The following is a 60948-nucleotide window of genomic DNA, read 5'->3' as shown; positions in this document are numbered from 1 at the left end:
TCATCCTATTCATTCATTCATCAAATGTGCTAGTGACTGCCTCTGGTGAGTCCCTAGCACATTTGATTCAGTAAGTTGTTTGGAAGCAACACCAGAGAGTTAACATACTAGAGAAGCCATGAAATGGGGCTGCAGTGCAACTCTTCCAAGGTAAAGGCTGCTTGGGAAATACAGAGTGAGCTGATGTTGAAATCAGGATAACACACAGATGAGCAAAGTCTGACACCCTTGCTGGGCGAGTTTGTGCATGCAGTGTCAGGTTAAATGTCTGGTAAGGAAGAGCACTAAATTGCTATCTGTGATTCTTAAACCTAATGTTTAAAGTTCAGAGTATCCTCTCAAATCTAAAGTTTAAATGAAATTAAGTCCTACTCCCAAATAGAAGAAAAAAAAGAAAAGTATAATCCAAGGAGACAGCAGAAAAGGATTTCTTTAATAAATAAGTAAAATTAAACTATTTTACAGAGTTAATATCTGAATCTTATAATCATGCTTACCATGAGATTAAATAGAAGTTGCTCCTTGTAAATCAATACAGACATGCATGGCTGAATTTACTATTGGAACTCTAGTGTCAAGAGAAATTCAGATCCTGCCTGGACGTATGATTTCCCATGCTTTCCAGCAATATTATTCCTGCTTTTTCTCTAGTAGAGAAAGACCTAACCATTTGAGAACGAAATATATCCTGCAAAACAAGAAAGTGCCTTTGCATTTAATAGCATCCAGTAGGAATGATTGAATCTGATTTGGTAATCCATCCAATTCAAGGTTGTTTGAACAGCCACAGCACGGCAAGGGGGGAGCAGCATGGGAGAATGATTAACTTAATCCTCCTGCCTTGTTTGTTTGATGCTGCCTCACTCCAGTGCAAGTCAATAAAACTTTGAGCACCGACACACACAACTTCCAGCACCCTCCAAGCTGGCCCAAAATGGGGATTAGCAAAGCTGCCTTTCTCCTTCTGTTCTTTCTCAGCTCAGGTAAGAGTCCTTTGCCTTCTGCTTGCCTGGGTGAGGCTGGGGCCAGACCCTTGCAAGCTCCATGTGAGGAAGGTAGGTCCCCAAATCCCTGCATCACAGCTCCCCTGGATGATGATGGATTTGGGGCTTGCTGGGCTGCAAGAGCTGCTGCTGAGCAGAGTGAGAGCTGTCATTGCTCCAGGGCTGTGTTCATTAGAGACACCAGAAGAGGAGCAGCCTTGGTGCTGCATGGGCACTGATGGCTCCCAGCAAACGTTTCCCCTGGCCAGAGACAGGGGCACCCTTGGGGAGCAGCCTGTCAAAGGCTTGCACAAAGGCATGGCTCCCTCTGATTTCAGCAGCCTTTTGTCTTAGGTTTGGGGATTTTTTCTCTGTTATTTCCAGCCACTGTGATCCTTATTCTGATTGCTCTAAAGTTTGTTAATGCTTGTGCAAAACGGAATCATACAGGAAAGGAAAGCTTGTTCTATACACTGCAATTTTGGTCTTTTTCATAACCACATTCTTAACAGTGAATTTTTCATTCCATGTGATAGGGAGACCAAATCTGATCAATGTTAGTTTCTGCAATATTTTTGGTACAGAAAGATATTTTTGTGGAAGATAATACAAAAATTTTGGAACACTCAAGAACTGAATTGAGCTCTTTAAATATATTTATATGTGTTTCATACATGTGAGTATTCTCTGTCCTGAAAACTTTAAACTCCAGTGAACTGTGAGATTCAGACCACACAGCTTCTTGCAGGCATCTATATAACTACACAATATGTTGTGATTGTAGTAAAAAATACAGTTGTGAGTGTGCTAATGCTTATATAAAGATACAGTAAAATAGAAAAACATTTTACATATGCAGTTTTAAAACATAAGAAAAAGTAACAGTTAGGAAAATATATCCATAGATTTTAGCTGGAAATATTAGAGATGTGCCCCAGCATAAAAAAAATCTGCTATTTAATTTTTATCTTGGTTTAAATTCTAGTTTCTAAGCTTTCTTTTTGCAAAAAAAAACCAGCCCCTGTAAAATCAAATACCTTCCTTAATTAAGTAGGAATTTTATATGAGGGAGAAAAATATACAATTTGGGTGTTTATCTGAAATATTATACTTTTGTTTGCAAATCCTTTAACAAATGGTAGTAAATATTTGCATTTCTGAATAAGATAGTAATACATCTTTCTGAGACTGTAAAACATCATAGATGTAGGGAGAATGGTAGCATGAAAATGTACTGCTTTTTTACTGATTGCATATCTTCCTTTTTATTTTCCCTACAAGTAATTCCCTACCATGTAAATATAACAGAAAAGGGGAAAAATACCTTTATGACCCAAATCAATTATGGCCCTGACAATATTTCTAAAATCAAATGTTGTATTAATAGTGACAATATTGTTGCAAAATGTCAAAACAGAACAGAAATAAGTTTGCATGGAAGCTGTACCATAATAGGAATTCTGTGCTTGTTTTTCTTTTCCTTGTGGAGAGCATTGCACCATCCCTATGATATTGTCTTAACCTAGCTTAATGTTTTGTCTCAAAACTCATTTATTCTCAATATTTTTTTTTAAATAACTAGTGGAAATGTCACTGGACTCTTTTTCACTTATTCTTTGGTTTTCTAGGAGCTATCCTTTTTTTCCATGCATACTGTTAAAGTAACTGCCAACCCTTAGGGATGAGCTCTTCCTAGGGGATTTTAAATCCAGAAAAATCCCTGCAGTAACTTCTGTGCTCTTGCAATCCTATGAGAGGAAGCATAATTTGGCTTTTATCCCTATTTTACCAGCTTCAACTTGTAGATGCAAAATGATCTTTAAGAAAATACCCAATTGCAGGCTGACCTATCTCTCAAGTGAAGGAATTTAATTTAATTCTGAGCCCACTTCACACTAAAGAGTGTTACTCGGGAAAGGGAGGAGCTGTTGCCTTTCTCAGCTGCAAGGACTCCACTAAACAACCCAGTGGAGCCCCCTCTCACAGGCCATGGGTCTGAGTGGGACAAGGAGGCTTTTTGTCCCTCCTGCTGGCATTGGGCCATGGCTGAGACAGACAGGGGGCAGAGAAAGTGAAGTTCCTCTCTGCAGCATGGCTGTTGTTCCTGAGATTCCAGCCATGGTCTGGTTCATCCCATCTGCCTTTTATTCGGCAATTGCGTAAGGCCAGGCACAGAAGCACAGAGCAGGACTGAGATGTCCTGCAGTGTCCAGGGGCCAGGGTGTCTGTCAGGGGTTGAAACCCTACGGAACAGGTAACTCAGGGCCAAATGTTCGTCAGAAGAGTCATATGCTCCACTGATAAAGAAACTGTAAAAATCATAGGGCTCATGCAACTCCGTGACCCTGCAGCTGGAAGTCATGAAAATCACTGTGCTATGCACTAATTCTAAGATTGCAGAGCTGTAACAGGAAAATACTAAATGCCAAAGTCCTTTACAAGAAGAATTGTTCTTGAACAGTTTTTGAGTTTACCATTAAACATAGCTGTACTTTTTAGTATCCTATATATTTGACATGCAGCTGCAGCCCAGGGGTTGTTAGGTGAATTTATTTACCAGTTTAGTGTCTTGTCTTAATTCATTGCAATGGAGGGAAACAACTGCCGCCTTGACTATTAAGTAAATTCAGTAAAGAGTTATTACAAAAATGACAAACTTAACATCTGACAACCCCAGTGACTGAGGATGGTTTGCTTCTTTTAAGAGTAGGAGCCTTTGAAAGGAGGTGGCTGATAAATCTGAAGTTATTCCATGTGGATAGATGGACAGCAAAGGACAAAATGTTGTTTCACATCTTTCTTGAGCCCCATTTCTCCGCTTTGTCCAAAGTATGCTTGGCCAATATTTTCTTTCTGAGACACCTCACTTTTGTTTGCTCCTTGGGTCATCTTTTGTGGTGCCATTACTTTATACCATAGGTTTGTGTTATCACTGTTCAAGCCATTTCTCTGTCCTGCCTTACACTGGGTTTTCAGTGGTGATGCCTTTTGCCATACCAGGAAGGCATTTTAATTTACCCATATTTTGTCCCCATTAACCCAGCTATTCCAGTAATTAAATGGTGATGTCACATGGTTAGGTGGCAAAGAATTTAATGTGCAAGTTTGAAATAAATAAAATCTTAATTCCCATTTTCACTCCTTTCTCTCTTTTTCCTTTTAGTGCAAGGAAGCGTTCTAGACCGCTATGTGAGAACAGAGGGAGCTTGGTTGCTCAACCCAATGAAGCAAGTTTATAGAGCAAATAGTGATGAAGAATGTGCAGAGAAATGTGAAACTGAAGAAAAGTTTCCTTGCAGGTAATTTCCACTGGTTCCCACATATATCTTTCATTGTAAGTGATGGAACAATATGCCTTTTTTATCCACAGTCTGAACTTTCAAGGGTTTTCTTATGACTTTGTGGGGGTTTGAGGTTTGCTGGAAAAACAAAAAATGTACACAAACAAAATGCCTGGGGCATATAGATGAAGACAGAAAAAATAGAGAAATTAAGAAAGTTATGTTGAATTTTTATTGAAAAACATTACAGTATCTTGATGCACTTGACATGCTGCAAACAAACTTGGCATGGTTTTATCAAGACTCTTGCACTCCTTCTGCAACAAGGAGTCATAATTAATGTCTTGGAAATTTAGGATAGCATTGCTTATTTTCATCGCAATGCCTATCTTGCAGATAAATCCATTATTCAGAATTTTACTAGAATTTGGACTTAGGTAACTGCTATTTACTTTGAGAAGGAGATGGCCACCTAAACCTTAATGATTCTAAACCCTTTCAGCCAAGTCCTCTCACTGCACTTGCATTAACCAGGCTCAAGGGGCTAGAAAGCGTGAAAGGTGTTGATGAACCTGTATTATTGGTCTTTGCTCAGGTTTCTGTCCCACAGGAGCCCATTGCTCTGAGCCTAAGGCTGCTGGATCTCCTGTGCCAAAGCCTTGCACAGCCCACTGAGCTCCAGCAGTGTAGCAGGAAACTGGGGCAGTGAGGAGAGATGTCCATTGCTGTGGTGGGAGGCAGTCTGCACATATGGGGCAGAGGGGTTGTCTCTTCCAGTGTAGCACTTCTGCAGCACACCTTTCTGAACTCAGCAGAGTGATTGCCTGCAGTGCTGTTTCAGCACTTGGTTCTACTCAATGCTTTTATTCAAGGCAGGGATACAATGGTACTGACTTCTTAAATGTGTTTTGTAACTTTGGGTTTTAACTCCAAAGAGAAAATGAGACTTGTTCTAAAAATGTGTAACCCTGAAGGAGGACAGGGGTCTGCTGACTGTATGAAATACCACCAATTGCCCTTGATCCACCAGCTTCACTCTGAAACCCACAAAGAGGGCCGAGCTGCAGTAGCACATGGTTCAGGATAGTAGGGAGGAAGGCAGAGAGGGCAAGTCTGTATATTCAGATTATACATTTACAGTTGGCAGGGAATTCATGTTCCCTTTTGAGGCATATTCAGGCACAGTATCATTCTTTAGCTTCTGCCCTGGGGTCTAAGCCTGCCATCACTTGGCACTGGAATGACATCAGGTTAATGCCTCCTTAATTAATTACGTGATATCTATTACAATCAAGCAAGAACAGGTGCTGTCTGGCAGAAGGGATTTGAGGGAAGATAAATGTTAGGTAGAGCTTAAGACCAGCACTGAGCTTAAGGGCAGCACTGCAGCATCCTGACATTAATTCTTCAGACCAATGTATTCAGATCAATACTTCAGACTTATTATCCCACCTTAGAAGTGGATTGGGCCGTGCTCCTTAGTTACTTTCCTACTTACAAATTTAACATTACTGACAGCTTAATTGGCTTAACTGGGCATAACAGCTTTCTTGTTACCCATTGAATGCCATGCTGCTATTGCTCTTCTCTTTTTGGTCCCAAAAAGCAAGCTGTAGGAATTATTTTGCCTGTCAGAAGGTTTCCTTAGATGCTATTCTAGAGGCTACGCCTTCTGCTTCAGTTTTGCAGTTTACAAAAGGCTATGATTTATGGAGTGCTTACTCTCATAAGAGTTACCACAAGATAATTTAAGGTCCTGGACTGTGTTTTACCTGCTCCTTGGTGACTGCTGTATACTGTGGAGTGTCTAACTCCTTGAATGACTGCTTATATTTTTTTAATTAGGTCAAGGTGCCTTGTGTATATATCCCCTTCAACATGGTCTCTTGAACCTCTGGCAAGTTGTAAATCCCTTGTTATAGTTTCTTCTTGTAGATCCCTTTCAGCCTAGGTTTGATATGAACACTTAGAAGTGATAATTACCACTGAAAATGTGAGCTGTAATACTCAGTGATTTGAAATATCAGTCTTAAATATTGATATTGTCTTAAATATAAAAATCTGAATCTCAGTCTTAAATATCGCTGAACTGTAGTGTTTGATGAAATGACAACTGAATACTCAAAAATGTTTTCAGGAAAATAAGCATATATTCTGTATTGTTTCTTACATTGCTCTCTACTCTTAAATTTGACAGGGCCTTCTTATTTACCAGTAAAGACCAGCAGTGTTTAACATTGACTGAGAACACCAAAACAGCAATGATATTCAGAAGAGCAAATGCAGTTCTTTATGAAAAAAGAAGTATGTCTATATCTTTTTTTATGTTATTGACTGTGTTTCTGATAAAAATTATCTGTTTTTATAGTATTTGTATATTGTTGTATGATGTTCACACTCTTCAGTTAATTAATTTGGTGACATTTTTATCCCATTCTTCTTTTTATTATATCATTAATTGACATGGTGAATTTTTGTGTTCCCTTTTTTACATGTTTTATGAATATTTTAATCATAGATGAGGATTATTTGACAGAAATGGTCTCAAATTCTTTCTGAAGATAAGTGTGTCTCTGAGGAATGGCAGCTATCCAATTTTTTATTCTGTTTCAAAAATTCTCACCTTATGCCAGATGCAAGGAAACAATTGGATTTTGAGACTATTTTTCAATTACATTATCAAGCGTGGAGCTCTTGCTGTACACAGGGAAGAAGGAATGAGGTTTATTTTTAATGTAACATAAATTTCATTGTGCTGTTCACTTATTTTAATAATACAGTAATGCTTGACTTTAGTAATAGAAAATGAACCAGGTTCTCAGCTGCGGAAAATCATGGAGTGGTTTTGATGGGCCAGTTTCTAAAGGAAAAGGCAAGAATCTCAATAACTTGACAGTAAAGACCCATGAGCTCCAGAGAAATGCATCTTTACTTCTCTCTTGACCTTGGTGGCTTATCCCTCCCTGTGGGCTAGACAATGCTGTGTCTGTAGCAGCTGCAAGGAGATTTTAGATAGTAGTTCAACAGCTTTAGCAGGATTGCAGCCGAACATCCAAATGAGGTTTTGTTCAGGCACTGTGGATAAGTGCCTGATAAGGAAGATAAGGAGGTAATTTTTCACAGAAAGGTGTGTAAGTACTGAGCCACATTGCCCAGAGAGGCTGTGGAACCTTCACCATTGCAGATATTGGCTGGCCAGAGCTCTGAGCAGTCTCACTCACCTTAGAACCTGAATGTGCTATTTCTGGGACTGTGGACCAAAGACAACTGAGGGTCCTTTTCAACCTAGTATTTTCTGAAGCCTTTGGCCTGCTGCATTTTTTCTGCAGGTAATTTAATGTTTAGAACATTAGTTCTTTCATTATACACAGAAGCAGGTGGGAATTTCCATACGTCACAATTAAGTAACACAAAGAAATCTTCTGCAGTTCTTATTTAGAAGGAAAACTGAGTGAATCAATTAAGAAGTAACAAAGCTAAAAGATTGTATGAGTTACATGTAAACAATTGTATTGGTTTCTCTTACTGCGATCAGGAGATAGATTGCAATTTTGGTTTATTTTCCAGACATCCCTTGGATTTACTGAAGTTAGAACCTGGTACTGCCTGGTACTGCAATACTCACTGGGGATTTGTTACTACATGTTTTGGGGCCATAGACATGTGTTTTAGCATCTTGAAATAACAGAAACACACCACTAAAAGTGTGAAAAACTGTTGTTTGACAAAACCTAAGTTTCCAAAAATTGCACCTCTGCCTGCAGAAACCAAAAGAAGGACCTTGGTATCATAAACCTCAAAACCACAACCTACTGTGCATGTATCAGATGCTGTCTGTGTTGCTCATTTTTGTATCTGCAGTAATTTTTTCAGTCAAAGCAATTACTTGATGAGACCTAGTTGCTATTTATCGTGTTCAACAAAAAGGATGACAATTACTATAAAACTGACAGTTTCAGAAGTTATTTTTTTAATAGTATGTGCTATAAAAGAGAAAGTTAATCTTCTCTGACTTACAGTAAAAAGTAGCAGGAATTAAAGCTGCATTTGGGAGTTGTTACCTTCATATCTGTTTGGAAATAGTTAACCTAAGGGACATGGGCTGAGTTTGGGGATCAAAGTTAGTAATTTGTCATCAGAAAGGAAAAGCCCTGAAGGTTATATAAACGGTCAAAAGTTTACACAAACAAGAAGAGTCAGCACTTGACTTATTCAATGTTCAGTGATTGAGGGGTTTAATGTTATTTTATTGCAAAATTGTTTGAGGGATCCAAATAGCTTCCAGCTAAAGTTTCTAGAGTAAACTTGCCTCTATATATACATTGAAATAAAAGCATTCCTAAGGGTGCATCTATAAATTCAGGTCTAAAATATCAGCCCTCAGAAAAGCTGAACCATATTTTGGACTCAAATATTAGTTCTTTTCAGTGTGGGCAAGACAGGTCTGTGTAAAATGGCATTATTTCTCCAGATTTCTGTTAATCTTCTGCTTGTATGTCAGCTTTGTTACAACTTTGATTCTGAGAAAAACTGTTGCAGAACTCAGTCTTTACTGAAAATTCAGTTTGTACACTACTTAAAGACACTAAGACAAACCAGGTCACAACCTAAATGACAGATTGCTTCCCCAGGGAAATCGTAAATGGGTTTCCTACTTAGTTTTCTGAGCCAGAGACACATTGCCTGACAGTGGCTGTCCCTAAACTGCAGCTGTCTTGTCTCCAGCTGAATTCAGGTGACTTTAAAGATCTGATTTTAATTACTGTGCATAACTATAATAATCTTATAGGAGGTAAGAAAAAGAGAATGTGTTTCTCTTTTGTTATAGTATGTATTTAAATGTTTAAAGTGTATTTTATTATTTAAGTCTACTATGGTGTGTTCCCAAAATAACTGGGTTTTTTTACACTTATTTCTCTGGAATTCTGGTGTAGAACTTCTTTTGCTTTCACGTACATTTTTCAGTCCCAATTAAGTTAACTTAGACATCAGCTATCTAGCAGGTTTTTACAATGTAAAATGTCTAGTTTTGAGAACATAAGAAAGTCAAAATACGATCAAACATATTTAAGTGTGCTGGCATGAAAATGGATTTTGGGTATGTTAGAATCCAGTGGATATGTTGTGATACTGATTAAGCACATATCATTTCAGTATATCTTCTAGAATGCAAGGAGGGAAACGGAGTGGATTACAGAGGAACAGAAGCCAAAACTCAGAAAGGTGTGAAGTGCCAGAAGTGGGCTGATAATGCCCCACATAAACCAAAGTAAGGTCTTTTCATATCTGTTCATATGTTTTTCTGAAATTTTGTTAAGCCATACATATGTGCTAATTTGTCTTGTAAGCAATTTTTTGGTGTTAGAAATCTCCTTATAAAATAGTTTTCTGTACCTATCCAGAATAAGATAATTCTCCAATCTGAGTTATTACTCAGAGACCTCTAAGTGATGCTACATGATCAACAGAGACACTGTCAGTCTTGGCAGTTGCATTCAAATTTTATGGGCTTTACATGAGCAAAACACTAGACAGGGAAACATCTGGTTCTGCTGAAATCAGAATTTTTCAGTAGTCTCACCAGAGCAAGAACTTCTTCTCTTTGTCAAAGGTATAACGTGGCAGATGAGATAGAGGTGCATCATTTTATCAGTGAATCCACAATTAACAAGGCAGTATTTCTTGTATTTAATAAAAAAACCCTAACTGGCTTTATTTAGTAACCTTCTATTCAGAAGCTGTAGCATTCAGGTTACAGAGACTCTCACATTTCAGCAAATATGTTCTCATTGTGTCTCCCAGGGAACATATCCCAGAGGAGGCAGCTCCCTACATGCCACATGGTAGTACCCTGCCTGAGCAATAACTGCTGGAAACCAATAGCTAAAGAAAATGCAAGTATTGAGGGCATAACTGGCCATAGAGGCACTGTATTTCCTGAAGTCTATCATTGTAGCATTTCTAATGCTTCAGCAATTGCACACAGTAACTCTTAGGGGCCCTCTAAAGACCAACATCTACAAAATTGTCCTCAGATAAAAATTTTGTTTTTAGAGCCCTGAGCTGAAAAATTGGGACACTTTCCTAATTCTGTAATCCCATTTACTTCTGTTCCAGTTACACGCCTGAAAAATATCCCAAAGCAGGACTGGAGGAAAACTACTGCAGAAATCCTGACAAGGATGAAAAGGGACCCTGGTGTTACACAACAGATCCTGATACCAGATTTGACTACTGTAACATCCCTGAGTGTGAAGGTCAGGACACACATACTGACTTCTTCCCAATTTTTTCGAGATGCGTTGAAGAATGTGAAATTATTCAGACACTTTTATTTTCAATTGAGCATTTGTTTCAAACTTGAATTTAGTTCAACACAAAATTTTCCAAAACATTTTCAACATCAACAAGAAAGATATCAAAAGACTCTGAAAACATCAACACAGAGTATTTTTTTCCCTAGATAAAAAAGGCATATGGGTGTATTGATATATCATGAAATTAGAATTGAACAAAATGACAGTTACTAGTGCAGAACTCAATAAAATGTGACAGTAGCAAAGCACAGATTTTAAATTATATATTAATAGGTTCAATTTAGCTCTTTTAAAGCCTGTAGTCTGTAATGTTGGTTTGGTTTTGGCTTTTTTTCATGCAATACTTCAACAACTAAAATGACTTTAACAAGTCGATTGTTAAAGTCATCTTACCAAGGAAACTAAGCTTTTACTTTGCCAAAAAAAATGACTCTACTTCAGCCTTGTGCTCTGATCAGGCTCTTGTGCTTCACGTGAGACAAGTGGCAATGTTTCTGGAACAGTTCATCAGAGGCTTTCTGTCTCTCTTGTCCTTACTCTGCCTTGTTCCTACAGTAGAGTGCATGCACTGCAGTGGAGAAAACTACCATGGAGTAGTTGCAACAACAACATCTGGGCTTGAGTGCCAGCGCTGGGACTCCCAGGAACCTCACTCCCATGGATACCTCCCAGAAAAGTGAGTCACGTTCTGTGATGGTCTCTTTATCACCAGTGGTGGGCTGAAGACCACCCTGCACCAGACAGGAGAATTGTTACAGCTATTAGTAGTGTATCTTAAAACCTAAAAACCTTATTTTTCTGGTTCAGTTTTCCAGAGAAGGATCTGAAGAATAATTATTGTCGTAATCCTGATGGAGAACCTCGGCCCTGGTGTTTCACTACCAGTCCAACTAAACGCTGGGAATATTGTGACATTCCTCGTTGCAGTGAGTCTGGCTTCTAGGCTTCTTCCAGTCAGAGTGGTGTGAGGATCTAGAATAAACAGAAGAGGTCCCAAAAATAAAGAAAAGTATAAAAGACAGCTGAATTTTATCTCAAAGAAAAAAATTAATCACTTTAAAATGAACTTCTGATAGCTTTATTGAGGCTAGATGTTTCTGTCATAGGCATTTCTGAAGGTTTTTTCTGGAGCACATCTCCCTTCCTTGATGTGTTTTCCTATGACCAGGCATTTCTGCTGTTTCTTCTGTTATTCCTCTTTTTATTCCAAGAAGTTTCACTCTTCCTGAAAGTACTTTGGCTTTTGTTTTGCTCTTCCAAATGAATTCTCCATCTTTTCAGTTTTCTTTTCCCCTAAAGTCCTGTCCTTGCCATTATGCTTTTCCTTGGGACTTCTCACTAGACCTCATCCTTGCTGTCTCTCACCAGTCAGAGTATGCCTATTTTACACGTGCACCTGTCTGTATCACTGATGGGCCAGACACTTTCACCCCAGTGTTCTTCACAGTATTACCACTTGCTCACTTCCCAGCTCTGTTCTGATGAGGCTGCTAGAATTTTCATTATCCTGACTTTTGTGTCCTGTCCTGTATCCTGGCTGCTGTAAAGGGGCAGATGCAAATGCCCTTCTTGCAGCCTGACTGCTTGTGAAGAACTCAAAATGGGAGAAAGAAAAGTCAAGAAAGATATCTTTAGATCTTTTATCTGCCTTTTGGACTTTTCAAATATTTTGATATTTAGAACTTATCTGCAAAGAAATCTAAAAAGCTCACTTGATTGTAAAGGTCAGAGTGGTTTGTTGGTTTAGTTTTTTACTATATCTAGAAGGCACCGATTAATTTCAGTTCCTTTTTCTGTAACAGCAACACCCCCACCACCTCCTGCCCCAGGACGCCAGTGTCTCTCAGGGAGAGGAGAAGACTATCGAGGCACAATATCTGTTACTGAATCAGGAAATACCTGTCAGCACTGGAGCTCTCAGTCTCCCCACAGACATGCTCGCACTCCTGAAAACTATCCCTGCCAGTAAGTGAAACCCCTCTGTTACTCCGTATCCATGAGAAATACCAAGTCTCAAAATTCAGTTTTCTTCATCTGTATTGCAAAGTCCTTCAGTTACACCAGCATTCACCACCTGCTGGATCTCATCTTTTCAATTTTTTCATACATTTCTTTTTATTGACTTCTTTGTTCTTGAGTACAGGTGTCTCCTCTTCTGACTTTCAAGCTCTCCTTGGCTGACTATTTCCCTCCTCATTACAGTTAAGATATTTGCTTGGGGCTAGATTCTTTCACCCTAGATTCTCTCTGTTGTGCTACTTTTGACTTCAGAGTTTTACAGTCTCCTAATTAATCCATTGCTCGTGCAGGTATCTGGTTTAGCACATCCAAAACACCAGCGAATTGCCATTATTCATGTAACAAATGGCACCAGTAAACACAACATTAAACTAGGCAGCAAGAGATTCTCCATTTGTTCATAACCCTTAATAGATTTCCAAGAGAAATTTTTATCAGTCAAGTTTTCTGTTCTAGGGGCCTAGATGAAAACTACTGCAGAAATCCTGATGGTGAGAAGAGGCCATGGTGTTACACCACCAACACAACTGCCCGGTGGGAATATTGCAACATCCCCTCCTGTGACAGTGCCAAGCCAGAGGCCCCTGGTAAGAACAGGAGACAAGTGGAAGTGAAGGGTCATCATGGTTTATTTTGAAAAATCTCATGTGACTCTGCTCAGTTGCATTGCTGCTGTCACTGTTGGCATTGCTGTGACTAGTTGAGCTCCTGGGTCTGATGTGCAGCCCAGGTTTGTGTGTGCAGTCTTGCAGCCACGTGCAGAAGGTTTTAAGTCAGCTCTTGCCTCAGATCAGGAAATTTTGCAGTAAAAGAGTCTTTTCATTTTGCCCCGTGGTGGTTACCTCTGCCAATAGATTTTTAAATGCTCCATGGAAAAGTTAGTTAGCTTTACATGCCAGTTCCTTAAAACTGAATGTGTAGCAAAAACCTAAGATAATTTAGGAGCATTGAACCAAGACTCCATAGAAAATAATGAGAAAAAAACCTCTCTTTACACAAGGTAGTCTTGTTCCCCACACAGGTGTATGGCAAAGACACAGGCAGCATCCATCCTGAAAAAATTTTGATTCGTATGCTAACTATTTGGCTTGTTATCTGAAATAAATCCCCATGTGTAACAGTAAAATTAAGTACAAGTGCTTTTAATCTAACATATAATTAAATTTTTGGAAGCATCTTTTGAAATCTTCCTTTTGATCTACTGTCTGAGAAGGATTCTGTTACAGAGAGCATGCTGTGGTGGTCAATGAAATATTCTGGCTCCTTGTTTTCTGTTGTCTTTCTATGCTCAAGTATCAATGTCAAAGAGTTAAGATGCAAGAGATTGGTTTCTGTTATTCACTACAGCTGTTGATGTGCCTGAGCAGGCTGAAGTTACAGAGGAGTGCTATCAGGGCAATGGGGTCACTTACCGTGGTACAGCTTCTTTCACTCGCTCGGGGAAGAAATGCCAGGCCTGGAGCTCAATGTCGCCGCACCGGCACAACAAAACGGCCGAGAACTTCCCCAATGCGTACGTGTGCTTCCCATTGCCAGGTTTCATTGGACAGTGGTCATTCCATTGAACTTCTTTTGATTTGCATCATCATTGCACAACAATGATAATAAAGCCGGGAAGGGAGAGTACTAGATAAAAATAATCCCTTCCTTTTCTTCTTCTTTCATCATGGAAACATTGTTTATTAACTTCATCTTGAAAGAAACCACAGGTTCCACTATTATACTTTAGACTAATTAACTGTGTGTTTCTACATTGCTTCTAAGGCAATTAATAGTTATAATAAATTTTCCCTTATGCTGAAATGAACTGTTTCCATGCATTAATTTATGATGCATATATTATGATTAATATATAAACTCATAAGACTTATGAGTTTAAGTCTTTCCTTCCTAGTCTGCAGTCATTAAAACTTTGAAGAAGGGATGGATTGTTTTCTTATTCCTAATATTTATCACTTATTTTTTCCAAAATGCAAAAAAATATTTCTTTTTTAAAGCTATTGCCGTATCTGGGAAAAAAATTATATCTTTGCTATGCATGTATGCATTTACTTATCTGGATTTTTAAATTATATTCTACTTTAAGTGTTAATCAGTGAATAAGTATTTGGCATATTTATATATTTAATGTATGTGTCCTGATTTCTTTCTGCTGTAAAAATGATTTCAACTGGCCATGACAGAATGTACATGATAAATGGTATATGCTAACTCTGAAGCAGATCTGATTTCTAAATTCTTTTGAGCTCTCCCCAGGGCAATGACATGGGTATGAATATAATATGTTTGCATTTGCAGGGGCCTGAGCCAAAATTACTGCAGAAACCCGGATGCTGACAGCCGTCCATGGTGCTACACCACTGACCCCAGTGTGAGGTGGGAGTATTGTGACCTGAAGAAGTGTGATGACCAGGGGCTACAGACTGTACCTAAGCCTCCTCAGACAGCAGAGGAAACAAACCCTGGTGAGACTACTTTCAGCTTCCCCAGAAATGCTCATAACCAGGAAGCTGGTTTTTATGGAAGCACCTTCAAGAATTTAATGAGGATGAAATACAGGAAACTCTAAATAAATACAGAATTTAATACAGTATTGTATCCACACTCAATACAGTATTAAATTTTCTGAGCATTTTTGTAGAATTTTATAGCAGGGTTTCTGCATTAGATTTTGGGCTAATATCACATCTTTTACCTGCGACATCTGGTAATATTGGAAACACAAGGAAGCAGATAGCTCTACTGTGGAAGGACAACTAGCAATGACAGAAAATGGAGCAGTGATGGCATTTTGCTGGCACCTGCTCCAAAAAGTCTTTTCCTGTGCCATGCTTTCACATTTCTAGGGTTGCACTTACCATCAAAGGACAGCTGGCTCTTTTTGATTCAGTTCAGATGCAACTCTGTTATGCAGTAGATGGTTAGAGTACTGCAGCTTTCTTTTTAAAATTTTTTTGCTATGACGTTTCACTGGTTAGAAGGTTAATAATTTTGGCTGAATACGTGTTACTGTGTTTTACCTACTGTAAAATGTGGCATTGGACAGATATCAGTGTCTTCAAGGAAAATACTTTATGGGTGCATGGTCTTTGTAGTCCTGACTTCTGGAGCCTTGAAGGATTGACTGAATGTAAGCTTCTTTTATTTGTGACTTTTGTGATCATGAAAAAAATTTTTAAGATGCAAGGAAATTAAAATATCATTGTTAGTCATCCTTGACACAATGTAGCCCTTCTTTCCTCATCTACTTAATATGTAGGATGTGTAAATTGTAGTAGTATTTCCTCAAATTCATCTCTGCTTCACCACCATCAAGTATGGACATGGCCCAACAGCTCACAGCTAACAACCATTCCCTTTCCTTCATTTTTCACAGAGTGCATTATTGAAAATGGTGTAGACTACCGTGGCACAGTGGCAAAAACTGCAAGGGGCAGGACTTGTCAAGAGTGGAGCTCTCAGAGACCTCATAGCCACGACTATTTCACTCCCACAACTCATCCAAGAGCAGGCCTGGAAAAAAATGTAAACAACTGTTCATTTAATACTTGTTGTCATTGAGCTCTTCCTGTCTTTTTCAGGGTTCCTCAGTGAGCATTTGGTGACAGGTCTTTGTTAATTTCTTTTCCTCAGTTCAATTCAAAAACCTGATCATGATAGTTCTTGCTGACATGACCAGTGTGGTCGCTGTGGGACACAGAGATGCCCAGAAGCTCCACGGAATGCTTCTGCAGCACATCCAAGGGGCTTCAGATGGGCCCTTGCTTCTCCTCACTACTGAGGACTAACCAGAGCTGGTCTGTGGGCAGGGCCTCTGTCTCCTCTGACAGAAAGAATGCCTGGGCTCATAGGGTTTCAGTAGTACCAGGGACAGGTGATGTGATGGATCCAATGCTCAGTGCAAGTTCCTTGAGATGTGTAGCTGATGGATTGTAGCCCCCCCTATGCCCCAGTAATTCCCCTTCAGCCCTCCAGCTTCTGCCACAGCCCTTTATTCAGGGCTATACATGTACCTGACCACCCTGGAAGGCAAACTTCCTTTCTAACCTGTATCTCCCTAGTCCTAACAAATGTACTCATCATGAGCTCTTTAGCCTTGTAACTTCCCATTTACGGTATTTGCCTGATTTGTGACAAGCTTTGCACATGATACAAAGATCTTTTTTGATGCTGACAGCTTGAACTATTTTTTTACCGGGTAGATGACTTTAGAACTTGCTTTAGTCAATTCTTTGATGGAATCACATACCCTGTATTGAATTCCAGATTGGGGAAACTGTCTCTAAAAAGCTGACTGTCATAAATTCTTGGTTCTTGCGCTTGTCAGGGGCTCTTGGTAGCATATATTTTCTCCAGGACATGGGATATGTTTCAGGATAGGGAAGGGAACTGGAAAAGATACCTGGTAGCATGCAGTTGTGTGAGGTGTCAGTGCTGAGCAGGGATCAGTCAGTATGCCCAGGGAAAGCCTGAGAGTGATTCAGCTAACCAGAACCTGCATGAGGGGGAACACTGCAGCCCTGCACCACCACAGGCATAATCAGGTTGAGCAAGAACAGCTTACACAGCACTCTCCTGTCCATGAGTCATGCAGCCAGAGTGGATGTGGAAAGACCTCAGGACTGATCCTACTGCAGGGAAAGCAGGAGTAAATATTTTCTGTGGTTTAGAAAGCTTCATCCAAAGTCAAGATCTCCTAATTTTTGAGACCTCAGGGATCCAAGGTTGCCCTAGTGAAGCTTAATGTCTGAAGACAGTTGAGGAAGTCTGATTTTTATTATCCTTTTCCAAACTCACAGAGCAAATGGAAAAATGAAATCGTATTTGACAAAAGGAATGGGAAGTTACTTATAAGAATGAAAATAAAAAATATTTCCTGAATTTTATTTTATTTTATTTTGTTTTGAAGCTTTAATTGGTTGGCCTTTTTATTCCCTGGTCAATAGCTGGTGCCTTTATTCTTTGTTACAGTATTGCAGGAATCCTGATGGAGATGTGAATGGACCTTGGTGCTACACAACAGACCCGAGAAAAGCCTGGGAGTACTGTGACATTCCCAAATGCCGTAAATATTCCTTTAAAGACTTGTGTCTCCCTTCCCCTTATGGACTAGTGTCCCCCTTTGCTGTACCTTTTCATAACAGCTGGAGAGTACTTGGTGTTTAGTGTGAAAGACTGATCTAAGTGCAATAGATATAGATAAGAAATGAAGGCTCTTGGGAAGTGATGTTCTCAGGGTCTCTGTCTGAAGACCTAAGACTGGTCTTCCTTGAAAGCCCCAAATGCACCACAAGATATGGAGGCCACTGAAGCTTATGGAGTTTTGTCATGTGTTTCAAAATGGGCAGTTCCAGCAGAAATTTCCCCTGCCCCAGCCTAATCTCCTGGCATAACTCTGTGTGTGGTCTTGCTGAACAAGGCACACTCTTATACCAGCAAAATCTTTGCACTCCCTGCCCATGTGGCTCTGGCTCTGTTCTGGATGACAACCAGATTGTCCCTCCTCTGAGACTGTACCATATCTGGTATCTGCAAAATGCATCTGACCCTAAATGTTTAACCAAATGCCCTTTGTCTTTGTTAGTAGTAATCAAGCTCTGAAGGAGGTGGTGCAACAAAATGTACAAGTTGAGAAAGTTTTATAACATTTTGGTTTCCAGTCCTTTCATGTCTATCAACAACAAAAGCTATGCTAGGAAGAGAGGTAGCTCTCAAAAGAAGGGCGAATTTCTTGCTGCTTTATCCCCTCAGCAGTAAGCAGCAGAAAATGTGCTCAGATCAAAACCAAAAAATGGAGCAAACAAGAAAAAGAAAATTGTTGTTGTAAACACACTGGACCTGTGAAGTAATACTGCAGTGAACATGTTGGGCTGGGAGTCTTAAGGAAAAAAAATCACATTTTCACATCACTATTGTATTGTATTTTGATGATCCATTTCTTCTTTAAATTAGTACTGGAGTTTTTTTGTTGAGAAGGTAATCTGAGGAACAGAGGAAACATGGCATTTGCTTTAAATTTCATTAGTTAGCTCTTTTTGCTGACAAAATTCTAAATTCCATGTTGATAAGACTCAGTTCACCAAGGCCAAATAGAACTACTTTTTTTAATAACTCAGAGAGATCTGAAGTGCCTAAGATAAGAGTTGACAAATTTTTGTTCCTCAGAGACAGCATTAGAATTTCACAAGATTGGTTTAAAACATCTGCCAGTGCAGCTTCTGCACTGCTGATGTCCATAAGAGACCATTTAAAAATGGTTATAGAATTTATTTCTTGTTTCTCTCTCTTTTCTTCTCTTTCCCCTTCTGTTTTTGTTTTGGGTTTGTTTGGTTGAGGTTTTTTCTATCTGACTGTAGACTGTAGAGCTACTTGTGTGTAATTTGCTGGCCACTGAGAACTGTATGTGAAAAAGAAGAATTTACTAGGTATTTTTAGGGGTTCCAGATGAAGGTAACCTAACAAAATATATGTGATGTATGGTATAGAATTACTTGAAGAAAATCAGAAGCTGAAGTGACAAATGTAACAGGTTCACCTTCTAGTTCACTGAGTTCATAGTGAATATATAGCAAATCACTTAAGTTCCCTACAGTGATGTTTTTTTCTTATTCTGAAGCTCCTCCTCAGTATGAATGTGGGAAATCCAAGTTCAGACCAAAATTGTGTGCTCAAAGGATTGTTGCAGGGTGTGTTTCACACCCACACTCCTGGCCCTGGCAGATCAGCCTCCGTACCAGGTAAGGTTATTCCCCATTACATTGGACTCTACATGCAAAGAAACCTGGCCTCTCATACAATGTTCAGGCATTCCAAACTTGATTTCAATTTAAAAATAGCTCAAGGCTAAACATTGTGCATGCTATTCTTAAAGAAGGTCATTTAGACAACCAAGAGCATTCTATTTTGTGACAAGTAGTGAGATGATCAATTGTTAATTGTTAATTTCAAGAACATTTTCAGTAGAAGGCAGAATGACTTTAAACCTGTCACTATATTCTACAACAGAATCAGTTTCCAATGAATTAAAAGCAACAGTATGGCTAGTACACCTCTTGATCAGTCCTTCCATGTAAAGATTTGATCCTACTGGCAAAATTATTAATAAAACTGGGAATCAAGCCCACTTGCAGAGCTTTATGACTGTGATTAGAGCTAGAAAAAGTCAAAATCTCTAAAATGGTGAACCTCACTGCACACAGGGTTTTTTCCAGTAATAGAAACACTGACTAAGAATGAAGATCTAGGTGTTTTCATACAAGGCCTCCTAAAAATGTCCACGGACTCTTACTATCATTGTAAGAAGCATTATTCTAGGAAAGCAGAACATTTCTTAATGAAATTGTGGAGTAATGTCTTTAGTTTGTAAAGGCAGACATGTTGGAAATATTACCTGATAAATTACTGGGGAAGTAGGATTAACTTCCCCATCTTAAACCACTGCCCTTTTCATGACATTTTGCTCTATTACAGTTATGGCTTGCATTTCTGTGGGGGAACTCTGATAGATCCTCAATGGGTTCTTACTGCTTCCCACTGCTTAGAAAAGTAAGTATCTATTACAGTCTCCACCAGCAACTTCTTACACAAGATAGAAAAAAACAGGAGAAACAAGAGACCTAATAACTAACCCGAGCTGGTTGCAAACAGCTTGCAAGCAGTCAAGAATTGAGCTAAGTCTATTTGTCATTCATTAAAGCTGAATTTTGCCCGTAAAGCAGAGTGACAGTGATAACTCCTGCCAATTTGATTTCATGTGCCATTATATGGGATTAAGTTTACTCCAAAGCTGGCTATCTGGCTTTGACAGAGCAAGGTGCTCAGTAACATTGCAAGTGGTCTCTGTTCTGGTTGTGTATTCATCAGCTCACCATGTGCAATCCTTTCCAATAGGTCCTCACGACCAGCTGCATATAAGGTGTACCTTGGATTACACAGAGAACTGGCAACAGAGCCATCAGTACAAATCCGTGATGTGGAGAAGTTGTTCAAGGAGCCACGCAGAGCAGATATTGCTCTGCTGAAACTGAGCAGGTACCTTCTTCCCTGAGGCAGTCTTTGTTCTGATGGGACAAGATGACTAAAAAGTGGTCGCTGGTGTTGTAGAAATGAGTGTTTCTGCATACTCTGTGTTCAATTAGTGATTTGAGACCCCCTTTTTCTTCCCTTTCTGCAGAGGCTCCCAGGTTTCAGAAAGGGAAGGGCTGCCTTTGGGAGGGGAGGAAGGCTGGGGACCTCAGCTGAAACTAAGGATTTAAATTATAAAAGGCTAAATATATATAAAATCTTTTTAGAAACCTGAATTAGAACCTAGTATTAAGTATAATTGTGCTAATGATTGTTCCTCTTTGTTCATTTCAGACCAGCAGTCATTAATAATCATGTAATCCCAGTTTGTTTACCAAAAGAAAACTCTGTGTTAGGAGGAAGAGAGGAGTGCTATGTGACAGGCTGGGGGGATACAAAAGGTGAGACAGCATTAACACATTTAAAAGCTCCATGTTTGCAGACTGGTGTATACTTGTATCCAAAGTGTGCCCTCTCTTGTGCCGCACACAAGCTATTGATGAAAAACTTGTTTCATCAAAATTCATCAGGTGCTGCCAAACTTCCCACTGTCTCTCTAATTCTCCTAAATCGTTCGATGCCAGGTAAACTGAAACCCTCCAAATAGATGCTGCTACAAGAGGAGAAGCAGAGCTGAGTCACTTCTCTCTCAGTCCAAATGCTTTTCCCCAAAGTGGGCTTTTGCCCAGTTGGATGGAAAGTTTTTCTAGATTTAGGTTATTTCTTAATCACGTAAATGTGACTTTTCTCATTCTCTTGATGGATTCTTCCTCCCAGCCAGGCTGGTTTGCATCTCACACAAATAAAACCCTCAATTTCAAAACCTGTCACTCTGTCTTGGTTCAGAAGTGCCCTGGTACCTTCTCTGCCTCCTTGCCCATCATGTCATTTTCAACTGTTTGCTTCCTACCTAATTTCTTCCGCACAAAATTCAGATATAGGGAAATAAAATGGCTTGGGAATGACTCCCACAAGTTTCTATGGGTACTGGATCCACATGGATGTACTGTGTGAACAGGAAGGTCAATGGTGGGTGGTAGAAGGTGATAAGTACCATAATACTGACAATAGTGCTTACTGATTTTGGTATATCTTCATATTGGGCCTGGGAAGTGAATGCATAGTGCACACTATGTTGATTTTACTGCTTATCCATATCCTGATATTTGTGTGTTGTGAATATGATAAATACCTTTGTTATTTGTTCTTTTTTCATCTCATTTTTATTTGCAAAGGTACTCCTGGTCAGGGCTACTTAAAGGAAACTGGTTTTCCTGTAATTGAGAATAAAATATGCAACCGCCCTGAATTCTTGAACGGTAGAGTTAAAAAGCACGAGCTCTGTGCTGGGAATATTCATGGTGGCACAGATACCTGCCAGGTAAGTCTGTCAGCATGAGAGTCACTTGTAAGCACATTCAGATCAAATAGGGCATTGTTTTTTGGGCTTTAGATGCCCAGAATTATCCTTGGGGTGTTACCACACCACATGTATCTGAGTTGAAAAATACCCATGGATTCTTCTCTTTCCCTGCTCCCTTGTCTGCTGCTGGGAAGTGGGGCAATTTTTCAGATAAGCCTGAACTCCAGAGCACATGGTAACACACAGCTGCACAAGTCAGGTGTGTGGAAGCCAATTTAGAATGACAAAAGGTCTGATTTTCTTTCCCCAGGCCCCCTTGCTAGCCTCAACCAGATTACCTCCAGTGTCCAAGCTAGCTCAGTTAACAGCATCTCAGTTAGCAGTCAAGGAAGGATGCAGTGGAACCTGCCATGCAGGCAAAACAAGGGCCAAAGGAACTATGAACATCCAAGTATCAGTGCCACTGGATCATCTAGTAATAACAGAAACCCATGAAGAGCTCAGAGAAGAGACTGAGGGAGGAGGCACAGTTTAATTAACAAGGGCAATCAGATTATTTTTCAGTAAATCCCCTTACTTCAAAAATAAATGTAATGCCTGGGTGACATGAAGAGGGCTTTTATTATAAAAGTGTTCAACAAAATGCATGGAAAACTCTTGCCTTGCTGAAATTCCAGTGTTCCCTATAATTACTGTGTCCTTTGCATGTAGGAGGTACTTCTGTTCTGTGCCTCCTGTGGGAAGGGTCTGTCCAAGAAGGAATCATCCTGTTCTTTTGCTGTTTAGGGGGACAGTGGAGGACCTCTAGTCTGTCTGGACCAAGATAAATTTGTCCAACATGGAGTCACCTCTTGGGGCCTTGGCTGTGCTCAACCCATGAAACCTGGTGTTTATGTTCGAGTCTCCAACTATATTCCTTGGATTAAAAGTGTGATGGAAAGCAACTGATCCTGGGTATGGACTGCCCTCTCCTGGAAAGCAGCATGCACGTCAGAAATACAAGATTCCAAGTGCAATATTAAAGCTACAATCATTCATAAGAAAGCAAAATAAATATGATCATCCATTTTAAATTGCTATAAATTAGTAGTCATTGCCAAGAAGCCCAGCTGACAGTCTCTTACCCTGTTTCTATATGTTCTATAGTTTGTTTGCTATGTCTGACAATAGACCTACCCACCTCTGAAATACATGTTGAAAATTCCAACCTTAACTGTAACTGGACACCTGCATTTAAATTTTTTTTAAGCTCTACAATGATGTTTTCTTTTAAGGTCCTCATTTTCAAGATGTTCTGCTTCTAACATGTGAAGAAATGAGAATACTTTTTATTTTCTATGAGTTGCCTGAATCTATTACCAATTTGATGCTACGAACCAAAGAAGAATCTCACAGTACATATCTTATATGCCTGTGAAGTTTTATTAGTTATATCTGATAGCATTAAATACATGGGATGGGAAAAAAAGGAAGGAAACACCTTTGATTTGTGTTTTCATATTTTTTATCATCAAGGAAAAACATGTGTCACAAAGGTATAAATGTTGCATCAAAGATATAAAACAGTGAATAAAAAAACAGCCTCATCCTGAAGTTAGTCCCTAGTAAAGAAAATAAAAGAAAACAGCTATCAATAGGTACCACAAATAGTGACAATGCATCTACATATTATAAAATTGTATAGCCATAGTACCCATTTATTTATTTGTATAACATCATCTGACTAAATAATTGTTAGATGTACATTTTTCTCCTCTAAAAGAAGATGATGTACACATGTGGTTATAGGGAGTGTAAACTTAAACCTTTTGAAATCCTTTCCAGGGAAATCTTGACTCATGCTAGCCAAAGTGAAGCAATTGCTGACTATGAACTCCTGCTTACATCCTCCCTCTCTGGCAGAGAAAGCAGGGAGCTCCCTACAGGCATCTGGAGACCCCCAGCTCTGCACGGGGTCCTTCTGGCATCCCCAGGGTGTGCTGAGGCTATTCCAAGCAACACAGCTACTTCCTGGGGTGGGATTTGTCCTGTCCATTTTCTGCACTCCCAGACAAGCCAATCTGCATGTCATTTTAAAATTTTCTTTATTTTTTTTGCAAGCTTGCACATGCAGAAAGGATGTGTTGCATCCTAGGAGTTTTGGTTTGGTTTGGTTTTTTCTGCCAGTGCCTTAAAGGGAGATGAGAACTATTAAGCATAGTTAAGTGGCAGGGTGATTTCTGAAGCTTCTACATCTGGAGTCTGATTCTGGGAGAGGAAATCATCTCAGGGCATTGCCTTCCTGAGCAGGAGCAGCTCTGATAAGGCACACACCACCCACCTGTCTGGTCAGAGGGATCCACTGAGCACAAATACCATCCTGCATATTTTCCATATATATCCACTTTGGTCATTAAGCCAGCCAAGAGATTTGTACAGTTCTTCCCTGACAACAGAAATTCTGTGTTGCAGCTTGGGCTTTGATTTGTTAAGCTCTTCAGATGTGAACTCTTGAAGGCATGATTAATCCCTGGCTTATAGACAGAGAAACCATTGGCCCTGCTCTCCTTGCCAAGCTGGCTAGAAATGCCTGGATATGCCTGAGGGGCCACAGAAGTCCCACCTCATAACGCTTCAAACAGTGCCAGTGGTGATCCTTCCCTTCTGCAAGACTGTCAAGGGCAATAAAAATTGTCACTTTTTGTGGTAACCCTTTGCACAGACTGGATAAAGTAATCCAGCACATGTAGTGGCAGTGGCACATTTGACCCCAAATAGCACTTCCATCTGTTTGTTGGTCCAAGAAAATTCTTTGCCAACAGGAAAAACACAGTTGGGTTTCTGAGGACACATTGTTTGCGTGCCTGTGGTGATGGTACAGTGACACTTTATCTCTTGAGTACCTCACATCTCTCACTGTGCCTCTGGAGGACACATGTGCAGGACAATTATAGCTGACAGAGTTCAGGCCCTCAGTGAAGAGGTGCCTCTCACTGAGTGAGCTGGTCACAACAGCCATTTTGGTGTCAACACATGCATCTTAGGAGAACACTGCTGTGCTTCCTGAGAAGCTGGTAGGACTTTCCGGTAAGTATTAAGCAGTTTGAGGCACGTATGAATTTAGAATAACTTTTTTTTTTTAACAAGCAGCCTGTCCTGTGGTCTGCTTGCCCAAGCGCATCCACCTCCATGCAGCTGGTTTTGCTTGGGGTTCTCCCTCACTGAAGCTGTTCATCTGGTACCACCACCTCCTCTGTCATCTCTCGCCCACAAGAGTGTAACCCCACCATTACCAGGCTGCTGGTCATGCACCGTGTTACACACCCACTACACCTTCAGGAGGCAACACAAAGTCTCACAGAGATGGAAGGGTTTTTCAACGTACAAAATCCCTGTTAGGGATAAGAGTTAGCACAAAAGCAATGACCAAATACAAACTCCACCTGAAGTTGCTTAGCACTACTAGATTAGAAGTCAAAACATATGCATAGGCTTTTTTATGCTGTCCTTTACAAAACAAATTTTTAAGAAATAAATATGTTCAAACTTCTGACACCGCCGCAAGCCATTTTACCTACTGAAACTTATCACTTACATTATCTTTTGATCAACACATAATGCTATGCAAAACAAAGCATAATCTGAAAGGAGGAAACAAGTCTTTGCGTCTCTCATTTCTCAATGCATTTTAGCTGTTCACAAGCTGAAGAAGCTGTCAAATATTATTCACATTTATTTGGAAAGCTGTAGCTTTAAAAGATCTCTGCAATCTTTCTAAAGCTGCTAGTGTTTAAGACACCAACTAAAAAAAAAACACACACACAAAGAAGAAACACTAAATGGAAGAGGGTGGTTCAGCTCACCCAGCATCACATGTGATCACTTCACCCTGGTTCTCCAAGGTGCCTTCAGTAGGGGCTGGCTGGGCTCAGTTTTGTAGCTGGGGGTCTCACTGAGACACAGCATCTGGCCAGTGCAAGTCCATAGCTTCCAGTTCAGGGCTCGTGTCTGCCAGCCAGCCTTGGGCCATCATCTTCAGCTATCTACAGAAGATTGTATTGTCTAGGAGAAGTTTTCTCCTTGTAGCAGTATCTCCAGTTTTGTGTGTTGTCTTCTAGATTAGCCATATATATTGTGAGATATTAATTTAATTTCATATCTCTAAGTCATTACTGACTTTTGCTAAGCATACCTTTGACCTTTGCTATGCCTCAGAGTAAGTTAGAAACAGCCTTGAAAGACAGGCCTTTATCACTAACTGCCTAAAGTGTTCAAACATTAGGCTGGCATTATTAAAGGTCCTGTTTTCCTCCAGAAGGGCTGGTGATAAAGGCAGTTGCTGGGAAAAGGCAGGGAGAGTTCGGAATTGCTGAAGAGCACAATATATTCCTCACCATAGGAAATCCTCCTGGGCTCCTAGGATGGTGAGACTGGAGCAGTGATCATTCATTTTCACTGACTGTACCATAGTGCTACTGATTTGTGGTATGAGCCTTCCAAACTCAGTCCTATAGTTGCTTGTGCCAAACATGTTTTTTTGTGAGCTTATAAGGTCCTTTACAGCATCTCACTGACTTTCTTTTATTTATTTTACTGTTGGTAACAGGATACCTTTTGAATGCCACATCTATTCAAGTCCTTCCCTGCAAGCAGTGAATTGTTCACCAGTCAGTGGCCAGGACAAAATTCTTGATTAAGGTCACACAGGAGAAAGGAAAGGCAGTCTGTCCCTGGAATCTGCTACAGAGCCAGAGTTATTCTGCTACATGTCAGCTTCAAAGGACCAATTAACGCTTACCCCCCTTCATAACCAAAGCTCCTGGCCCATCCCTGCCCAAGACAGCTTGACATCTCTGTCAAGAACCCAAAAAAATTATCCACAAGACAGAAAGATGACAAATAGTGATAATGAACAGAATGCAGAAATTGCAGGTCATCTTTGCACTGGTGAGGGTGAAGGAATTTGGTTTGTAGGGATGGGCAGAGAGCATGATTGCAAAGGAAAAATCAGCATGGTCTTGAAAGAGGTGTTGTAAAAAGCACTCAACAGAGGAGAGCAGGCAGAAGCCCTTCCCTTGGGGAGATGAGGGGTGTCACATGAACCCCAGCTGTGCTTGGGAAAGGCACCAATGGGCAGCAGGACAGTCTGTCCTGCAGAGCTAATGCCCTGTGCAGGGACCGACACCTACATAAAGCCCTGGAAAGGTGAAGAGGACTGCTTCCACATTTCAGAAAGCCCTTGAACAGGGAGGGAAGAAGGACACTTGTTGAAAAGGGTCCCTGTGGATGACAATCAGACCAGAGAGATGTTCTGCTGATGCACATTTCCATCCCTGCTCATTTCCATCCCTCTCAACCAGGGAAAGAGTCACCCTGATCAGTGCCCTCCTTCTTCAGCCATCGTAACTTCTGTTGGTCCAGATTCTTCAGGGGCACAGGAGGACAGGTTAAAATAGTCATCCTCTCCTCCTCAAGGTCATCTAAACAAGCACTACCATTTAAATCCTTCCCACACAAATGTAAATCCTAACAAAACGATAAACAAAAGTCTTAAATAGATACAGAAATAAATACAAGGTCACTGAGCTGGACATTCCATATTTTTAAAGCTGTTCTGTTCTCTGTGAAGAACCACAGCCCCTTCTTGCAAACGGCATACTCAGAAAAAAAAAGTATTTATTCCATATTCATAGAAAAATACACTACTTGTATTAAATGTCCTTGTGCTTAGAAGGAAAACATGAAGTTTAATCCTTATTCTGCAGCAAATTTTGAAGTGGTGGCAGACGGAGAACAAATTCCCAGTATGGGAAAAAAGTTCTTAGCTCAGTGCTGTCCTTCAAAAGTCAAATATAAGAGTTGGTGTCCCGGTGTTTCTGTTTCTTGCCACATTTTCCAAAATGACTGTTGAAACAGAAGGGGAGAGGGGTATAAATGTGAAAAACCAGGCAAATATGTAGTTTAAGTTATAGTCCAAGCTGCAGTACTGAAACATTATTTTTTTCCATAGAAAATTTCCTCTTTCTTTTGTTTGTATATTGAATCAGGCAAAAGTTGTTAATTTAATATTCAAAGCCTCTCCTTGAAACTCATTTATAGCACTAGGACCTGAAATTATTTAGCCAAGGTGCAAATATTCCCCACATATCTGTAGGGCAGTCTGGCTTGCTGTGTGCCAGGAGTGGGAAAGCTGTGCCTAAAGCTCTTCAGCTATAAATCCATCTCATATGTGACTTCTAAATGACTTCACAAATTGTGGGATTGCATCCATGATAAGGGACCCTTCTTCACAGGGTGCTTTGAGGTAATGGTTGGTTTTGTTGAGCAGAGAGTTGCAGACTATGCTTTGCAGCACCTCTCTTGTGCCCTGTTGTTGCTTTTTGGCTTCCAGAGATGCATAGGACAACTTCGTGTCTCTATGAGAAAAATACAATTTGATCACCATACATTTTTAATAGCCTTCCTTAGTGATATCGCAAAGTTCAGGTTTCTATTGAGAAAAATACCACCTGCTCATAGCATCCACCCAGCCAGGGAATTTACTTTGACACTGGAAAACATCAATACTTTATGACAGTTGGTAAAGTTGGAGGAGAACATCCCCTGGAAACCTCACCCAACTATAAGTAAGAAAACACATCTCATACCTTGGAAGCTGCTCCACATCCTCCACTGTCTCTGGTAATGAGATTCCCTTTGTCTCTGGTAAAAGCAATACTAGGAGGCCACAGACAGCTGCAAGAATACCTACAATGGGCATTGAAGAAATACAAAAGCAATAAGAACATCATTATTTTTTTATTTTCAGCATTTATCCACTGAGAAAAGTTCATTCAGATTGAGTTTGAAGTGAGATGTTTTACGTGCATCAGTTATTTCTGATTAACCTATTCTAAGCAAACACCTCTATGTTACACTAATTTAGCCTATTACAAAATCACTTGAGGGCTAGGAGCTCATTTGAAGCCTGATCTCTGCAAAGGGAGATCTTAGAAGTCAAAACCCTGAGGTAAGTGCAGATGGGCAAATGGATAAAAACAGCGCAGGAACCAGGGTGGGATTTCTCATGTAGAACAAATCTGCCTTTTCTCAAAGGGCTCTGTCATGTAGATGCATCTGTGTTTCCTGAAACCTCCGAGATTTTCCTGAATACTCTCTTCTTTATCCACGGCCAAAGTAAATTATGTGGTTCAGAATAAAAACTCCTCCTTGGGGAACAGCATTCAGATACAATCTGAATTAGGAATGGATATTTTGGAATCATTTCCTGCATAGATATAATTCATACAATGTATTAAGTCAAAAATAGAAGGGCTGGAGCAAAAAATCAAATGTTCCCTGAGTTCACTCTGATCCTCTCTGATTTTGTAGCTGTTTACTTAAGACAGAGGGAATTCATGTGTCCCTCAGAAGCAGCAGAATTTAATAATTAGATAATGTGAACACTGTACTTCTATCTATGTCTTTTCTTGAAATAATGGTAATCTTTTAAAACGTCTTTTGTCTTTCCCATTTTGTTTTCAGCTAAAGTTTTCACCAATGCAAATTTCCCCTCTAGAAGCCTGGTTTAGCCACAGACTCCCATGAAATTACAGAACCTAGCTGAAATTTTTCTCAGTCTTAAAGCACTTCACATAGTTTCTTTTCTGCTCCTTCAGTAGAGTTACCTAAGCAAACCTGAGTTCTTCCACACTGTGCAGAGAAATCACCTTTCACCCATTTGCCATTCAGCCTCTTGCTCTAAGCACAAAGGTGGAGAAGCACTGCTCTGCAGGGGAGATAAGGCCACGTACTGCTTTTACCCAAAAGAAAAGTTCTGTTCGGAGAAGGATATTTAAACCAAAAGCATATTGTAAATTAAATCTTACTGAAAATAACTAGAGGTAGCTCCAACCAAATGGCTGCTAATCGGAAAAGCAGGAATGGGGCTATGATCCCACCCAGATCACACAGACTTGAACACAGGGAAACACCAAAGTTTCTGCAAAAGACAAAAAGTACCAGATATTAGAGAGGCGCTACCAAACAGAATAGCCAGCAGTTTAAGGAGTAGAATGTAGACCTAGCTCCAAAATTATCTCTTCAGTGTATGCCTTCCACGTTAAGCAGTGGCTATTCAGAGTGGGAAACTCTGGAGAAAACCAAGTTTAACCAAAGGACAGTGAAATAGGAAATGGTGAAAAGCACAGGGAAAAGTTGAAAGATTCCTGGGAGCTTGTGACATACCTCAGTGTTGTAGGGTACAATTCACTGTTCACTAGATAGACAACTTCAAAAGCTATTGTGATGCTCAGTCTTCCCAGCGTGGCAAGTGTTGTTTTGAGCCATGGGATATCTGTTCATACAAAAAGAAACACTTCTGCATGAAGTGTGCTCTGTCACACCAGCAGAGCATTTCTGAGAGCCCCAGGCCTTTCAGCAGAAATTATACCACAGGAGCACTGCAAGTCAGACTGAAAGGCCACTGCTGTAGGTATCAATCTATAATGGCATTTATTGCTTTCAAACATCATGTGAGGCTGCTTTGGAGAATTAGAAATCACTAGAGTTGATTGATTCAAGATGCTGGTGGGACATAACAGCATGGGCAGGAGAATAACCATCATAAGCTTCCATGACCACATCCAAATTGTGCTCCAGGAAGGAATATTTTTCTATAGAGAGATGTTATGCTGTAAGAAACACTGTTGAATCACGTCCCAAAGCCTTCTGACCCCAAGGAAAGTACCTCTAAAGCTGCATAGAATCATAGGGTCACTTAGGTTGGAAAATACATTTAGGACCATGGAGTCCAACTGTTAACACAACCCTGCTACTCCACCACTAAACCATGTCCCTAAGTGCCACATCTACACATCTCTTAGAAACTTCCAGGAAGGCTGCAGTAAAATCATTCTCCCTAGAGCAGTCCACCTACCCTTTGTGATTTTTCTAGCCACTCCTAATTATGCTAATCCTGGTCATCCTTCCCCCCCCCGCCACCATCATACCTGGCACAGGCTGTACCTGGCACTGCCCCGTGGGCTCTGCCCAGCTCTCCCAGCTCCACTCAAGCTCTGGTGAGCAGCCACTGCCCTGAATACATCAGCAGGAGCCCTTGGACATCAGCAGGGATGCAGTGGCCGCCCACACACAGCAGGGCAAAGCTGCCCCTCTCACTGTGAGCAACCCCCCTCTGAGATCTGGTGCTCTCTGGAAGTGCATGACAGGGAATGTGACAAGCACTTCTGTCACGCTCTTGGGAGAGGGCAGTCTCCTGCTTGGTCTAACCATGACTAGGCAGACAGGGAGGCAAGTGAAACAACAAGCCTGAACTTGGCACAAAGGGGAGCTCTGCCACTGGAGAGGACTCTGGCACTGATTGTGTTTTCTCAAACCTTCAGTGGAAGAACAAGAAAACATTTCAGTTTTCTCTGAACCAAAAATGAGACACTTGGGTTTTTATTCCCTTCCAAAACAATGAAACAAACCACCATGAAACTTCATCCCATGTTGCAAGACACTGCTTTTACCCTGAAGAGTTCTGTTTTCAAAAATATATAAGAAAAACAAAGGTTGGAAAGAACAAAACAAATCCACATCATCTCCATGGCATCCCTTCAGTCCATCAGACTCCCAAGGTGATGATGATGTCCATGTGGATCCTCCCTCTGTCAGGGGACTCGAACTGTGTGAGCAACACAGTATGAAGGGGCTCAGACCTGAGAGCTGCTGCTTTTTTCATCTGTATAAACAGACTTCTTTAAAGCAGGACTTGGACTTCAAGTGTCCAACTGCAAGTATCTTAATCCCAAGGCTGTCCTCTCCTACTGACAGAAGGCTGTTGGCAGACCCATGATATACCTTGAGAAACTAAAACCTCTTAGGATGGCTAAAAGAGAAACTAAAACCTCTTAGGGGTGTCCCTCACTTTAATAGGAACAGTTCTGGAGAGGAATAAGCCTTTTTGATGTCCGTTGAGCTGCTGGTCCCCAGGTACAGTAAGGCAAAGCATAATTCTATCATTATATACAATTCAAAGCACCTTCAAATGCCTCCCTAGGGATAAAAAAAAAAACTACAAAAAACACCAAACAAACAAACAAACAAACAAACAAACCCACCAAAAAAAACCCAAAAAACAAAAAAACCACATCCCCCCCGCAAAACAACAAGAACAAAAAAAAAACCAAACTCCAAAAAACCATGGTAGGGAAAACACTTTAAAGAAAGGAGAGAAGTGCTGGAAAGCCTTTCTGCAATATCAGACCTTTTCTCTGTCCTTGAAACCAGATAAGAATGGCTTAATCAAAAGCCATATCTTTCTCCCAGCCTCTTAGCATTGTCCAAACCCCTGGGAGAGTGAGGGCGAGGCAACAAGCTCTGTGATGCCAACCACACCGCCTACATTGTGTCGTGGTTTGCATTGTTTTGTTCGTAAAGGAAAAGACTTACCAAGATGACTCACCAAAATCACTGATTTCTTACATCACTGTGTTCCAGGTCAGGGAATGTATTTTCCCCTTATGTTTGTATATTCTTCCCTTGCATTTGCCGTTACAGAGAGTGCAGGGCCTTTATATACGTTTTCTCTAAGGCTACTCCCAGCTGTTGTTCATAACCCATCAAAGAGCTGGCTCTTCCATGTGCCAGGGAAACAAGGTGCTGTGCTACATGCAGATAGGGTGTGCTGTTCCATGACTGGGTGCTGCCTCTATCACCAGATGCTTTTTTTTTACCTGCAGCTCTATGGGCTCACTGTCCTTGCTCAGGGGTGCCATTGGCCTGAAGAGCCTGTCCCAGGGCAGGGAATGAATTACCTTCTGGCAGGAAGGCAGTGATGAGACACGCCACGCTCGCCACAATGTTGCCCATGGCAAAGGGCAGGCGCCGGCCGATGCGATCCATTGTCACTAAGATGAGGAAAGCTGAGGGCAGCTCCACAGCTCCTGAGATGAAGAAGTCCAGGTAGAGGTTTCCTCCGATAATCCCCAGGCGCATGACAAGCCCCTGGTAGATAAGGGCACTTGTGAACCTAAACAGCACAGGGAAAAAAGAGTTGAGAGGCAAACAAATGGTTGCAAGCAACTGGAGAGACGCTAAAAGGCACAAGGGAATCCTTCCTCAAGACCCCTCAGCCAGGTAACAACCTGGGTGACACGGGCACTCACCAGGCGTACATCAGGATAAGCGTGTTCCTCCTCATCTGGGGAGTCCTCACCAGGTCCAGAAAGGAGGGGTTGCTGACCTCCTCATTGCTGATAGTGATCTGAGGAGACAAGTGGGCAGCAGTCAGCTGTGAGCAGTCAGGCAGGCGCTGGTGTGGATGCCATGGGACAGAGAGAGAGAAACGGCAAGAGTTTCTCACAGCGGCTTGTGAGAAATTTTAGGGAGTTGGAAAGATGTGGTAACTTGTTGAGCATAAACAATTTGCAGGTGGTGTTTTTCTACTTTATTTTTCTGTTCCTCTCAAGGACAGTGTGTGAGAAAGATGTTTCTGTTAGTTAGCCAATAGAATAGAACCTATTGTACCACTGTATAAAAACCACGCAGTGTGACGGTGTTCGCAGGGGTCTTAGGATGACGGAAGAGACAAGGATCTGACTCCATGGTTCAGAAGGCTTGATTTATTATTTTATGATATATATTGTATTAAAACTATACTAAAAGAATAGAAGAAAGGATTTCATCAGAAGGCTAGCTAAGAATAGAAAAGGAAGGAATGGTAACAAAGGCTTGTGTCTCAGACAAGGAGTCCGAGCCAGCTGACTGTGATTGGCCATTAATCAGAAACAAGCACATGAGACCAATCACGGATCCCCCTGTTGCATTCCACAGCAGCAGATAACCATTGTTTACATTTTGTTCCTGAGGCCTCTCAGCTTCTCAGGAGAAAAATCCTAAGGAAAGGATTTTTCATAAAACATGTCTGTGACAGCGCAGTTCTTTTGAATAAAGCCTTCTTTGCCTTTGCTACGATCCTGCCTCTCGCCTGTTCCTGCCTCAATCTCAGCACGAGAGCAACATACTGGGACACAGTTTCTGTGTAAATACAGTGGTCAGCAATATTCCAGTCCAGTGAGCAAAGGTGCTGGCAAGCCAGTTTGCTGCTCATAGCACTCCAGAGCAGTGCACAGGTGTTGGAACAGCTAATAACTAGATATGGCTGTTAGCTTTCCTTAATGAGATTGTTCAAAAATCAATTTCTAAAATCCCCAGTCTTAACTTGAGAACGGAAAAATTATTTCCTCCTTGTTGACCTGGATTTACTTGGAAGGTAACAAGCAATCATTGTCACATCAGGGCCACTGGGCACAGAATTGCCTTCTGCCAGGGGTGGCAGGGAGGAGGAGACAGGGCGAAGCAGTGGGCTGAAGGAAGCAGGGAGAGAGGGGCTGAGCAGTAGGCAATGGGCTTGGGAACATCACTGGCAGCAAGATGGGCAGCAGGAAGAAAGGAGGACTGAGAGAAAGAGCAGATCTGTGACATCTATGATCTCGCTTGGGTGCTAACAAATATTCAACCTGTCAAATTCAGAGGGTCCTAAAATACACACACACTGTGCTGAACATGGCTTTTACCCTGAAAAAAAATAACCTGCTAAGTATGAGTTAATGGCTCTCATACTGCCTAGAAAGAATAGTAAATCTGCTCTCAGCTGCCTCCAGTACAACCACAATGAGACACTCAATGAAACTACTGGTTAGAAGGTTTAACACTAACAGAAAAGAGCAGGATTTCACACGGTCCTGTGTTTACCCATTGAAGTTCATTGCTGTAGATAGTACAGAGCCAGAATACTAGCAGGGCCAAAAAGGGATTCATTACATTGATCTAGGCTGTTTTTAACCCTGGCCAGCAGTTTTTAACCGAGCCAGGTGAAAACCCTTTGTTCATATGGTCATTTGGCAAGTGAGGAAGACACAAGGAAGATAAGGCAGAGGCAGTTTCAGTCAGGGACCAAACATGATACTGCCCAAGAACTGGAAGCCACAGCTCGGATTGCTATCAGCTCTCAAAGCAGCTGTGGGGAACATGGGGTTAAACCTGCTATGCCATTTCTAGAAGGATTTTAGGCAGCTTTGCTGTTTTAACTCTCCATTATTGACCCCTCCTGAGAGGAGGCCTGAGAGGAGCAGCAAAGAGAGGAGCAAACCCCTCTCTATTACCACAGCACCTGCTGCTCGCAGAGGTGCAGGAGCCCAGGCCAGAGGGGACACAGGAGTGAAAAGACAGAGAAGCTCCAGGTTATATGAAGATCCATGATGAGAAGACAGGTAAAGCCAAAGGCATTGCCTGAGGGTCTCATCAGCTCAGCCAGGGCTGAGCCCAAAGCTTTCACCCTTTATTTGTTTTATTATATCATAAGGTAGCACAGCTGCTTTTCAGCGAGATTTGGCTGGATGTGTTTACACATGACTTTTTCCTAACTGACTGACACAAAGCTTTGTAAGTTAGACAGAGAAACCCCACAGTTGTTTGAACTTCCTTTCTACTCCCTCTCACTTTTCTTCTGTAACCAGAGCCAAAAGTTTTCTTCAAAGCACTGCCACTTGTGCTGCATGCCAGAGTCCTTAGTGAGGCAGGCTGAGGTTGCTGGGTTTCTGCACTGCTCTTGGACTCTCCATAACATGGTTATAAAGCTGCCATGTCTGTTGTTTATAAGAACAGGCTGCCAGCCATCAGTTGTGACTTTGTGCAAATATGGTTTTAGATTTCCAGAGGACTAAAGATAAATTCAGCACAACTGCCACTAGTATTTTTATGTCTTAATAAAGTCAAAATAACTCCCAGCATGACTGAGCACTTTTTTATAGATGAAGAAAAAAAGCACTATGGAGAGTCAACACTTTGCAGGAGGAAAAAATCCTCTTTTTGTTCTTTGAAGTCAAGGAGAGCTTTGCTATTCACACCAGTGCAGTCAGGAATTCAGTGACAGGGCCCATGTTTCCAAAGATTTGAAAACCCTGGATGAGCCCTTTATAACTTCCCTCACATTTTCATGTTCCAGCAAAATTACATATCGGTTTTCCCACAATTATTTTTGTGTACATAGTTCTACACATGCTTAATTCTTCATGGGCCATGCAGGCTTATACATACATGGATGTATATAATATTTACATATGCAATTTAATGTAAGCAAGAAATATACATGTCTAGATATATTCTATAGGGTAGGAAAAAATCTGTAGATAAAGGGACAGGTTTTGATCCCCAATTCTCATAAGAAGTAGCTCTACTCAGAGGTTGCAGTTCATTCTGGTTTTGGATGGAGACCAAGAATTAGAAAATTAGTTTGAAAAAAGTGTCCATGATAGGATAAATATGAGCAACTGGAAAAAAAGAGTTTATAATTTAGAATTAATTTAATAAGTTCTGCTTGGCATTGACCTACACCAGTGTCATAACTCACAAAGCAAAAGCAACAAATATTTATCTTTTTTCATATAAAGGTCATCTGTGGTTTCTGCATGCCAACAAAAACCCAAAGCTGCAACATCCAGAGCCGTGTAAGAGACTTGGCTGATGAAATTGATGCAGACATACTGGAAAATCTGAGCCCAAGCGCATTGAGGAATAATGCCTCTCACTTCTTCCTGAGCCTCCACACCTGCAGCACTTAGCCTGAAATTCTGGAGCTGCTTCATGAAAGAGAAGTCTGATATCAGTTAATGTGAGAAATACCCTTGATCCATTACCCATGCACTTCCTGGAGATGCTCTCTTTTCCCTGGGCACAGCAAAAGGATGACAGAGATTCTATATTAAAAAGGTCCTAGGAACAGATCCAGTACAAATCTGGATGTCTGGAGGTTAACCTGTTACAGCTGTGAGTAGCTTAAGGTCATGAGCATGGATACTTTTGAAAAAAAAAATAAAATACAACTCTAAAGAAAAAACAAGGAAAGACACATCTTTCTGACATGATGCTTTGAAAATGCTGATGTTTAGAGAGGAATTTGGTGTAGGAATGTGGGGCTGAATGTGGAGAGGAAGCTGCAGAAGCACAAAATTCCTGCTACATGACTTGGGGCACCTTGGCACTGCATAATTCTGACCTGGATGTGGGAATCACACTGGTGTATATGCCCCAGCAAAAGACTATAGATTCATAGAATCATAGCAAGGTTTGGGTTGGAAGGGGCACTAAAGTTCATCTAGTTCCAGCTCCCCTGCCATGAGCAGGGACACTGTCTATTAGGGGCTCAAAGCCTTGTCCAGCCTGGCCTTGAACACTGTCCAGGATGGGGCATTTACAGCTTCTCTGGGAAATCTGTTCCAGTGCCTCATCACTCTCACAGTGCAGATTTTCTTCTTAATATCTAATCTAAAACTGCCCTCTTCTGTGTGAATCCATTCCCCCTTGTTCTGTTCCTTCATGTCCTTGACAGAAGTCCCTTTCCAGCTCTCTTGTAACTCTCCCTTAGGTACTGGAAGGCAGCTCTAGGGTCTCCCTGGAAACTTCACTTCTCTGGGCTGAACAACCCCATCTCTCTCAGCCTTTCCTCACATGAGAGGTGCTCCAGCCCTCTGATCATTTCACAACCCTCCTCTGGACTTACTCCAAGAGCTCTATGTCCTTTCATAATCTCATGTGGTTTAACAAGGGGTTTAACAAGGTGCTGCACCTGGGTCCAGGCAACCCCTGGTATCAGCACAGGCTGGGAATGAACAGACCAGGAGCAGCCCTGCCCAGAAGGACTTGGGGGGTTCTGGTGGGTGAGAGGCTGGACATGACCCAGCAATGTGCACTTGGATCCCAGAGAGTCAATTGTATCCTGGGCTGCATCCAAAGCAGCGTGGCTAGCAGGGTGAGGGAAGGGATTCTGTCCCTGTGCTCTGGTGAGACCCCACCTGCAGTGTGCATCCAGCACAGGAATCACAGAATGTTTTGGGTTGAAAGGGACCTTAATCACTCCAGTTAACCACATCTGTTCTCACTGAACCCTAAGTCCAGTGCTGCAGTAATCCTGGTCTGCGAGCCAGACACTTGCTACCAACACAGGACAAGCCAAATGCTGCAATGTCATAACAGCATTATTTGCATTAAATGCATCAATCCTTTCAAGTTCTGTCATGACTGCTGGCCAAAGGACTGTGACTCTAACACTTATCATTCTACTTTGTGAATAGTGAACTCACACAGAGCTGCCTCAGCTGTGAACTTTGCAACATATTTTCTCCCTGTTGGGATGGAAGCAAATTTATACTTGAAATCTAATTTCCTTTTCCCTTAGAGTTGTAAAAAGAACTTCTAGAAAAGGAGCCAGGAAAGTGGATCATGCTATCTCCACTCGCTCCATCACATAAAATGCTATGAAACACCATGGTCCCTCAGGTTAGTTTCTGATATTTCCCACAAATTTTTAAAGTAGGAGTGTTACAAAAGACCTGATTCCTTGTTTTGCAAGCTTATGTTTTTCAGCCTGTATATTTCCAGCCAGTTCACTTTTCCCATCTTGCAATTAACAAAGTAGTTGTGTGACTGACAACAAACTGTTCTGGAGTGACTCTTCAAGAGTGTTGTCCATCCCTTAGAGAGAATGCATTTTAGCACCACTGAACCTTCCAAAGCTTAAGAAAGCTTTGGAAAAGCCTCTAGCTCAAACACATGACTGTACCTCTGAGTAATGGGGTGAGAGAAATTTCCCATTGTGTTTTGCAATGCTGCGCATGATTTCCAATGCCTTCTCTCCCTTTTTGCGTGTCAGGAGCCAACGTGGAGATTCAGGAACCACCCTGTAAGAACACAAAACTTGTAAATAAGGCTTTTACCTTGTAACATCGTAAGTAAACCAAAGACTTTTATCTTTTACCCTGTGTTAACACAAAACACAGATTTGTCAGTCTTTGGGACCCAAAAACTCTTTTGAGGACTGCTTTTCCAGTCAGCTTTCTGTAAAATATTTGATCCTAGTGGGCAAGAAAGAAGAAAAGAGACTACATCAATACTCTGCAAAGCTGAAAAATCAGAAATTTTAATATTGTATCTGCACAATGGTTGTCAAAAGTATAACCAACAAACAAAGAAGGTTCCTGTAGAACGGCAACAATGAAAGCCAACACTAAACACGTAGAGTAACACATGGAGGCAGATCAGGAAGCTCCTGGCTGTATCACTGTAAGAGACACACACATTTACTTCTTTTATAAACTGAACACAAAGCAATACCGCTGATGGGTGCTTCAGTTTCTGCTAGCCTAGGGTTAAGATGATTCACTATTTTAAGGTTCACAGCAGGCAGTGTTTAAGGAAACAGTGTTCAGGAGGAGGCCCCATGGGTTAGTCTCTTGGGATCCATCCCACAGGACTGCTGCACTGACACAGGTGTTTACCACATCTTAGAGCTCTGCTTTCTCATCAGCTGTACTGCCCAGCTCAGGGGACCTGAGGGCAAGGTCAGACTTTAACTAAGTATATAATGGAAGGCAGAAGTGGGGTCTCATGGCTGATGGGAAAAACCAACTTCGATCAAGTTAACTTATAAACAGAGCAGGGTTATTTGAAGGGCCAGTTGTGGCTGATCAGAGAGGCAAACTATGGGCAGAAAAACTAGAGTAATGTATGTCTGTGATTCACTAAAAAGGAATTACAGATTAAAAAGTCAACAATGTGCAAATATCTTCTTCCTAACCTACATCTTCTACTCTGGAGACTTGGAGCCACAGCAGGACTCCCAAAATGCTCAAATAGCAATAGCAATAATGACAAGAGCAATGACTGCAACATTACCAATAGTAGAGCAGGAAGAGGAAGTTGGGCAGTGAAATGGCCAGCTGGATCCCCTGCCAGGTGGGAATCAAGTATGCAATTCCAGGGAGAATTATAATTCCGAGGGTAAAGAATATCTGAATCACGATTCCAACCATCCGCTGATCGGAACCAACGATCTCCGTCACTGAGCAGAGACAAAGCCACAATGAATAACACAGAAACAAACCCAGGTTGAAAATAAATTATTAGAGCTGAACTATAAGGAAGGCTATGCTGTATCAGGCCACAGTTGTGTCTCGCCCAGCATTTTGTCTTCAGCAATGTAGGCACGTCACTGAGGCTGGCCAGGGCAAACATGAGTGACATCTCCTCATCAGCTCACCCCCCCTTCTCCAGTCAGAGGGGTTTCTGACTTTGTGTTTGCTACTGGATCACATAGGGCCACAACAGGGGGTTGAGATTGCATCATGATCATGCGCTTGGTGGGAAATCCTTAGCACTCTTCCTGGTGCAGTTTTGGCACATGCCCCAGACAAGGGAATCCTTCAGGCAGAGGCTGCTCACAGCAGGTAATATGGACAAGGTATCTGTGGGGAAGAGAGTTTAACCATATCATGGTTGCTCTGAGGGTAAGGTATGATCCAGTCTGGTTTGTTAATTCATTTGGAAAATTTTAGTTTTTGTTGTTTGGGGTTTTTAAAAATCATTTGGTAGATTTTTTATTTTGTGAATGTGTCTAATAGCTCTGAATGAGTCTTATAGCTCTGAAATCTATGCTCATATTTCAGGCAATATCCCATGGCCATGACATCCACAATTGAGGTGAGCAATGCATGAAGGAGTGCTCCTGTTTTTTCCAAAACTATATTCACTACAACACCTTCAGACTAAAAGGAGAGGGTTTTACCTTGGCTTGCAACATAAAGAAAAAATATTTATTATAAAAATTTTATTTTAAATTTATTTATTTATTTATTTTGCTGAAGGAGACAAAAATGTACAAGTAACAGTGGTTTGTTTTGGCTGGCAATGCAGAGAGATATGACAGCATGACCATTTTTGTTGACTATCCATCACCTCTGCATAGCTCAGGGGCAACTCTGTTGCCTAAGAATAGCTGATTAGCACTGCCCCCAAAAGAGCTGAATTGTATGGAAAAGCAAAGGGAGGTTATTGGGGCAACCAGAAGCACAGATCAAGAGCTTTGGGAATGTATTGATAGCAACCTCCCTCCTGGTGCAAACAAACCTATGATCTGTATATGTATGTTTCTTAAAAAATGTTAGGTTGTCAAATACTCTGGGTGATCCCAGGAGATAAGAGCTGATCCCTGAAGGGATTTGGAAGGAATCACTCTATCCAAGAGTTCGGCACCTTGCTTAGGCCTGCAGTAATACAGTGTTCCTGAGGTTCTCAGGACGTCTGAATCTTTCCCTAAAGTCAGGCAGCCTCATCTGAGCATTGAAAAACATTCCTTTCTGTTAAAGCTTGGCCATTTTAAGGAAGCCCTGGGTCTGTCATAAAACATATTGCTGGTTAGAGCACTTGCCAAAGTTTCAAGATAAGATCTCAGTTTAAAATTTAGCCATGTGCATGGAAGTAAGAGGAAAAGCAGCTTCTGGTCCTTTCCCTAGATCTTGGACGGGAGCTGCTCAGCAATGTAACTTAGCTCAGAAAAACAAGGTTCTTTGGGGCTTTAGGTACTGAAAGGGCTAGACTGGTATGTTTGCACATAGATCACCACAGTGCCCCCAGGTCTCACTGTAAGTGTTTATGTCTGGTTGCAATTCCGCTCCCATTCATCTAACTTCCACCAGGAATTTTAAACACTTGTCACAGGCCTCACAGACAGCAGCAATGCTACAAGCTTTTGCCCTATATAATGATGTTATCGCTTTGTTTTGGGTTTAACAGTAGATCACCAAATGGCTGGTTTTATTTTTAAGTAAATCTGACATCCTGTCTCTTGCAGGATGCCTTCCTCAATGTCTGGCTTTTTCGTGCTTTATGACTGCCTTACTGAACCTGGCAGGCATTCAAGACACCACAACAATATCCTTTCCTTGTCAAAAGGAAGCTTGCTGTGCAAGGAGCTTCATTGCTATAGACTATAGACTGATAAATTATAATCCACCTAAGATTCTGTATCCCTGCTGCTTTGATGCTATTTATAACAAAGCTTCCCTTTCTCTTCCCATTTCAGGAAAATAATAATCCTAATATGGACCCTGGTGTCCAGCCTTGACACTAAGCTAAAGAATGAAAGCAGCCAGCCAAGCTGTCCTCCCAGTGAGGAGAAGCAGCTAACTCCTCTGAGCATCTGTGTGAGACATTCAGACTCTGCCAAAATAAACCATGTCCCTGTTTCTGTATCCGGTTTGTTTGGGGCTTGCTCTGTAGATTTTTTATCATCCTGGTGATCTTCTATGTAATAACAAGAACTTTATATATGAATAATCCATTCCGTCACCTCTTAATCATTGGAGGACAAATGCATTAACCAGGATGGATTTGGGTTACTCTTTGTCTGCTGACTCCAGGGCCAGTGCTTTGTTCCCAAGAAAAAATACAATGACAAGTGGATGCAGCCAGAATCTTTGGCCTCCAAAAATCCCTCACTTTGCCTAACCAAGAAAGAAAGAGGGTAACAGCTCTCACCAATCACGTAGCATGTCATCCAGGTTCCCTTGCCAAACATGCCTTGGAGAAACCGGAAGATCAAAAATACAGTAAAATTTGGTGAAAATGCCACTATGATACCACATATCCCAACCCCAAGGCAGGAGAGCAGGTAGATGAGGATTCTGCCATATCTGTTGAAAAAGGAAAAGAAAGTGGAAATCATCAATGGTGCCAATTAAACATCCTTCAGTAAACATCAGTCAGAAAGCTCCTCTGAATGCTTCCTCTTTGTTTCTGTGTCTTTCTACCCTTTCTGGGTCCAGATGTTCACAGAAAACTTTGGAAACCACAAGAAAAGCTCATTTTGTGGCACTTTAAGCTCCAAACAGGACCAGTAAGTACAACTGCATAAAGTTTCCAGCCCAAAACAAAGCAAAGATTACATTGGCTGGGTTTTGTTAACTCAGTTTGGGGATATTTATCCCAAGAGAGTTAAACTTGCAAAATGTTGACACATGCCTGTTGCAGGTGATACTGAGTGTGATTTTACCTCCCAACAAACCAAAGGACAGCAGAGTTCATACTGTACCTGTCAGCAGCATAGCCCAGGATGAATGCTCCAGCCAGGAACCCCAGATTGAGGATGGCCTGTGAGAGATCCAGCATCCAGGCATTGCCACACACAAGATCATACTGTGGGAACAAGGGAGAGGCATAAACACCCAGGTGGGTCATTTGTCACCCTCAGGGCAAAACATTACAGAACTGCATAGGTCCACAGGGTAGGGCAAAAGGAAGGGGAAGGGGAAGCTCAAATTTGCTTGCTCAAAACAAGCACCAGTGGGTCCATAGCAAGCACTCTTAAAGTGGTCATAAGCAGGGAGAGCTCCTCCTTGCCAAGAGGATGCTGCCTTTCATACATCAATTGTCCAGATTTGGAAAGCAAATCGCTCTTCTGCAAACACCACTGTTAAATCTGGTGCCAAGGCAAAGTCCTGACTTTGTTTGGTGCAGAATAAGGGTCCACAGTTATTGCCAGTGAAAACAGCATCTTATAGAAATCTCTTAGTTTAGTTATTCTTCTTAGTGTCTTCTAGATAAAAGCAAAAATATGTATTCTCCAAGGAAACTGAAAACAGGTCTCAGGTCAATTGCAGACACACTGAATACGTATTTTCTTGCTGAAGCTTTCCCAGACTTTTCTACCCCTTATACTGCAGAATCCACAACTCCCTAGCACTACTAGCAGGGATGGGGATGAGAGAAGGCAAAGGGAAGGGAAAAGTGGTTGAGAGGAAGGAAGGGACTGTGAACTGAAACTAGAATTAAACTAAGATGGAAATAATTCTATAGGCAGCATGGCATTGGAAATTACTCTGGTTGTTTCTGGAGAATAATGAAATTTAACCACTGCAGACCATTTGGGATTTGGGAGATCTCAATCCGTACCTGGTGTAATCTTTGCGACAATGAGGCCTCAGGACCAAAGGAATCCAGAGACAACAGCAGCTGCCAGCATTTACCTAGAGAGACCCTATTGCTTTGAGATGTGAGCTATAAGAAATATTTAAATTGTCAACAAGGTGCTGGTTGCTGAAGCACACACAGTGTGCCACATTTGTGCTCACCAGCACATGACAACACCAAGGCTCAAGCACTCTGCTTGAGCAGAGTGGTCACAGGGTGGGCTGGAGAGACAGCAGCCTCTTTGGCCATTCCCAGTTCTCCAGACTCTAAAATGTTGTGTCATGTGCCCAAGCTCCATCCCAGCCATTTGCATGCTGTAATGCCCAGAGTATTATCTGGGCCTGAGATCTCAGGGGTCTCAGATCACACAGGACATACAAGGGGCACCTCACAGGTCTCCAACCTGACGGATATCCCACTTCCACTGACTTTAAACAGAGTCATGGTTTGGATGTCAACCCCATTACTCCAGGGAGCCTGGCTGGCCACCTGTCAGCCAAGTCCAGCTATGAGCACCTGGCTTCCACTTGCGTAAATCTTGAGCAGAGCTGCAGAAACCTCTGAGAAGAATAAAACCTGCTCTCAGCTTCATACTCAAGGGCAATTGCAATGCTTTCCTAAATTAGACTGAACATGGAGCAGCACTTTCAGATTTCAAATGCTGCTTAACCTCCTGCTCTTTGAAGCTATGACAATGCTAGCAAAAGGTATCAAAAGAGGTATCTTTGGAAAACAGTGGGGATTTATGAGAATGGCCATTAAAAAAGATTTTTTAAAATGCAATTGCCTCTGCTGATGACAGATGTTGGAACTCTCCTTGACCCCTTTTCAAAAACTGAAAAAACCCTGGTTTTTAAAAATTATTTTATCTCTATCTACTGTAAACAAGCAAGGAATAAACTATCATGAAAGAAGGCAGGAGAACAAATGCATGCCAGAAAGGAAGAGGAAAGTATCTTTAACAGAGAGGATTCTTTCATCTGTTCAACAATTTCCTACTATTTATGCAGCAGCTGAAACTACCTCTACACTAACAATGTAGTCAAATATTGTATATATTTTGGCATATAGTACCATACAGAAACTTCTAAGGAGCTAAGGGCTCTTTGTGAAGATTAGCGACAGTACACTGTTCTCCCAAGTTAGGCCTGCACTTCGTCACTTTCTAAGTATTTAAATAAATTCTGATATAGATAAGCACTTCTGTTTGCTTGACGTAGCACCTAGCATTGAAGTCATCACGCTGCTAATGTCTTGTTTTTCATTTGCAAACATAACCTTTAGAGGGGAATGTAACCTTTAAAAGAGAATTGAACACCCCACAGAGACCTTTTCTTTATCCAGGCTGCCTGTCAGACCCACTTCAGTGCTTCAGCTGTGACCTGGCTTGGTTGTGCATGAAAGTTATCCCTATATGCATCCCTTGGACAAAAATAATCTGCAACAGTTTGCCCACGTTTTCAGACTGCCTCCAGTTAGTCCTAATGACACCTCTCCCAAACACCTCCCATGTTCCTTGCTAGCAGCCTCCTCAAAAGGCAGTGGTGTGGTGCCTCCTCTCTCCTTCTGAACATTCATACACCTGTCCATGCACAGGCTGATTTTACACTTGTGAAAATGCTAAAGCATTTATTGCTGTGCCAGAGGGAGGAGAGAGAAGGGTATGAAAATGTGATGTAAAGCCTAAGGGTTTTCTTCCCCTGATCTTAAGCCTATTTGTTGTTCCGTACAGCGCTGGCTACACCCCAACAGACCCTGTCAGAAACCAGCGAGCTGGCTCCTCACTGTAATCACCCAGCAAGTGACCTAGCTCAGCCTGCCAGCTCCAGCTAAGGGCATGTCCTCCTCCTGGCTTTGCTGTGCTCTCAGCCAAGCCCCTCAGTGCACTGGTGCAGGCACCCAGCACAGCCCTGCAGCTCACCTCTGCATTCAGTCCTGGCACCACCCACAGGATTTCTATCCACTCTAGGACACAAGCCACTGTGCACCTGAACACACCCTTTCCATTTAGGGAGCTGACTAAAAATCTGCCCAAATTGGGAAACAATCCACTTCCTCGCTGCTTCTCTCTTAACCTTGATGATGAGCTGTGGTGGTGTTCACAGGGGTCCCAGGATGAGAGAAGAGACGAGAATCTTGACTCCATGTTTCAGAAGGTTGATTTATTATTTTATTATATATGTAATAGTAAAAGAAAATTATATATTAAAACTATACTAAAAGAATAGAAGAAAGGATTTCATAAGGAGGAAAGGGGAGGAAAGGGGAGGAAAGGAAAAGGAAAAGGAAAAGGAAAAGGAAAAGGAAAAGGAAAAGGAAAAGGAAAAGGAAAAGGAAAAGGAAAAGGAAAAAGGAAAAGGAAAAAGGAAAAAGGAAAAAGGAAAAGGAAATCTTGTGACTGACCAGAGAATCTGAGACAGCTGGACTGTGATTGACTATTAATTAAAAACAACCACATGAGACCAATCAAAGATGCACTTGTTGCATGACACAGCAGCAGATAATTATTGTTTTTCTTTTCCTCTGAGGCTTCTCAGCTTCTCAGAAGAAAAAAATCCTAACAAAAGGATTTTTTATAAAATATGTCTGTGACAATGAGCTGCCATTGAAAGCAGAAAGGAGGTGCTGCCAGGACAGGCAGACAGCAGGAACCAGCTCCTTCCAGACATTCCTCTACAGTGTCCTTAACAGATGGAAAAAACAGTTCTGTCCTCCCTGCCAGCCTTGCAGTTCATGCAGCCAGCCACTGCTGGTTAGAAATACAGCCCTGTCATGAATGTCTGCACACGTGCTGAGGCTTGGGCACCAACGAGATGCTCAGATTTACAGGAGCAGTGCTGTGACGGGAAGGAACAGTGCTGGGTGCTTCACTGATCTATAAAGGAGCAGCAAACCACCTAAGTGAGATCTCTCTGGGAGAAGGAAGAGGTTTTGCACTGCTCCCTCAGTGGTGCAATCACGGTAAGAGGGAGTGGCACCTGGATGACCTTGTACGTGACTAATGACTGGGAAATATGGAACTGTGGCAACTTCTCCTTTCTTCATGGCTTTGGAACAAGGCCAACATTTTCCATTTCAGTTTGACCTGCAGACTAACTACAAACTTGTGATTCCTGGTACTTGAGTGACCTTTATTCACTTCAGCAGACATATCCCTGTAGAAATATATTGTTTTAAATCACAACAAGCTATTAATAGCTCCTCAAAATGTAGCATTCTTGGGGAGGAGTTTTGAAGAGCTTTACTGCCTGTTACAATTAAATTACGAAAAAATGGATTAAACTCTATGGTCAAAAAAGAATATTAGAGTGATTCCCCAGCCCAATTGCAGCAGCATGTGCAGAGCCCAGACACACGTTTTAAATGGCATTCACACAAGTGACCAAAAAGAGTTTGGTTTGCCCTTTCACTGCCAGTGACAAATGGTTCAGTGAGATATTCATAGTTTAAGGAAACCTGGGGAGATCTGACTGTTGCTACATGTTCCTGAGTTGTTGCTGGACAGTTCTTCTCCTCTCCTCTTGTCCACCGGCCTTTCAAACTGCTGTCTTTCCTACATCCTTACTGCATCAAACCCTTCTGTAAGTGCATGCAGTGGAAAGGGAGAAATTATCTTCTTTTTTGCTTTTTGTTAAAGCTTCTGGCAGAATGCTCAGGGATCAAGCAACTGTTCTTCTCCCTGTCTTGTTTCAAGCTGAGCATTTACCAGGACAAGGGGAGTCAGCCACTACCCTGATGCCAGGGCCCTGGGGCTCAGGCCCTGAGGGACAGGTGAGTTTTGAAAGCTTTGGAAGTCTCCCTCCTCCCCTGTGCATGACCAAAACCCATGAACTTTGTGTCCCTGCCACTGGGATCACCTGTTGAGTGTCCTAGCACAGAAGGCCTTTTCTGTACTTCTCCTTTTTCTCTGTCTCTTCAGGGGTAAAGCAAGAAGGAGGTAGAGAAAGTCTTCATCTCCTAATGGCGGAAAAGCAGCAACTGTCCTCAAAATAATAAGAAAAAAAATGGAACTCTCAACTAGTACCAGGGTTTGATGGCACTGGAAGAAACACAGCCCCACTGGCATGACCCCTGCAAGCAACTGCTCCAGCCCCTCTCATACAGAGAAATCTTAGAGTTTCATTGGAAATTCAGCAGTTGCTGCTTCCTCTGCTCTCTGTGTGACCTCTCCCTTTTCCCCTCCCCTAATTAATATTAATCCCACCATGACAGTGAAAATAAGACAGGATATACTGCCATGCCAATAACAACAGTCACACTAGATCAACAATTTGAGGGTAAATTGAGTTGTTGATTCCCTTGGAGGAGGATAGCATAAGGATCAGCTGTGCTTCTTCCACCCTGAGTTTGACTGACATGTTATCTCCTTCTCTGAGGGACTAAAAATCATGAGACAAACAATATTTTTTTTTCCTTCCAGGTTTCTCTGCAAATGTTGACTGGTATTTTCTGAGATGGCTGGCAAGCAGAGAAGTAAGAAGATTGATTCCCAGCAGGTGTAATAGGCTATGCTCAGATGACCATCTGTCCACCTCAGACCTCACACTTCAGCAACAAAGCATTGTTAGGGCTCAGAGTGGCATCATCTACAGTGTGAAGCTTTGCTGCAGACAGGACATATTGAAATCTGTCCCTTCTGCTCAACTCCTGCCAACAAAGGCTGCCTAAATTATGCCCATCTGTGCTGTAGCTGCTGCTGACCACACAGATCCCCCTCTTCCTTTCCTGCACCCCCTCAGGCCATTTCACTGCAGCCATAATTGTAGCTCATGCCCATGCCTTGAGGAGTCACAAATGACAAAATGGTCTGAAGAAAATGGTTCTTCCTTTGCACGCTATTTCCAGCCACCCTGTCACAAAGCGCTTGATTTGTCTCTCAGGGATAATAGTGCTAAGTGCCAAAGCCCAGAAGTCTTAAGGATCAGTGACCCCATCTTCAGCACAGTTTCCTGGAGAAGTTTGGTTTATTGACTTCTGTATGTCCTGGATACACAGGTCCTTCACAAGGCTCACCCAGCAGGACTTGGAAGGCAGAACACTTCCTGTTTCAAGTGCTACAGAGGTCAGGGGGTGACCTGGGCTCCCCTCCAAACCCATGGGCCAGAGCATGAGGTTGTGATCCCCAGTCCACTGCACCCTCCTAGCACATCAGTTGTTTCTCCATCTCCATCTGCTGCACAGAAACCCAGCGCTTCCCTTCCCTCCTCCCTCTGAGCAGCTGCTGCTGTCACCAGCCCTCCCTCCTGAGCAGTGCCAGCCACCTTCTGGGACCAGCATCATTTCAGATGGCACCAGCTGGCATGAGTCAGGAATTGATTTACCTAGATTATTTACCCTGTCAGCTTCCCTCTCCAAGAAAAATCTCAATAGCCATTGCATTCCCATCCTGCTGCTGACACAGCTTCACAGGGAGATATGCAAGGCACACTCAATTCAACCAGAGCTGATTGCACTGGGCCAACGTCCTCTGCACAGCACCACCACCTCGACACAGCTGTGTCTCAAAATGATATCTTGGAACCTTTATGTCAAGCCAGGTCTTGTTTGCTTAACCCAAACACAGTGCAGGTTTGTGTGTGCAGCACCAGTGACAACTTTCTCAAATCTGGATTGCCCTCACAGAAAAGCCTGACCTAAGGCAATGGAGCACAGAGACCCTTGGCCATGTCACTGCAGGGGCTGGGACTTATTCTCATATATATATGCCCATTGGACACCAAAAGATCTTAAGAGGGAATCTTTAGCAAAACTGCATTGCCCATCATTACAGCAAGGTAACTGGCTTTGCCATGTGTTGCTCCTGTGATGATTTCTTAATACGATTTGCTCTTCTCAAATGCTGAAGGAGGAAAGTTCTGTACATTTGTAGAGAGATAGAATATAAGGAAATAAAGATAGTATAGAAAGTAATCTTACCCCTATGGAGTTGCAGCTGGGCCAATTAGCAAAGATTAGGAGCAGGCCTGACTTGAACAGGCCACAGCTGTAACCAATGAGAAGAAGAGTGCTAAAAAAGAGTGGGGTGGCTGGTTGAGAGGGGAACTGGAGTCAGTTGGCTGCTTTGGGAAGAAGAAAGAGGCAGTGCTCAGAGGAGCTGCCCATGAGAAACACCAAGGAGGTATGAAACTTTTGTGATAAGGGGGCAACAGTATGGAACCTCTGCAATGAGATGACAAGATACATTCTCCCAGAACCTCACTGTACCCCCAACACTGATACCTGGGAGTCCTGCAGCAGCAGGTGATGCAGCAGGCACCCCAAGCAGTACTTACAAAGAAGCGTGTGCTTTGTATCAATCCACACTCCCCTGTTTCCCTTTGCCTCTTTCTGCTGATGCTACTGTGAACACCTTTGCATAAGACAACTATCTAAGATAGAATGGCCAGTGGGCAGCATGAGCAGTGAAGTCAGGTACCACAGAGCCTTTGTTTCACAGCTCCTCACAAATCAGCCACATGATTTTGCTTCTGAAGGGTGCTCAGAACTTACTGCAATAGCTTGTGCTTTGGCTGCCTCACCTCCTGTGTGATATGACATCTGTCCAAAGAGAAGGCTTTATATGCCTGCTTTTGTCCTCTGAATCCCCTGTCACACTGCAAATCCACACTGGAGCTGTGCTTGCCATAAGCCTGGAAGAACTCCTTCAGTGCACTGACTTTTCCCCCCTTCTCTCTCTTTCTCCCTGAGCAGGCATCCTGAGACTGTTTTGTAACTCCTTATTTTGACTTTGTCTCCCTGGTCACTTCCACAGCTGATTCAACAAGACATGCCAGGAATCTTTAGCTGAAAGAAACATTTCTGCAATCATGGGCAAAATGAAGCATTTACAAGTAGATGGGTAGGAAAAGAAGTCTTTGGTGAGCTAATTAAACAGAGCCTAAATTGAATAATGCTTTCTTAGAGACTCAGCTGGGAGAAAAGAGACTAAATTAAATCTGGGACATAAATTGTCTATGCTGGGTATATAACTCATTAATAAGATATCAAGCCCCTTTTAGGAGCTGATCTCAGAGCAAGTGAGTCAGGACATGCATGCCACAAGCCTCCTTTTTAGATTAAGAAATTGAGCCTCGTGGGATATGATTTATCCAGAAAATGTTGCAAAACTGGGAAGAGGTTCCAAGTTGCACAGGTCACAGCCCAGCAGACTCCATCTGAGGTGGACCTAGCCAGCAAGAGTGTCTCTAGGAGTCACAGTGACACCAATGGTGGGACCTGCTGCCCTGGCAGACAGGAGAGACAGTCCCAACCTTGCAGACTGTTACTCCAGGGTTTTCCCAATATGCACCTTTGGGAGCACAGGTGCTTGTCCAATCATCCCTTCATCCCTCCTCCCTTCCCTGGTCCTGAAAGGTCTCCTCAGCAGAGAAGAGCAAGAAAGTGAAGATGGATGAGGTATTTGCCTGAGAACATTGAACCTTTCACTCCCATTTATTGCTGCAAGACAAATACTGTTTCCTTTTCCCATAGCTGTACCCATTGCTGCTGGAAAATCACAGTGGCTCTGTTAGATACACAAAGTGCTGCCATAAACAAACTCTGAGCATGATCTTATGGACACAGCCCACATGCCTTCACCTATAGCAAGGCTGAAGGGGGGAAAAAAGGGATAACAACAGAAAAAGAATCTCTGTATTTTTATTTTTAAGGTCTAACTCCTTGCAGTCGCCCAGAAGAGGTACCTTGGAGGCAGCAGTATAAACTTCCCACCACATCCATGTGGTATGGATTGTTCCAGAGCCAGTCTGCAGCTCCCAGGCACCATTTGTGTGCTCTCCCTGCCCACCCAGCCCTGCCTTCCACTGCCAATGTGGGCAGAGACACATCATTATTAGGGACCAAAGTTTGACACCAGCTCCCTGCATGCCATCTGCGGCCCTCTGAGCAGCCTTGATGTCACAGATCATGCACGAAAGCCAGATCTGACCCTTTGCTCAGGGCCAGTCGGGTGCTCTGATTTCTCTTCTCCTGGGCACAGACCCCGCCTAAAGCTGCTCAGGTTGCACACGGGGCTCAGGGAACAGCGCTGCTGCTCGGGACAGCCCGAGGCTGACAGAGGATACAGCAGCCCCCGCTGGATGGGAGAGGGATGCTGAATTGGAAGGAGGGGATAAGCTTCTCCTGTCAGTGTTTGCTCAGGGCTTTGCCTGCTGTGCCCTGCTCCCTGTTTTGGAGCACACAGCTCCAGTGCAAGCACCAAATAAAAAAGCACAGCAGGAGACTCACCAGACAGGGAGGAACCAGAGCCCTCAACTGTGCTGACACATTTTGCAGGGCACCGTGATTATTTCTGAGCCAATCCCTCTAAGCACACTTTGGATTTTTCATCACTGCACGAGTGACAATTGCTGTCAGAATGACCCTAAAATACACACTCCTAGTGTGCAGACTGTGTTTTGAAGCCAGACCACAGCACACCCATGGCACAATTACAGGTTACAGAAAGGATCTCCTAGGAAAGCATTTTCACTGACCTTTTGCAGCCTCATTAAAAAATCAATGCATTTGCCAGTGATAATAGCCTGCTGGTCTCTGACACCGATACTCAGGAAAAGCTGAATGTTAGCTCTCAACAAAAACGTGTGTTTGTTTTTTTGGTTTTTCTTCTTTAGTAAGCACAATCACTTCTGCTGACTCCTGACAGATCCCAGATAGGCAGTCTGCCACCTGTTGCTTTTTATTACCTGCAAACTTACGTGTTCAATACTGGAAATACAGAGAAGAGATAATTTGCATTGATCCTGGTCATAGAGTACACTTGGAATTTACACCACCAAACCTGCTGGCCTGAGACTGAGCACCTGAAGCCTCAGCTGCAAGGACTTAACTCTGTTTTAATCTCACACTCCTCTACAGACAGAGCAGTATCTCTGCAAGGCATTCAGCTTTGTGTGGGCACTTGGCTTTGAACAGCTGCCTTTCATACCAGCTCACCTTTCCCTAAAAGTTTGGTGCTGGCACTCGATCATACTCACTGTCTGGATTTGCTTGTGACTCAAAATTAAATAAATCTGCAAAGGAAAAGTAGCCAGCAAAGCAACAACCCTTGCATTGGCAATCCCCTTTTGTAAGTACACACCGGTGGTCAGAGGGTGGGTGTTTTCCTTACCTCGCTGACAATGGACGCGCGGGGCTGTTCGTAGCCCCAGTGACCGTGGCAGGGGGCGAGAGGCGCGCTGCCCGCGCTGCCATTGCCGTGGCGGCCGAGCGGGCTGCGGCAGCTGGCAGAGGCGTCCCAGGTGACATCCAGCCTCTCGCACTGCCCAGTGACCGACTCGTTCCGCAGGAGCAGGGGCAGTACCGTGAAGTTTCGCTCCTCTTCCAGTGTCCAGCCACATCGTTCACTCAATTCGGCTGCCCCAGGGATCCTGCACCAGAAGTTGCCCGGTGCTCGCCCAAGGAAAACTACGCTGGCGAACAGGGAAGAAAAAGTTATGCCTGTCTGGCTAAGGAGGAAAAAGACCCTCTTTTGAAATCTTCCAAATTCCCCGGCCTCCTTCAAAACCTCATCAAAAGACGGCATGATGTGAGGCGGTCTGTCCGCTTGCAGCAGCCCGAGAGATGGCAGCGTTCTCGTTCACACTTCGCACCGGCTGCCGGCGCTGCCTACGAACGGGACGGTCTCGCCTCCCCTCGCTCCTCTCTTCTCATGTGCACGCACAGACGGACGGACAGACAGACGGAGACCCGCGGGCGTGCGATGCCGGCGGGGCATGAGCGGAGCGGGGCTCGGCTGCGGGCGGACATGCGGGCACACCGCCGGGCACCGGGCTGGCACACCGGGCTGGCACCGGGCTGAGGGAAATCACGGAATGCAGGAGAAGAGAGAGGGGCGTGCGTTTCCTATTCACCCCGCATGTTAAACAGATTATGTAATAAACCCCGTTAACTCCTTCGGGACGGGCGAGCTGTAAAGGGCAGCTCCCGCAGCGCCTGTGGTAAATTAAGATGGAAAGAAGAGTTAAGTGGGAAAGAGCCCAGGAGCTGTTGCAAAAAGCATCAGTGAGTGATGCAGGCTCCCTGCAGGATGGCAGGGGCAGAAAAACCTATAGTCTTTCCTTCCAGAAATAGAAATTAGTACTCTGGCAAAGTTTAATTACTTCTCCAAGGCACTACTTCACCATCTGTACACTCCTAATTCGCATGAGCCTTTTCCCTCTGTAGCATAAATAAAGGGAGGGTCACAAACTGCAACAGACCAAAATCCAAGTTGTTTTTTTTTTCTTCTTAACTTTTGATCTACCTGTTCAAGAAGGCTTTTACATGACCTTGTTAAATTTAGTTCCACAAAATCTCTCAAATATTTAAAAGATAAATGACAGTGTTTCTTTCTCAAAAAAGAATGGAAAACAAGTTAGGTTGCTCTTCTACTCAGCAGTTTGAGGAAGAGGGAGAAGGGAAGAGGGAGCCAGGACCAGGGTGCATTTTGTGTGCATGTGAGCATATCTTGTGCAGAACACCGTGAATCAAAACAGAGATTCAATAGTGAGGTTTTCTGAACCTCAGGATCATGAGGTCCATGACAACTGTATTCTCTTGGGAGAAGGAGCAGAGAGAAGCATCTATCAAAGATGTCTCCTGCAATCCCTTTTCTTTGGTTACCTACAGCCTTGACTGTGGGTGTCTACAGTTTTGAAACAAAGTACAATTTTAAAAACAGGTGCAAATCAAGGAAGGTTTTGATTACTATACAGGCTATCTGGCATGAAAACTGGTGCTGTGGTGTGAGCTCTGCAAAGATGCAGATTTCTAGGTGGGTGCACTCCTGTGCTTGCATCAGAATATGCTTTTGAGAGAAATTGGATGCCTGGTTCTGCTATTTTGTGGTACTCAAGCTTAGGGTCCAGGTGGAGATGAGGAACACTCTGATGGCTGGTTTCAAACAAGAGAAGTTCTTTTATCCCAGCAGGGCTAACTGGGAAGTCAGTCATGCTGAGATGTCAAAGGTGATGTTTCTTCCAACAGCTTCCAGTGACTGGGGAGGAGATTGTCTTGTAAGGAATACCATAAGGACAAGAAATAGGGAGAGATCCTGATAATAGACTGTGTGCTGCTCTCACAGGTCCAACCAAGGGTGTATTAAACGCTCACTGCTCTTCAAGCCTGACCACAATTAAAAAATATTGGTACTGTCCCTGTTGAATATTACCATAGAATCATAGAAATGTTTGAGTTGGAAGGGACCTTGGAGATCATCTTGTTCCAACCCTGCTGCCATGGGTAGGGACACCTTCCACTATTACACTACAGAATATTAGCTCAACTCAGAATCATGAGGGTTAGCCCCCCCGAATGCCATGCACCAATGTAGCTGTGCCCAGCATTCCTCCTGTTTCAGAAATCCATTGATGTGATTACTCTTTGCTAATCAGTGGAGCTAGATTCCCTTGAGGCAGAATACAGACCACTGTTGCAATCTTGCTTCTGGAGTTACTTTCTTCCCTAAAAGAAGGCATGGTCTAGTAGCCCACTGTCAAAATTTCACATGTCCCTGTCCATTATGCTCTGGTCATGGACAGCACATGCACTGCAGTCTGTCAGACCAGAAGCCAGAAAGCCTGAGAGAGACCAGTGCTGAGGTCAAGGCAGAGGACATCTGGGATTCTCCCTAACATTCCCTGCAGCTACACTGCTGGTCTTAGAGGCAAGGATCCATTCAGTGAAATCATTTCCACCACCTGGCATACATGGTGTCACGGCAAACTTGGTTTCTCTGTGTTAACCTGTATTTTAAGTTCTCTGTCCAAAACCAGTGTATCAGTATTTGCCACCATATCAGTGTACTGCAAGACTCCAGTTTGTCAAAGAAATCTAAAATATCACGGTGACAGATGCATGAGAGTGTGCATTGCTGCGTTTATTCCACAGCACACAATTCCTGGCTTCTGCATTCTTTTCCTGGAACTTCAGCCTCATGTGCTGTGACAGCGTGGCACGTCTAAGGACAGGAAGATGATGAGTTAGTACACAAAGCCTCTAACTGCAACCTCGGGAAAGAATGCCTTTAAGTTTTTGAGAGCAGATCTCTGGGTCATCCTTTTAAACATTCTGTCCTATGCATACAGTAAAAAATGATGCTCTTTGTTACTGGGAAAAGCCAAGGAAGGTGTTGGCTGATGAGAAGAGCAGAAACAGTAAAAATAGATGCAGAGAACAGAAAGGAGGAGGGGGAAGAGTGTAAAGGGAGCAAGCCAGGGAAAGAGCAGATGCAGAAGTGGTGATGAAAGGGGAGCAGAGAAAATAGAGATATAAAAGTACAACTAAATTACAATCACAGGCATCTTCATTTGGAGCTCTGTTTAGCAGCCCAAATGTCACAGCTATTTTGGACATGGAATGAAAACCATGTAGTCTAGAGAGGAAGGCACATACACTTCCTGTACACATGTGGCACTAGACTACCATTTATTCATGCCTGCATGACAGCATGAGACATTGTGCTGAATACCTACTCTGACTGAATCCTGGACAGTTAAAACTTCACTGTAACACCCTGGATAACCTCTGCCAGTGCATCAAAGTCCTTATGAACCTCAAAGTCCTTCTTGGAACACTGTCAGCAGCAGGGCAGTGACATCACCCAGCTTGCCGGCACTTGAGGGCGCCATCCTACATAACAGCACTGATAAAGTTGTGCAGAAAACCACAACCTAGGTTTAAGACCCATACAGACACATGCCTCTTGCTGAATAAAAGAGTGCCTGCGAACAAGCTTGGGCAGCAATCATCCACCCTGCTTGTTATCTCACTTGATGCAGCATCATATTCTACCAAATATTTGTCCCCCAGACAAAACTGCTAAGACTAGATAACCCCAAGCAGCGAGGGTGCAAACCAGTCAGCTTCACACCTGGGGCCAGGAGACTGCCTACACCAGCCTTGTCTTCCACTCTCCGTGCCAGGAAAAGGGCTGGGGATCTCCACAGCCCTGCATTTGGGGACTACTTGAGCCTCTGCTCACTGGAGACCCCACAGCAGAGACTGCAACAGGAACCAGACACTGGCAGCTCAAAGTGCATTGCACAGATGTTAATGGCAGGACTTGGTTCGCAGCAGAAGATGGCAAGAATTAAAAAGGCTCAGTTTTGGAGATTAAATAGATAGTGGATTTTTAAGATCAGAGCGAGACCACTTTATGGGGCAGTTAGAGAGGCTGAGGCTCCCTTGTCCCACACATGGTACAGTTACATTAGAGGTCAGGACACCAAACTGCATGTAGCTTTTTCTCTGACAGTTCCTGTATTTTGGCTTTTGTTGTTGTTGGATTTTTTTTTCCTTCACTTTATTATCTTTCTTCTTCCTCCCACACCCACTTTCATCTTCTTCTTTTATCTCCCTCTTCATCTCCCAGATTTCCTCTTTTTCTTTCTAAAAGGTGGCAAATGTACACTGTGAAATATGTCCTTTCCCAGACCTCCAGATCAACTTAGTGAGCTCAAATTCTCTCCCATGAATTTGAGACATGGGAAAAGTCAATTCCAATCAACAGGGCTTCCACCTTTTGGCAATTCATTAAAGCAATGCACAATACATTATACTCCCCTTCCCTCAGTATTTCCATGGACTGTAAGCTATTTTTACTGTCTTGATCCCAGGAACAAATATAAATAAATGTAGTACTTGGAACTGTAGAATACAGCAACCAGAGGAATCTGTACTCATTGCTAAAACAGCAGCTGAAACAGCAGAAGAAAACAGAGACATGTAGAAAGAAGGGAAAATCAAAATGAGGGAAAAAAACCCATGGAGAATGAAAGGAAAAGCAAAAGAGTAGCAAAGAGGTTCCTGTTCTCTCCTTACAGGATAGGAAAAATCAGACTAGTAGTGACCATTTGAAGACAGCCTATATCTGTCATTTTGAGGAAGCCGTCCTAAATCTGCAGCGTGTGCTCATTCTCACACCCTCAGCTTTTCCTCCCACTGCCAAGGTGCAGAAGGTGGGGGTCACAGGGTCTTTAAGTGCCAACAGCCCCAGGGGCTCCCCCCGGCTCGTCCTCTCTGCAGCCACCAGGTCTCCCTCCCTGACACCCCACACCTTTCCTTGCACAGGCTCTTTCCTGGGGTGTAGCAGTCTCTGCTCAAGGCCAGTGGGATCCCATTGTGCCTTGTTACCCAAACCCAGTGCTGTTTCACCCCCAGGGTGGCTGCATACCGCTCATCTTTGCCTGTTGGAGAATATCAGGTACCACACATTTGGGTGCTTGCAGATGATAGCCTGACTCTCAGTGTACTGAGGGAAAGCAGCAGAAATGTGGCTTTGCACACAGAGGTGGGAACAGGTTTCCTGTGTTTGCCAGGATTTCAGCTCAGGATCTGACACAGGATCGGGAACTGAAAGGGCTCACCAGTTTCCTCAAGGCCAGCTGAAGGTAAGGCAGCCAGAGGAAAAAGGATTCCTATATACCCATTTTCAAAGTCTATATGTGGCTTCCCTCATCATTTTTGTTTTCAATCAGTCACCCAGGAGGTCAGTGAAGAGGTTACACCAGGCTCTACCTTCCTGTTCAGATAAATATGCCATAATCCCACAGCATGTTTATCAGGCTCCCTGCTAATGACTCAGAATAAGCAAGCATTTCACCCATGAGATAAGACAAGCCAAGTTCACCAAAAGATATTTTACACAATGGAGCAAACAAGGTGTATTTCCCGAGGTGGGTGTAAAGGCATAATAAAATGAAAATGTTCCCTCTCACATTATCAGACAGGTGTAAATCACAAGGTTGCTTCCTCTCTCAGCTGTACATGCCTCAAGTTCTGCTTAAAAGTCAGAAAAAATCACATGGGTTCTGTTTGTGATTTCCTCATTGTTGCACATCCCTCCCCTATGACTCAGTTTCCACAAAGCTTGGAAGCCAACATTTCTAAATACTAATAAAAGGACTTTAAAGTTTATCGATTCATTTTATGAGAATAAAGATGAAACTTTTAAATCTTATCAATGGTGTTGCCAGTGCAATGGAGAGTTCTGAGAGTGCCTCCTCCCTACCTATATACTTCCCTAGCTATTTCTGAAAGGGGAATTCCATTTTCTAAAAAAAGGAGAAAAAAAATCATGAAACTCCTTGCAGGGTTTTTAACATTGGACTCTATTATTTACTTTCATACTGTTTCTCAGTTTTACTTTTATGTTTCAGTATTCCCAACAAGCCTCTTTCTTTTTGGTCTTTCTATTGCATTTTTTTGGCTGGGAACACTCAGGAATGTAAAAGACCACTAAGGTGGCCAGTGTAACAAAAATGCCAGCATTTGTATACATGAGAAGAAAGTACCAGAGAAATTCCCCCAGACCACCACTGCCCATCTTATGGGCACCTTTGGGTAGAAGCAGCATGATCTGATATAGGAAAGAATTCAGGTTCAAAATACCCCATGAACCGTAACACTTAGTTGATCAAAGTCCACATGGGAGAATAAATATACATTTTATATTTATGTGAAAAATTATCTAATCTCAACAGATTTCTTGTTTCTGTCTTTGCAAGACAATAGCAAATTATTTTTAATGCCACAGAAAAAGAACTGAGAAACAGCTCTGCAGAAACGAAAAAAGCTGCAGGATCAGGGTGAGTTCAGAGCAGCAGCAGAGATCCAGCACACTCCAAATGCACCAGGAAATGTTCAAGTCATCCTGGGAGGATGGATGGGAACTGGTAATTTCCCAGTGCCTTTCTCCATTCTCCCTGTCATGTCTTTCGGAAACCCTTAGTGGTTACAATCTATTTATAGTTCACTCTGTTTTTGTAGTTTATCTTTGCTATAACATCGTGTCCTTTGTCCTGGCTGCACAATATCAACCCAAAGGAATCCTTCACAGCTGGGTTCTCACCTCCTGCTATATTAGTGTGCTTTATTAATAGGAAGAGGGACGAGACTACTTTCATCAGGCCGCTTGGCTGGATGAACCTGCTTTCTGCTCATGATCCAGCTCTTAGCACTACTTAAAATGGACATTTTTGGGTATGTGGCCCTACCACAGGGTACTTCAGTTACTCAGTTGTTTTAACATTTATTTGATTTTAAATGTCAGTGTATTTATTACACAGGGTTTATTTTATTTTTCTTTCCTTAGTGAATGTTCCGGAGTGTATCTGAGTGTATTTAAGAAAAAAACCATAAAGATGTAAATATTTGATGTGAAGATGCAAAGCAAGAATGATTCAACGAATTCAAAAATGAAGAAATTGTTTACACTGGCCTAAGATCCCCAGATCCTGAGTAAATAGATGAACTGAAACAAAGGCTGCTCAAGCTGAGTGTACCTGAAAAGGATGCAGTACGTGTATCCATTTTCCCATGCAGTGACGGGATGGAAAGTGTAACGCCTGTATCATGGGGAGCTGGCCCAGGTAAAATAATGGAGCTGGCAAAGGAAGCCCCTGAGATGAATTCTGTATTTCTAGGCTGAGCTTTCAGTCACCAAACCCAGGCCTTGACTGAGTGAGGGGCGAGGAGTGACCAGGAATCTTGGAGAGTTGGTCCCTGGCAGAGTCACCACGACACAGCAGGCAGAGAGCCCAGGAGCTGGAAGGCATCATCTGCAAAAGACTGTTTTTCCTGCTGCAAGGCTGCTCCCACTGGCAGCTGGTGTCAGCAGGAGGAGTGCAGCCCTTGGCTCAGCCCTTGCAGACAAGCAGTGAGCTGAGGCTGCTGGATGATGAAGGGACATTATCAACCACAGACAAGGGACAGCACCGCTGCTCCCCCAGCTCCATGCTGGCCAGCTGCCCTGGAAAGGGGAAACTGGGAGCTCTTGTAAAGTCTGGGATGATGCCATTTGCTGCCAGGGTGGGTAGCATTCCTTGGATGCAGGCCCACCATTCATCCTTCAGGGGAGCAAGGGTTTCCAGTCCCGCATATCTGCTCCTCTGCACAGAGATGAGGAGATGGGGAACAGACCAATTTCAGCAAACAAGAAGTTCCTGGACTAACTGCCAGCTCCTTGAAACTTAGATTTAGGAGACTGATTCAGAGATGAACTTTATGAAAATATTATTTAGAGGATTAGTTCATATGGTATTTTTAGCAAAAATTATAGCTGAAGACAAGCAAAAAGGATTGCTTTGGGTTTGTTTAATGAATGAAAAGAGCAACGTTACCATATAATTTCCATATATGCATCAGTACAGCAGCTGGCATCCTCCTGACCCCTCAAA

The 60948-nt window shown here is 42.5% G+C and overlaps 2 protein-coding genes across 2 annotated transcripts; one reads left to right on the top strand and one right to left on the bottom strand.

Annotated features, from left to right (window-relative positions):
- Positions 1–921: 921 nt before the first annotated feature.
- LOC115902376 (plasminogen-like) lies at positions 922–22975 on the top strand. Its single transcript, XM_030945826.1, has 19 exons — positions 922–983; positions 4147–4282; positions 6462–6568; positions 9419–9533; positions 10382–10521; positions 11137–11257; positions 11389–11507; positions 12384–12546; positions 13057–13187; positions 13948–14113; positions 14899–15065; positions 15977–16125; positions 17572–17665; positions 19217–19337; positions 20071–20145; positions 20491–20631; positions 20959–21065; positions 21900–22045; positions 22814–22975. Exons 1-19 carry the CDS (start codon positions 935–937, stop codon positions 22973–22975), a joined length of 2409 nt encoding a protein of 802 aa, XP_030801686.1. The 5' UTR covers positions 922–934.
- A 4807-nt stretch (positions 22976–27782) lies between these two features.
- SLC22A3 (solute carrier family 22 member 3) lies at positions 27783–53551 on the bottom strand. The gene is made up of 11 exons (XM_030945615.1): positions 52902–53551; positions 42915–43018; positions 42362–42516; positions 39722–39887; positions 38610–38727; positions 33157–33254; positions 32806–33020; positions 30233–30341; positions 29875–29987; positions 28654–28753; positions 27783–27910 (listed from the first exon to the last, which is right to left on the bottom strand). The coding sequence occupies exons 1-11, from the start codon at positions 53313–53315 to the stop codon at positions 27853–27855; spliced, it is 1650 nt and encodes a 549-aa protein (XP_030801475.1). The 5' UTR covers positions 53316–53551; the 3' UTR covers positions 27783–27852.
- Between the last annotated feature and the right edge of the window lie 7397 nt (positions 53552–60948).

Source organism: Camarhynchus parvulus, chromosome 3 (genome assembly GCF_901933205.1).
Source record: "Camarhynchus parvulus chromosome 3, STF_HiC, whole genome shotgun sequence".
Lineage (NCBI taxonomy): Eukaryota > Metazoa > Chordata > Aves > Passeriformes > Thraupidae > Camarhynchus > Camarhynchus parvulus.
The sequence above is the reverse complement of the archived record's forward strand: the minus strand, read 5'-3'. Positions and strand labels throughout refer to the sequence as shown.

Bases quoted from the DNA above. Each gene is read 5' to 3' on its own strand.
- LOC115902376 (XM_030945826.1), top strand. From the start codon at position 935: ATGGGGATTAGCAAAGCTGCCTTTCTCCTTCTGTTCTTTCTCAGCTCA. The intron at 11,258-11,388 runs GTGAGTCACGTT...TTTCTGGTTCAG, and splicing joins CATGGATACCTCCCAGAAAA to TTTTCCAGAGAAGGATCTGA. The intron at 17,666-19,216 runs GTAAATATTCCT...CTTATTCTGAAG, and splicing joins CTGTGACATTCCCAAATGCC to CTCCTCCTCAGTATGAATGT.
- SLC22A3 (XM_030945615.1), bottom strand. From the start codon at position 53,315: ATGCCGTCTTTTGATGAGGTTTTGAAGGAGGCCGGGGAATTTGGAAGA. The intron at 42,517-42,914 runs GTACAGTATGAA...CTTTTTCAACAG, and splicing joins CTGGGCTATGCTGCTGACAG to ATATGGCAGAATCCTCATCT. The intron at 28,754-29,874 runs GTAAGATTTAAT...TGCCCATTGTAG, and splicing joins GCTACCTCTAGTTATTTTCA to GTATTCTTGCAGCTGTCTGT.